Raw genomic sequence first — 72,089 nt, forward strand, 5'->3', positions numbered from 1 at the left:
CATGTACATCCATGACAAATTTATGACAGAATCAAGATAGTCATACCTGTGCTGTCGTAGAAGTGTTCCATGACATTACCAAAATTATCATCACGGAAGTGTCCACTTCCATGACGATAAATCGCGCGTCACAGAAGTGCTTTCGTCAAGGGTGACGGACACGTGGCATCCACCGTAACGGAACGCCGTTAAGCTATCGGGTCCGGTTTTGGATCCGATAACCCGTTAACAGCCCCGACCAATGGGGATTTTCCACTTGTAAAATCATCATTGGCTGGAGGAAACACGTGTCGGCTCACCATTGGGACAGATGTCATCCACTCATTGGACACAAAGCGCCTATGATACGTTGACACGTGGCACGGCCCAACAGAGGCCCATTCCTGTGAAAAGGCCGGCCCGTTTGACTTGGTCAAAAGGTGGCGGGCCGGCACACGGCAAGCCTGTTAAAGGCATGTTCGCATATAGCCCATTTACAGCCCGCTAACCCAGGGCCCGTTTACGGCCTAACCGAATTAGGCCCAGTAGCGTCATCCTGGTCGTCCAATATAATTCTAGCCCGTTTTAACTTCCGGCCCATGTATGGCCCATGAAGTCTTTCGGCCCATATGAGGCCCTTATTACTCTCGGCCCATTAACGGCCCGTGGTAAAACCGGCCCGTAATGAACAGTGTATCACTTTATACCCATTAACGGCCCGTGGTGAACTGGCTCGTAATGAACAGTGTATCACTTTATACCCATTAACGGCCCATTATACCGTTGGGCCATTTCTAGCCCATGTTATCTTTCGGCCTTCTCAGGGCCCATTTATTCTTGGGCTCATTTCCAGCATTCGTTTACTTTCGGCCCATTACTATCATTTTCTGCTTGTGGGCCAAATTCAGCCCGTGGTTATAGTCGGCCCATTTGTGGCCCGTTAATACGTTGGGCCGTTTTCATAGCGTCATCAAATACGGCCGATTAGCGACGGCTCGTTATGGTCGGCCCATGAACGGACGATTTCAACTCTAGCCCATTTACGGCCATAATGTGGTCTGTTATTGGCCAATGTTTGGCCAACCGATCATACGGCCCGTAGAAGGCCCATTGATGATACGGCCCGTAGAAGGCCCATTGTGTCTACGGCCCGTATAAGGCCCATTGTTTCTACAACCCATAGAAGGCCCATTTTTTCTACGGCCCTTAGAAGGCCCATTGTTTCTACGGCCCGTAGGAGGCCCATGTTAACTACAATAAATATGTAGCCCATGGTTAATGTGGCCTAGTTTTCAAAAATAGGCTATTGCGGCCTCTAGCAAACCACGGAAAAAGAACTGCACAGACTACAAGAAAACAAATAAACAAGACAATAAGGAAATAAATAGGCAAGCAACTTACGCTAGGCTATCACGGCTATTACACATATTACATCCACTGGGCATCAAAGTTCGCCACCAGTGCAAATATAGGGAACAAAGCAGCATATAAATGCCACAGCAAAACAAGTCCAGAACTGAAACCACTTCAGAAGAGCTCAAGAAACAATATCCTGGGTACCCATAATGCTGGCAAGATGCTTAGCAAGCTTATTAACTTCCTCTTGTTTGGCGCTTAAATCCTCCAGCACTTGTTGTTGCACCAGAAAGTATGCATCTGAATTCTGCAGGGACTTCCTCAGTCCTTCGGCTTCCTGTCGCATAACATCTGATTGATGTCTTTCAACTTGAAGTTGAGACTCAAGAAGCCGAAATGATTCAAGCAGCGAGTTTGAAGAGCTGGTGCAAGCAGTAGTAGCCAGTAACTCGAACACTACATCAAGACAGGACTTTGGGGTTGTCTCAGTGTCTTCAATATAGTTTTTATCAGCTTTCTTGGAGACCAACAGGGATGTCTCACTATCTTGAACCTTATCTGCATTACTTCATGTACCATTGCATAACGGGGTACTCTTCTCCAATATTTTATCCGCATTTTAAAAGAGAAACAAACAAAGACATCACATGTTTACAATGTAGTATATGAAACTCGTTTTGGTAAACCAGTTCAGTAGTAAGGTGGAGAGGATAACAGCATGAAACAAACATATATCTATGTAGTATGGTCACTGTATGGTCTATATCATTCTAGTTTATGTTGCCAAATCAAGATAGATACTGTTCGAATCATATCTATTTAAGACAAAGCAGCTTAGACAGCATATAAGTGTGGGAAACTACACAACAATAACAACACTTGTAAGGTGCATGGCATGATAATATAACTATTTATTCAATTGAAACTGAAATCAACATAGAGCAAGTTACAACAGCAAAGACGTTAAAGAAACATGTTTAAAACATACCTGTTGCGCCATTGGAGTTTCAATTGCATCCTTCAAATTTGAAATTAGTTGGTATGAGTAAATACAGTGATGCAAGAGTAAAGTAGTATGAACCATAGCTATGGAACCTAACCTGAGAACAATTCTTCTTCTGCTTTAAGCGTTGACTTGGGGTTCGGAGTGGTGGTCCTCGTGCTTTGGGCACTGCAGTTGCCTTACTAACTGCTCGTGTTTGGGTGCTCTGTGGTGGAGACGGTGCTGTGTCAACGGGAACTGGGTTACTATCTATTGGGGTTGGGGTTAGAAGGGGTGTAGCTGGTTTTCTGTCCAACTGGGTAGGGATACAATCTGCGTGAGTCTGGGTTATGTGTGGTGGGGCTGGTTCTTGGGCAAGTACAACCGTGGTTCTATCTCCATCGACAGGTAGCACGATCTTTTCTGAAGACCGTGTTTTTACTCCCACAGATACTGCCATCACCCCCTCCAATTGAAATTGCTGATATACAAGAAAAGTAATTGAATGTACAGACATTGGAAGATAGACAGGTGCAATGGATAGTAGGGAAGAAAACAGGGCATGAAATAATTCACATTTATGTTGTCTAACCAAACAGAATAGCAGGACATAATTTCACTTATGTTGTCTAACCAAACAGAATAGCAGGACATAATTTCACATATATGATGGCTAATTAAACAGGATAGCATGACACAATTTCACATGTATGATGGCTAACTAAACAGGATAGAGTGACATACTTCAAAATATGATGACTATGTAAACAGGATGACATGATATAACTATACGATGTGTCTATTAAAGTGGTTGGTATGCCATAAATCACAAACATGCCGTCGATGGAAACATGATGGCATGATATAATTCACAGATAGAATGACATAATTCAAAATATGATGACTATGTGAACAGGATGAGATGATATTACTGTATTATGTCTTTAGAAAATGGGTTGGCATGCCATAATTCAGATACATGTTGTCTATGTAAACATCATGGCATGATATAATATAAATATATGATTTATATACTAAGGAAGTGAGCAGAGGGCAATCGCATATATGATGTGTCAACTAAGGAGATGGCATTCAATATCGTGTATATGATGTAAAAACTAAGCATTGCAATACAACATATGCATGATATGAGTAATATAACCCTGCCAAGTTTGAGCATACACCTCAGGGGGATAATAGGACTGGTCATCTGCCTCTGAATCCTCCTCTGAAGAGCTATCTGTAACCAGCAAGATATCTGCCTCACCAGGTAGCATTTGTCTGCTCTCAAGACCTTGTGTTCACTCCAGATTTCTCCATCACCAATTCAAATGCCTGATGCACAGGAAGAGCAGTTGAATATACAAACATTGTCGACAAAAGCAATGAGAAATACAAAAAAGGACGGCATGATATAATTCACATATATGACGCTTGGCTAAACATCATGGCATTGCATAATTCACATATATAATGCCTTGCAACAAGATAGCATTGCATAATTCACATATATAATGTCTTGCAACAAGATGGCATTGCATAATTCACATATATGGTAATTAGACACTAAACAGGTGGCATTCACACAAAGCATGTCTAAACTAAGCGAATGACATAGCAATGCAAGATACCATACACACGATATGAGCATCATAACCCTGCCAAGTTAGAGCATGCACCTCGCGGGGGGGGGGGGGGATAGGACTGGTCATCTGTCTCTGAATCCTCCTCTGAGGAGCTATCTGTAACCAGCAAGACATGCACTTCGTCAGATAGCATTGTCTGCTTTGAAGACCTTGTTTCCACTCTAGATTTTTCCATGACCGTGCCGAATGGCTGATGCACAGGAAGAGTAATTGAATGTACTAAAATGTTGACAAATTTAACACGTAATAAAAAATGATGTTATGATATAATTCACATATAAGATGACTGGCTAACCAGGGTGGCATTGCAAAATTCACATATATGATGCCTGGCTAAACAAGATGGCATTGCATGATTCACATATACGATAAAGAAACTAAACAGATGGCATTGACACAAAGCATGTCTAAACTAAGCAGATGACATCTTTGATGTATACAGTAAGAAATGCAAGGCACCATATGCATGATATTACCAACATCAGCATGCCAAGTTAGAGCGAAGACCTCATGGGGTAAATAGGAGTGGTCTTCTGCTTCTAAATCCCCCTCAGAACAGTTATCTTCCTCTTGATTATGATCCGAAATGGGTGGAGGGGGGGCTGCCTTTGCGCCCACCATGGAGTGACGTCTGCATGAAATTTTATTGCCACGCAAGGCTCGTCTCTTTTGCTCTACATGTTCAGTTCCATTGTGTACAATAACTGACATGCATAGGAATAAAAACATAGTGAGATTATGTAAGGAGTGCATGCACAAATCCAGAGTGATGGTAGCAAACTGTGGATAGACCCAAAACAAATGATAGCAGGCAGATAATAGCTTTAGTTAAAAATACAGATAATGGCTCCTTTAATGTTTGTTTGTACCCAACATGAAACTCATAGTAGACACCCGAGATTAACCAGATAGTAGATAGATAGTACTGATTGCTGCCCTAATATGTACCCCACAACCATTTAAAAACTCAAGTTTCAGCATAAGTTTGGACGTGAGTCGGAGTCTAATAGGTGAACACGACGATAAAGTAGCATATCATCATATTAAGCGATGCATAACGTAAGCAGACACGAAAGAGTGCGACCTCTCTTGCGGACCCGTGTAGTCCTCAAGGTCATCTGCTCAGTTGATGATGGTAATGCTGTTCTTGTGGCTGCCGGCGGCGGGGAAGAAGATCGGAGGCGGCGAAAGACAGTATGGAGAGCGGATCCCTGCTGTGGTGAACCCTTCCATCGTTGGAGCAGCTGAGCTGGGGTGGAACACAGCACCGCAGGAGCAGGACAAACCACACAAGGTTTTGTTTGACACATATCTGTAACAGAAGTAATTGTGTAAGGGCTTGTTTGAATTTGAGGATTCTAACATTGCAGGGATAGGAAATAGACATGAATAGGATAGGAATGCGCGTGCAAAACAGCTGCCAATCTGGGTGTTTGGTTCACAAGAATTGGAAGATCACAGGATGCAAAGAAGCATGTTGAGATTAAGTCAAACCACAAGAAGTGTACAACCTCTTCGGCGAAGCTATGTCGATCTCAGCGTGATTGGGTTGGCCCGTGAGGATGCTCCGGCTGACTTGGCTGTCGGAGGAGGGGAAGAAGATTTTAGGCGTTTGGAGATGGAGCCCGAGGTACTGCTCCGCTGTGATGGAGGGTTTCGTCGTTGGAGCAGCTCCGGTGAGTTGTACGATGCCGAGGCTGAAGCAGGACAAGAGAGACAACGTTAACCTGAGTGGAATTATAATAGCATCTCCAATAGATGACGTAAAATACATAACCACAAAGTGCTAGATGTATACATCAGCCGCTCATCTCTGAACTTAACTGTCGAAACTGAATTTAACTGTCGAAACTGAACTTAACTGTCGAAACTGAATTTTGATGTCGAAACTGAATTTTACTGTCGAAACTGAATGCACTAGAGGTGAGGCTACAAGTTAGTCGACTGGCGTTTTCATCTCTGGTCAGTCGATTTTGCAGCCGTTGGATACGAAATCAAGGGCCTGCGGTTCATCTTCAACCTCCACCCCCCTGAGCCGCCAGCCACCACCGGCCAAACAGCCGCCCCCCGCCGCCCGTGGCCGGCGGTGCGCCGCCCGCCCGCCCCGAAAACACTCCGCACCACCGGTCCGCCGCCGCCCCGGCCATCCCTGTAGCCCCCAGTGCCGAGCTTTTTCTCCGGTGATCCCCACTCCACCGCCCCACCACCGCTGGCGACCATCGCCCCCACCCTGAACCCTAAGATAGGTAGTGGGGTACCTCTCCGGCGAGCCCTCCTCCCCGCTGCGGCTGGTTCTTCCTTAACTCTGGCGAGCCCCCCACCCCCTGAAAATCGACTGACCCAAAAGTCGATTCAGTCGACTGAAGTGTAGCTAAATCGGAGCAGCATCGCAAGCAAGAGCAAGAGCGAGAGCAGCAGCGCAAGCAAGAGCAAGAGCAAGAGCAGGCCAGGCAGGGGACCGAGAGCAAGAGCACAACAGCAGCACGAGCGAGAGCTAAAGTAGCAGCAGCTCCTACTGATGTGGACGTCGCCACCGAGGGAGCGACACCATGGAGGAAATGGCCGGCGACGCCGGCGTGGATGGAGCCGCGCCGTGTCGGCTCGGGACCGAGCGTCGGCAGCACCGTGAGATCGAATCAAGAAGAAAATGCGGCGATTAGTGTACAACCTCTTTGGTGGCGCCGATTAGGCTGCAGCTTCATTCGAGGAAAGGGTGATGATGATGCTCTTCCGGTGGTGCAGGTGAAGATGGCGGTGTGGGAATGGAGGTGGCGCGAAAGACGAGGGGAACATCGGGGCAGCTCCTTGGAGGTGGAACACAGGATGGCTGAACCGGCGGGACGACCAGATCGACGATGGATCCTCATCCGGTACAGTGGATGAGGGACGTCGAGGTGTTGCTGTGGACGACGTCGTCGGGGAAGAGGCTCCGGCTGGGTGGCGGATGGAGGAGGGTGTGGGGCTTCGCGAGTTTTGCCGGCCTCGGTGTACGAATGGGTGGGCGGATGGGATGGGAGTGGGGAACCATGGTTTAGGGACGCGCTTGTCCGAAATGTGGGGTAAGTTACAAAAGTACCCTGTAACGCCCCGAGACCGACGCTCCAGATGCCTTCCTTGTTTTGCGAGTCAGTGTGTTTTTTATTTGTGTGTTGCATTCATCATCGCATCATTTGCATTGCATCGGCACTCCGTTGCCGTCATGTTTTAAAACTTGCATTCATTCGTCGTTGTCGTTTCTTCCTTTGCCTTCGTCACCCTCTCGCTGACCGCTTTGTCTTCATTGGCCTTTCGTCAACCTCTCCTTGTGCGCGTCCGAAACTTCCCCGAACCTGAACCGGACTACCGTTACCGTTGGGTCCGGATCATCCCCTAACATCTACAAAATATCTCCGTTTTCTTTATTGGACTCCACAGCCTATTTTTCTCGACCGTTCAATTTTGATCGGAGGGTCCGTTTTGCCTTAAGCTAGTCCACCTAGCTATTGAAACAGCCTAACCCTAGTTTTTAGGGGACTTGTCCCATCCTCCCTAGCCGCACCGCCACCCACTCGGCATCTTCCTCGGGATCCTCCAGATCCATCGACTAGCCACCCTCTCCTCGATCCAAAATTCCCCCTCGCATTCAACACCAGGCCAACCACTCCTCGCAGCCGCCTCCCCTCCTGGCTCCCGTGCGTGTCCAGCACCAAAGGAGAGGAGCTCCTCGAGCCCTCGATCCAGCGGGCAGGTGCCCGGGCGCCTCCTCACCTCGTCCCCGCGCCGCTCGTCGGAAGAACCGGCAGGCCACCGGAGCACCACCACCAGTGACCTCATCCACCACGCCAGGAGCCCGAGCTCCTTCTCCCGCGTTCGTGCCCTGCCTCCCGAGACCAGGCGCCCTGTGCCCGCGACCCTCGCCCGAGCGGGCGACCTCCAGGAGCAACAACCTCGCCGGAGATGGGTTCCCCGCCGTGCCCTGCTCCCTTCCTTCCCCATCTACCGTCTCTCTTTTCCTCTCTGTCTGTAATCTCTCTGCTCCCTCTCTCCCGCCATGGACAGGGCTTCGACGCCGCCGCTGCCGTGTCTGCCTCCCTCCACCTCCAGCTCGTCCCCAAGTCCCGCCAGCGCCGCCTCGCCAAGTCGTCGCCGTCCCCACCTCTGGGGCCCAAGCTGCGCTCCGTCACCGGCGAGTCCCTGCCGCGCCGGCCATCTTCTCCCTCGCCTCGTTCCGCTTGTCTGCAGAGGTCGCGAGGCATCTCTGCTACATCGAGCCGCTGCTCGTTCCACCTCCAGCGCGCCCGATGCTTCCTCCTCGCGCGTGCCTGCCCTGCGCCAAGCTCCGCCGCCGCCATCCCGTGCGCGCCTCCGGTCTTCCCCGCCTGGATCCGGCGCCCTTCGTCCGTCCTCGCCGAAGTCACGCCAAGTTCCCCTGCCTTTGCATCACCGAGTTTTGCTGCTGTTTCTGTTGGAAACGAGCAGAGGACAAGGCGCCCGCTCCCTCGTGCCTCACGTTGTCCGCGCCCTGCCTCCTCTCGCCTGGGCCAGCGCGCTGATTCAAGCCAGATCCGGCCTACCTTGGCCTCTCCACCAAACCGGGCCGAAGCCCATGAGTGAGCAGCACCCGTCCCTCTCCTGTGCACCGCTGGCCCAGTCAGTTTCGGCCCAGTGTTGTTTTTTTGTCTGTCTGCGATTTTGCCTATTAATGCTGAGAAAACACATTTGCAGAAAAAACCCTAGAACTTCATGCATATAATAACTTCACAACCGTGCATCGGATTAAAATAATTTATACATGTAAAATGCTCAGAAATTTGTGTAGTTTAATAATAGGTCACTCTCATCCATGTTTAAAGTGCTGTTTGTTTAAATTTGCTTAAATGCCATGTTAAAATGATTTAATTCATAACTAATTAACCGTAACTCGGATTTAAATAAACTATATATGTAACTTGCTTGGAAAAAATGCCTAGTTTAACATGGTGCACTTCATTTTGCTGTTTAACAACATTAAAATTGCGTTTATAGCAGAACAGTACCAAATCAAAAATATGGACATGAGGATTTTCCGAAATTGTTGTTTGTTGTTCCGGCCTCATTTAAACTTGCTTAAATAGTTAGTTTACTTATGCTTCACCTCTTGCCATGTTAATCAACATTTAATATTGTTGGGTACATAACCGAGAGAGAACTAAATAATTGATGTGGTGTTTCGTCAATATGCAACTCGTTGCATATTGAGCTCCACTTAATTGTAGTGTTGTTTGTTGCACTTTGCCATGCCGTGCTCATTAAACCAGACATGCATCATACTTGAGTGTGTATCATGCCATGTGTTCTGTGATGGTTGTTTAATTTGTTGTTTGTTTCTTTCCGGGTTGCTTCTCTCGTTACCTTCAGCTTCGTTCCGGAGTTGTGAGGATTCGTTCGACTTCATCCGTTTGTTTTCTTCATGGACTCGTTCTTCTTCCTTGCGGGATCTCAGGCAAGATGACCATACCCTCGAAATCACTTCTATCTTTGCTTGCTAGTTGTTCGCTCTATTGCTTTGCCGCGCTACCTACCACTTGCTATATCATGCCTCCCATATTGCCATGTCAAGCCTCTAACCCACCTTTTTCCTAGCAAACCGTTGTTTGGCTATGTTACCGCTTTTGCTCAGCCCCTCTTATAGCGTTGCTAGTTGCAGGTGAAGATGAAGATTGCTCCATGTTGGATTATGTTTATGTTGGGATATCACAATATCTCTTATCTTAATTAATTGCATCTATATACTTGGTAAAGGGTGGAAGGCTCGGCCTTATGCCTGGTGTTTTGTTCCACTCTTGCCGCCCTAGTTTCCGTCATACCGGTGTTATGTTCCTTGATTTTGCGTTCCTTACGCGGTTGGGTGATTTATGGGACCCCCTTGACAGTTCGCCTTGAATAAAACTCCTGCAGCAAGGCCCAACCTTGGTTTTACCATTTGCCTACCTAAGCCTTTTTCCCTTGGGTTCTGCAGACTCAAGGGTCATCTTTATTTAAACCCCCGAGCCAGTGTTCCTCTGAGCGCTGGTCCAAACTAGAGCAAGATGCGGGACCGTCCCTTGGCAACTTGGGTTACGTTGGTACCTGTACACTTCGCTTATCAGGTGTGTGCCCTGAGAACGAGATATGTGCAGCTCCTATCGGGATTTGTCGGCACAGCGGGTGGTCTTGCTGGTCTTGTTTTACCATTATCGAAATGTCTTGTAACCGGGATTCCGAGACTGATCGGGTCTTCCTGGGAGAAGGTTTATCCTTCGTTGACCGTGAGAGCTTATAATGGGCTAAGTTGGGACACCCCTGCAGGGAATTATCTTCCGAAAGCCGTGCCCGCGGTTATGTGGCAGATGGGAATTTGTTAATGTCCGGTTGTAGAGAACTTGACACTCGACTTAATTAAAACACATCAACCGCGTATGTAGCCGTGATGGTCTCTTCTCGGCGGAGTCCGGGAAGTGAACACGGTTTCTGGGTTATGTTTGACGTAAGTAGGAGTTCAGGATCACGTCTTGATCATTGCTAGCTTCACGACCGTTGCGTTGCTTCTCTTCTCGCTCTCATTTGCGTATGTTAGCCACCATATATGCTAGTGCTTGCTGCAGCTCCACCTCACTACCCCATCCTTTCCTATAAGCTTAAATAGTCTTGATCTCGCGGGTGTGAGATTGCTGAGTCCTCGTGACTCACAGATACTTCCAAAACAGTTGCAGGTGCCGATGATACCAGTGCAGGTGACACAACTGAGCTCAAGTGGGAGCTCGATGAAGATCTTGTTCGTTGTGTTGTTTCTTTTCATGTTGATCAGTAGTGGTGCCCAGTTGGGACGATCGGGGATCTAGCAGTTGGGTTGTCTTCTTTTATTTTGGTTCCGTAGTCGGACCTATGTGTGTATCTTGAATGATGTATGATTTTATTATGTATTGTGTGAAGTGGCGATTGTAAGACAATTCTTTACCTCATTCTTGTTCATTACATGGGATTGTGTGAAGATGACCCTTCTTTCGACAAAACCACAGTGCGGTTATGCCTCTAAGTCGTGCCTCGACACGTGGGAGATATAGCCGCATCGTGGGCGTTACAAGTTGGTAATCAGAGCCATCCCCGACTTAGGAGCCCCTGCTTGATCGAATCGCTGGCGTTGTTGAGTCTAGAACAAAATTTTTTTGAGTCTTAGGATTATATATATCGGAGAGTAGGATTCTTTTTACTCCTCAGTCCCTTCGTAGCTCTCGTGAGCCCTCCTGACGTAGAAGTTTTGACTCTTCTCTCCTCAAATTTCACTAAAAAAAATTTAGGATCACGCAGGTATCTTGGAATCATTCCGATGGTTTTGTGACTAGAACATTGTTCTTGGTGCCTCCTGACATTTAGGGGTTGTGGCAGTGTCCCGGGGAGTTGAGCTCCGAGGTGTTGTCGTCACAATTTTATCGTTGCAGTTCTGGAATACCTGAGTTTCGCCGACATCAAAAATCTCTTTTATGCAGTTGTTGGTGAGATCACCTCGACGCCACCCAGTACTGGGGCGGGAGTTCGGGAGTTTTGCCATAACTCGTATAACGGATGCTTTTTGAAGGTTGAGGTAAATGATTTCCGAAGGTTTCTTGGTTATGTGTTGAAGGATGGATACAGCTGGATCTAGGTATTGTTAGTTTGGGTGATATATTTTGTGTCCCCTCTATCCCCAACACCTGATTGCATAACCAGAAAGTTTCAGGAGTTTATAAGTGGGAATTCAAGTAGCTCCAAGGATATCTATCCGACAGACGCATGATATGAGATTGGGGTTCGACGTCTAGTGGTCCGCCTTTCCACGGTTGGTTTTACAGTGGTCTCGTAGTGTCTTAAAGAGTCCTTGGCTATGCCGACTCAGGGATGCTTCGTATGTCATGTGCACTGCCTTGTACATGATGGTGCTGTACGATCGAGCCCGTGTGGGCCCCACCACGAAAACTTCGGACGAAATCTCTATCATATGTTTGTTCCGGCTTATTCTGCAAGCCAAATCCTTTGTTTTGTTTTAAGTTGTGGTATTTGACTTGCTTCAATGACAAATGTTGATTCCATACCTTATTCTAAGCGGTGTTCTCATATTTCTATGTGAATATTAATCCTTCTTGATCAACGAGATTGCCATCTTAATTCTATTTCCAATCGGTGCGTTTTCTCTTCAAGTGGATCCGATCATTTTCAACATCCGCAAGATCAACTCTAAGTTTTCTCAACGGTGTTTGTTTCATCCGTCCCAAGGTGCCTTTATTTTTCCCGCCCTCCCACCCTTTTTCTTCAAGGAATCAGATGTCTTAACCAAGTATCCATTTTATTCACGTGAAGTCCCTTCATTCTTTTCAATCAATGTTCTTACCCGGTGGTTCTCGTGAAGATGTTCTTCAAGTTTATCATTCTTCATTCTTTTTCTTCTCCGGTGGACTCAAGTCAAGCCTTCAGTGTTGATCGTATTCTTTTCCTCGTTTCAAATGTTTTCTCATGTCGGTGCATCTCTTAATCTTCCACTTCTCGCTATTCAATTGTTCTGGAGTGATGAAGATATCTCAGAAGATTCAAGTTTCCATTTCTCAATTCACTCAAGTTCTTTTGAGATGCTATCTCATTCAAGCCATTTAATTCAACTAGTGCGATCTCTATTTTAAATCATTCCAACGGTGTATCTTTTGAGTGGGCCCTAACCCACAGGTCTTTTCCCAGGATCTTACCTGACTCTTCTAATTTTTCTGGAGTTATTCTCAAATTCATTTCAAAGTTTGACGTAAGAATGAATTTTCATCATTCATATGTCTTTCTCCAAGATCTTTCAATTCTTTCATCGTTGGTTCATCATTTCTATTATCCATTGTTCCAGAGTGTCTCAATAATTCATGGTGGTGTTTCTCATCGTCATTCTCAACATTTGAAGACCGAAGAAGAATTTCTCTTGAATCTTGGTTCGTTCTCTTGAAGATTCATGGTTCTAACTTGTTGCCATCCTCTCATAGTTGTTTCCAATCGTGCAATTCTTTTCTTACCTATCCGGAGCATTTCAGAGTTGTTTTCATTTCTTGATCATCCAAAGGCCATCATTTCAGAAGATTTCTTCGTTCTAAGTTTTCAGCTTTGTTCTCCAATTATTCTAAAGTGATGTCTCTTCGCTCATCTCCATATTATTCCGGTGCATCGTCCAAGTATCCTCTAATCAGTTCACGATCTCTTCGTTCTCATGTATCTAAATCCCCTCAAGTATCTTCATTCGTTTTTCCAATTCTTCCCGGTGAATTGCGCTTTGGCTACTTTCTTTTCCAATTCTTACGGTGGTTCGTTCAAGATTTCTCTTCCTTTATTATCATATCAATTTATTCGTTGTTTCAATCCTACCGGTGGTTCGTGGAAGACCTTCCCAAGTTTGCGTCATATCTATCTTAATCCTTTCTACGAGAATAAGTAGTATGCCAAATCTGTTGCTTGTCATCAATCTAAATGGGTGAAGGATACGCGTAATGTAATTCTTATTCTTGTTTCCTCTAAGTGATTAATTCCTTCTTCCGGAGTTCGTTCATGATATCAACTTCTTGGTTCCAAGTTGTTCATCTTTTCTTTCCGGAGCTCCAAGTTATTTCAATTATATCATTTCAAAGCTTCATCTAATCATTGCAAGGCTTCTCCCGGAGTTCTTTTCAATTTTCCCTTTCGTTTGATCATTCTTTTATTACCGGAGTTCTCACGAAGGCTCGACATGGTGGTTCGTCAAGGTTTCCTTTCATTCTTCAATTGTTCTTCAAGATTTGTCTCGGAGTTAAGATCCGCCAACCTATACTCCCAAATAAACATGGTGTTCAACACATGTTCTGTTTTGAGGAGTTCAAGCATTCTTCATCTTGCATTCTGAAGTGCAATTCTCTCTATCTTATCTTTTGAGGTGGTGCTATGTCCTTCCTGATAATTTCCTTCAGGTTTCATGATTCACAAGTTGTCAGGAATGAGATATTTAAATCCATCATGTTCTGTTTCGTTCAAGAGATCTTTTCAACCAATCAATTTTTTTGTTGGAGTTATATTGGGTTATATTTCACCTACAGCCTTCCCTAAGGAATGTAGCTATTTGTGGTGCTTATCAATGATCCAATTTTCTCTTTTCTCATCTCGGTGAAGAAATTTTTCATCTCCTTGTTGATCTCAATCCAATCAACGGTTTCCGTTAGTGGCGGGTTGTCACCTCACAACTTTGAGATGTGTTCTATAAGCCCTCAACAAGCTTGTTCTTTTCGCTGTTGATTTCCCAACAACTCCGTTATAACCTTCTTGGAAGGATGCTTTCCAAGCTCATTTGTGGCAGAAGTTGTCATTTTCTTCTCCATTCCTTTATTCCAATGATCTATCTTCTATTTTTTTTCTTCCGGAGGCATGGTGATGTTGCTCTCTTCGACCAATCATCTTGTTTTGTCAAGATCATGTAATTTTTCCTTTGTCGTCCGTTTAGCCGGAGTGTCGTGTTTTCATTCGAGTTCTCTCATCTTATCAAGTTTTGTCTCCTTCCTCAACCGGAGTGCTGTCTGAAATCTTTCTTACCCCTTGTGCCATTCTTTCATTAGTTCCGGAGTCAATGTGTTGTTAATTTCATCGAGTATCCTCTCATCTTGTCAAGATCATGTTCAATTCCTTCCATTTACAGTCGGAGTGCTGCCCAAATTACATCATTCTCATTCCTTCTTTATCTTGTTTTAACCGGAGTGTTGTGTCTATCATTCCTCTTCTAACCGGAGTCTCACCCAAGTGCTTTCATTTTGCCAAGTCCATATTCTACCCCTTACATTTTCCAACCGGAGCGTTATCGTAATTGATCATTATCATTCCTTGTACATCTCGTTTCAACCGGAGTGCTTGCATGTACTTCTCGTCCATTGCTCTCGTCATTCATAGCTTTGCAAACTCCAAAGTTCACATGGTGTTCCTTGTTTCTCTTTTCTACCGGAGTCTTCTCAATTTTGTTCAACTCTGTCGTATTCTTCTTTCAAGTTTTCAACCTCTCAAGGTTCTTTGGTTTCACTCTTTTGTCAATGAAGCAACTTAGTTTTACCTTTTCTCTTCCTCTTCCGTTTCTCTCCGGTGCAATCCTAGATCTCGGGACGAGATCCTCTTGTAGTGGTGGAGTGTTGTAACGCCCCGAGACCGACGCTCCAGATGCCTTCCTTGTTTTGCGAGTCAGTGTGTTTTTTATTTGTGTGTTGCATTCATCATCGCATCATTTGCATTGCATCGGCACTCCGTTGCCGTCATGTTTTAAAACTTGCATTCGTTCGTTGTTGTCGTTTCTTCCTTTGCCTTCGTCACCCTCTCGCTGACCGCTTTGTCTTCATTGGCCTTTCGTCAACCTCTCCTTGTGCGTGTCCGAAACTTCCCCGAACCTGAACCGGACTACCGTTACCGTTGGGTCCGGATCATCCCCTAACATCTACAAAATATCTCCGTTTTCTTTATTGGACTCCACAGCCTATTTTTCTCAACCGTTCAATTTTGATCGGAGGGTCCGTTTTGCCTTAAGCTAGTCCACCTAGCTATTAAAACAGCCTAACCCTAGTTTTTAGGGGACTTGTCCCATCCTCCCTAGCCGCGCCGCTACCCACTCAGCATCTTCCTTGGGATCCTCCAGATCCATCGACTAGACACCCTCTCCTCGATCCAAAATTCCCCCTCGCATTCAGCACCAGGCCAACCACTGCTCGCAGCCGCCTCCCCTCCCGACTCCCGTGCGTGTCCAGCACCAAAGGAGGAGGAGCTCCTCGAGCCCTCGATCCAGCGGGCAGGTGCCCGGGCGCCTCCTCACCTCGTCCCCGCGCCGCTCGTCGGAAAAACCGGCAGGCCACCGGAGCACCACCACCAGTGACCTCATCCACCACGCCAGGAGCCCGAGCTCCTTCTCCCGCGTTCGTGCCCTGCCTCCTGAGACCAGGCGCCCTGTGCCCGCGACCCTCGCCTGAGCCGGCGACCTCCAGCAGCAACAACCTCGCCGGAGATGGGTTCCCCGCCGTGCCCTGCTCCCTTCCTTCCCCATCTGCCGTCTCTCTTTTCCTCTCTGTCTCTAATCTCTCTGCTCCCTCTCTGCCGCCATGGACAGGGCTTCGATGCCGCCGCTGCCGTGTCTGCCGCCCTCCGCCTCCAGCTCGTCCCCAAGTCCCGCCAGTGCCGCCTCGCCAAGTCGTCGCCGTCCCCACCTCCGGGGCCCAAGCTGCGCTCCGTCACCGGCGAGTCCCTGCCGCGTCAGCCATCTTCTCCCTCGCCTCGTTCCGCTCGTCTATAGAGGTCGCGAGGCATCTCTGCTGCATCGAGCCGCTGCTCGTTCCACCTCCAGCGCGCCCGATGCTTCCTCCTCGCGCGTGCCTGTCCTGCGCCAAGCTCCGCCGCCGCCATCCCGTGCGCGCCTCCGGTCTTCCCCGCCTGGATCCGGCGCCCTTCGTCCGTCCTCGCCGAAGTCACGCCAAGTTCCCCTGCCTTTGCATCACCGAGTTTTGCTGCTGTTTCTGTTGGAAACGAGCAGAGGACAAGGCGCCCGCTCCCTCGTGCCTCACGTTGTCCGCGCCCTGCCTCCTCTCGCCTGGGCCAGCGCGCTGATTCAAGCCAGATCCGGCCTGCCTTGGCCTCTCCACCAAACCGGGCCGAAGCCCATGAGTGAGCAGCACCCGTCCCTCTCCTGTGCACCGCTGGCCCAGTCAGTTTCGGCCCAGTGTTGTTTTTTTCTCTGTCTGCGATTTTGCCTATTAATGTGAGAAAACAGATTTGCAGAAAAAACCCTTGAACTTCATGCATATAATAACTTCACAACCGTGCATCGGATTAAAATAATTTATACATGTAAAATGCTCAGAAATTTGTGCAGTTTAATAATAGGTCACTCTCATCCATGTTTAAAATGTTTAAAGTGCTGTTTGTTTAAATTTGCTTAAATGTCATGTTAAAATGATTTAATTCATAACTAATTAACCGTAACTCGGATTTAAATAAACTATATATGTAACTTGCTTGGAACAAATGCCTAGTTTAACATGGTGCACTTCATTTTGCTGTTTAACAACATTAAAATTGCGTTTATGGCAGAACAGTACCAAATCAAAAATATGGACATGAGGATTTTCCGGAATTGTTGTTTGTTGTTCCGGCCTCATTTAAACTTGCTTAAATAGTTAGTTTACTTATGCTTCACCTCTTGCCATGTTAATCAACATTTAATATTGTTGGGTACATAACCGAGAGAGAACTAAATAATTGATGTGGTGTTTCGTCAATATGCAACTCGTTGCATATTGAGCTCCACTTAATTTGTAGTGTTGTTTGTTGCACTTTGCCATGCCATGCTCATTAAACCAGACATGCATCATACTTGAGTGTGTATCATGCCATGTGTTCTGTGATGGTTGTTTAATTTGTTGTTTGTTTCTTTCCGGGTTGCTTCTCTCGTTACCTTCAGCTTCGTTCCGGAGTTGTGAGGATTCGTTCGACTTCATCCGTTTGTTTTCTTCATGGACTCGTTCTTCTTCCTTGCGGGATCTCAGGCAAGATGACCATACCCTCAAAATCACTTCTATCTTTGCTTGCTAGTTGTTCGCTCTATTGCTTTGCCGCGCTACCTACCACTTGCTATATCATGCCTCCCATATTGCCATGTAAAGCCTCTAACCCACCTTTTTCCTAGCAAACCGTTGTTTGGCTATGTTACCGCTTTTCCTCAGCCCCTCTTATAGCGTTGCTAGTTGCAGGTGAAGATGAAGATTGCTCCATGTTGGATTATGTTTATGTTGGGATATCACAATATCTCTTATCTTAATTAATTGCATCTATATACTTGGTAAAGGGTGGAAGGCTCGGCCTTATGCCTGGTGTTTTGTTCCACTCTTGCCGCCCTAGTTTCCGTCATACCGGTGTTATGTTCCTTGATTTTGCGTTCCTTACGCGGTTGGGTGATTTATGGGACCCCCTTGACAGTTCGCCTTGAATAAAACTCCTGCAGCAAGGCCCAACCTTGGTTTTACCATTTGCCTACCTAAGCCTTTTTCCCTTGGGTTCTGCAGACTCAAGGGTCATCTTTATTTAAACCCCCGGGCCAGTGTTCCTCTGAGCGCTGGTCCAAACTAGAGCAACGTGCGGGACCGTCCCTTGGCAACTTGGGTTACGTTGGTACCTGTACACTTCGCTTATCAGGTGTGCCCTGAGAACGAGATATGTGCAGCTCCTATCGGGATTTGTCGGCACAGCGGGTGGTCTTGCTGGTCTTGTTTTACCATTATCGAAATGTCTTGTAACCGGGATTCCGAGACTGATCGGGTCTTCCTGGGAGAAGGTTTATCCTTCGTTGACCGTGAGAGCTTATAATGGGCTAAGTTGGGACACCCCTGCAGGGTATTATCTTCCAAAAGCCGTGCCCGCGGTTATGTGGCAGATGGGAATTTGTTAATGTCCGGTTGTAGAGAACTTGACACTCGACTTAATTAAAACACATCAACCGCGTGTGTAGCCGTGATGGTCTCTTCTCGGCGGAGTCCGGGAAGTGAACACGGTTTCTGGGTTATGTTTGACGTAAGTAGGAGTTTAGGATCACGTCTTGATCATTGCTAGCTTCACGACCGTTGCGTTGCTTCTCTTCTCGCTCTCATTTGCGTATGTTAGCCACCATATATGCTAGTGCTTGCTGCAGCTCCACCTCACTACCCCATCCTTTCCTATAAGCTTAAATAGTCTTGATCTCGCGGGTGTGAGATTGCTGAGTCCTCGTGACTCACAGATACTTCCAAAACAGTTGCAGGTGCCGATGATACCAGTGCAGGTGACACAACTGAGCTCAAGTGGGAGCTCGATGAAGATCTTGTTCATTGTGTTGTTTCTTTTCATGTTGATCAGTAGTGGTGCCCAGTTGAGACGATCGGGGATCTAGCAGTTGGGTTGTCTTCTTTTATTTTGGTTCCGTAGTCGGACCTATGTGTGTATCTTGAATGATGTATGATTTTATTATGTATTGTGTGAAGTGGCGATTGTAAGCCAATTCTTTACCCCATTCTTGTTCATTACATGGGATTGTGTGAAGATGACCCTTCTTTCGACAAAACCACAGTGCGGTTATGCCTCTAAGTCGTGCCTCGACACGTGGGAGATATGGCCGCATCGTGGGCGTTACATACCCCCACCGATTTGAGGCGGTTCTTTCAGTTCAGGGGTATCACGGGCATTTCGCGTGTCGCGATTTCACAGGAGGTGGGATTTTTCGCGCGCATTGTAATTTTGGAATAGCAAGGCGCGGGTTGAGATGGAGGGAGTTGTCGGAGCATAGTGAGACAAAGATATATCTTAAATATTTCGGGCTAACAAGGCACGGGTTGAAGAGGCGGGAGTTTCGCAGCATGATAGACAGAGACGCTAGCTTCAAATTTCGGCATAACAAGGCGCGGCTTGAAATTTCGGGAGAACAAGCTTAACGTGTACCCAAAAAAAGACAATTTAGACTAGTATGATATACTACGTACAATGTGTTTAACACGCACAATACACACACAGACACCATTTAGACTAGTAAGGTACGCGTGCATTGCACGCATGAGATTTAGCAACCAAATTATGAATCAATACCACATTATAGCATGTAAGCTTTGAGTCATATATGCATGATGTAGATGTTCGTTTAATTCTTATAGTTCATTTTATTTAAAATCATCTAGTTTTTATAAGAAAGCTAGTCTATTTTAATATTCATGGAATTGTGCGTTGTAAGGCATAAAGTAAAAACAAATCATGTAGAAAAACATTTGGGCAATTATGATACGGAAGATTCTAGAACAAAGATGAAGTGCTTGTGTTTTGAGGTTTGTGCCTTATGCTTAAGTTCAACCATAGAGTCTTCTAGATTGTACATGTGGCAAAATCTGGTAGAATCTAGATGATATCCAATGGCCAGTAGTGCTCAAATTTGCCAGCTCTGCACCATCGGATTGGCCTCATCCAACGACCATCTTTCAAAGTTAAAGTTATCCGCACACTATATAAAAAAATATAAAATATAATATATATATAGGGGTATAGATATAGATATGTGATGCGAAAGCCACCCATCATCTCCAATTAGAATAGTTTGTCCATGCACGGATGCAATGTGGCCAAACGATGTCTGCCATTGGTATCTCAAATTCAAACCAATCTGACCTTGTTCAATGTGTATACATTGCAACAAGCTCGTTTCCAAACCACACCGCGCAGATCTCCGTTATATTCATGCATGCATGGGTTTCAAACATCATGATCTCTTATTCAAATATTTGAATTCAACTTTACATTGATTATGACCTCACCTAGTCTTTTACACCAACAATTGGTCGTCTCTTTATAATTGTACCACTAACTTTCTCTCGTGCATGCATACACTCACACACACCAATCGGCATTATCCATCGCACACATGCAATCTTTTTCTTTAGGTCGGTCTCCCATGAAGGCACACACACACACACATCCCCCTCTCCATCATATCGGGCATTCTTTATCTCTGACGTGCATGCGCAACGATCGATGTTCCTCTATGTGTGTGTGTAAAATCCCAAATTTCCCATTTGGAATGTTTTACAATTATAGCTAAGCATCTATGCATATTGTTTGAATTGAGTGACATTTGAATTATTTCAGAGGCTTTCGAGTTTGTTGGAATTTGGATTCAAATTGGCAAATGAAATTCTTTCAAAACAATGCCTGACAAATACTTGAGCAAAAGTATGACAGGAGTAAACATGACACTCCAAAAATGTCAGAAGAAAAGTATTGCCGAAAAGTTTGAATTCACATTTGAATTTTATTTGGGATTTCCAGAAATTGTTTTTTAGTTTGAGTTTTGCCCCTGGAAAAATGTCCACGTTGTAGGATTAATTCCCCTGAGATTTTTGATATATATATTTCCTATATAAAAATATTATAGGTTTCTCCATAATTAGTTTTCTCTCTCTGCCTTAATTAAAAAAAGGGGGAAAAGCCCCGAGCTGGCCAGGCCAACCGGCCGAGCCAGCGCCGAGCGCGGCCCACCAGCGCCCGAGCCGGCCTGCCCCAGCGCCCCGCGTCCGACTCCTCTCCCCCTCGGTCGCCCGTTCGCTCCCCTCTCTCTCCCTCACTGACCCGCGGGGCCCGCCCTGTCTCTTTCCCCTTGCCCACGCTATGCCGCTCCGGAGCACGCCCGAGCACCGCCGCGATTCCGATCCTCTCGGGATCGTGATCCCGAGACGCCCCCTTGCCCAAGTTGACGCCCTATATAAACCCAGCTCCCTCCTCTTCCGAACCAACAAAAAACCCTGCCCCAACTCCCACCACAGCCTGCGCCTCGCCGACCGTATCTAGCCTCTGCCGCCGCAGTTCATCACCTCCACCATCGCCGGTGAGCCTTATCCTGCCTCCAAATTCTGCCAGCCGAACCCACTCGTCGATCCGCACCCACCTGACATCTTTCTTCTGCTCAGGTACCCCTGAAGCCACCGCCCCGAGCTCGACCACCGCCCGCCAGAGCTGCAGAGCACCGGGCTCTGCTTTGCCTCGCCCTCGTCGTCTTAGTCACCTCCGAGCTCCAGCGACTCCACCACCGTCTCCGCCTCGCTCCGCCGCATCGCCCCGACGTCACCGCCGTCGCCCCGGACCACCGGAACCCCTCCGCCACCGACGCCCGAGTCGCCGCCGTCGGCTCCGTCCGTCGCCGCCGTCCGCTGTAAGCTCGAGCTCCCCTCCATCGTTAGATCTCGCATGTACGCCGTAGATTAGATCGTAGCGGGTTAGGTTTATTTTTAGTAATTCGGTTTTTCTCCGGTTTAGTTTACGGTTTATTTGATTAGATCGAATCGGTCGGTTTAGTTATTAGCCGCGCAGGTTTCTGTTAATTTCCGCCCGAGCACTGTTTAGTTTCAGATCGCACACCCCATTAACCCAGTAGCGCCCGTTAGTTTTTTTTAGTTTTTATTTTCGTTTCTGTTTTTAACAGGATAGATCCAATCTTGAAAAATCTATATCTTTTAGGTTATTTATTATTTTTAGTTGATTCTTTTTTGTTAGTTTACAAATTTCCTATAGTTTCGGTAGAAAATAGATTCGGCCATGTTTTAGTTTTTAAAAAATTGTTTATATTAGTTTTAGTCAAAATAGTATTTCTGCTATAAATTGAGCTAGGATTAATTTTTTTAGTGATTCTTTTGCTACTGCTTTGTTTGACCTTGCCTAGCAGTAGGAACTTGTTTGGGTATTTTAGATTAAATAAAAAAATAGTTTTAGTCAAAATCAAGTTTTTCTTGTTTATTTAGCTAGCTACTGTTTTCCTACTGTTCTAGTTAGTAAATTATTTTATTTTTATTATGTTGTAGTTTATTTTAGATTAGTTTCTGTAGCTACAGAGGATGAACTTTATTTACAGTAGAATAATTATTTTTTATTTTTTTTCTTTGCTAGAATTGTTTTAGTCATAATAGGAGTTCTATAATAGCTTTTAATATAATTCTTTTTGCCTCTAGTTTGTATGTTGTTTTCCTTTCTGTTAGTTAGCAAAACCCATGTTTAGGTTCTGTTAAGAAATTTTTTAGTAGTATAAGACTATTTCTTAGTTGATGCTTGATATGGTGAAGACCTAGATTTGCTTTCTCCGAGTTTTTCTTTGGTTTTGGTTTGAGTGCTTGGGTGTTTTACTTCAACTTGCTGTTATGTTATATTGTGCTATACTTATTTGTGCTATTGTTTGACTCGGTAGAATTTCCGGAGTGCGAAGCCTGCTATTACGAGTCGCTAGCTTTCGAAGACCGTCAGCCAGGCAAGTCATTTGATCATGTTTTTACAATACCTATGATTATATTGCATTAGAGTTATACCTCCCCACCATGCATGCAGTAGGACAATTTTGTTAAGTTATGTTCTTGAGTAGTACCATGAGGTAGGATGAACCCTTCTCCCTTGTTACCGATGCCCGGGACGATGTAGTTTATTTTGCTATGCTCGTAGACGGGGTTGGTTGAGTGATTCATAAGGGAGATGCGAGAGTCAAGATGATGAAAACTCCATGACATCAAGCTCAAGATGGACTTCAAAATTCACTACTGGGTGGAGGACGGTTGACGCGCACCCTAGAGAAACCAGCGGATGGCCGGGATGCATAGAGAAGCGCCATGACATCTTGCGGAAAGCTTCACCCAGCCACGAAGAGACGGATGGATACCCCATTAACCAGAAGCTTACCTATGCAGCCGCAAGACTTTATGGGCTCTGGCGTGGTCGACCCTAGGCGTGACTCTGGCCGGACGGTGCTACAAGATGTAGAAGAACGGTAGGATTGGATGGGCACCGGCAGTGGCCCAGAGGAACTCTTTGGAAGACCCTGTTTCGTTCATCCCGTCTTCAAACACCAGGCAGTGCGAAGACTTAAAGGAGGGGACGATGCTTGCGGGTAAAGTGCACAAACCTCTGCAGAGTAATAACCGAATCGATTAGCCGTGTCCCCGGTTACGGACAAATGAGCCTCTGGAATTGGAGTATTTCGGATATCTCAACACTGAACTTAATAAATTAATTGAGGGGTTATTTAATAGTTGGGAATGAGACATTGGTTGGCGGAACCATCTCAATAACTACCAACATTTTGTAGTAATTGCAAACAAGTCCTTGTTGTAAGAAAAACCGGCTTTTTCTCAAAACAATGAAACTTAGAGCCCCACGGCCAAATTGCATATAGTATTAGTAATTTTATTGTTGTTCTCTCTTCATGACTTGCCGGCATATTCAAAATGCTGACCTACATGGCTGCAACGTCTTATGTTGCAGAGGAGTTTTCCGATCAGGAGTGAGGCTACGATCCACGCTTGGCGATTGCCCTATGGAGTCGGATGGACTCGCTATTCGTCTACGCTTCCGCAGCTTTATTTAGTTTATTTCTCATGAGTTGGCCTTCGGCCGAATTTATTATGATGTAATAAAGACTTGATATGAGAATCGTGTAATAAATTCAGGTGTGATTGAACTTTGAATCTTTGCATCAATGTACTATGTGTGCCAGCATGATCTTGGGATGGTACAGCTACGTAGAGACTTGACCGATTTCGGGTCGGGTCGCTACAGAGATGGTATCAGAGCACACGCTGACCGTAGGACGTAACCCCTAGGATCGGAAAACCATAGGAAGAGACTATTTTATTTTATGTCCTTCTCATTCCGTAATTCTCCCCTGTTCATTTCTGACTTCTCTCTGATTTTCAACATTCTAGATGGCCGCCGAGTTCACCCCAGTTCTGCTACCGGAGTTTTGCCAGCCAAATGAGACAATGCTTCTCGGCAAGAAGCTGGTTCAGACCGTGAAGAAGCTGAAGATTGCTCTGCCCTCAATCACCGGGAAGCCTATCAATGCACTTCCGACGGATACCCGCTACAGGATTAAGGTGCACATTCCAGGGAGGACCTTCGGAGGACATTCAGAGCCCATTGACTTTGAGTTTACCGATTTCACATGGATCCTCGGAAGAGACATGGCGATTTATCGTGCACTTGGACATCTCCGAGAAGAGTACAGGGCCGAGCTCGACCCATCAGACCTCACCATGATTTCTCGCAGAGCTAGGAATGGAGATATCATCCGTACCGTAGAGGACGACTCCATTCTTTCATATGTCCAAGACTTGGAGAGTCTCATAAGGAACCGGGAAATACAGACGCGCCGAAACTCGAAGGTACACAGGAGGCTGTTGTTCCGTGAACTGGAACTGGAGGAGAAAGCACGCGCGGACTTCCTTGAACATGAAGAAGAAGTCAAGGATTTTATGAATAGAATCGAGGACCGGGATAAATATATTGCCACACTGGAGGAGAAGATGGACCTGGGAGAAGACCTTTTTCCGAGTGGAGATGATGGACCCCTCGTGAGCAATGACCAGGATTATGAAGAGAGCTCCACCGAAGGAAGCCGCAAGAGGAGACACCGCACCAGAGGACGCAAGGATAATTGATGAAGACATTTAGTCGACCGCCATGTTATATTATTATTATTTTTTTAGTCGATCAGTTAGGCCGTTATTTTTGATTAGTTGCGAGATTTTGTAATCCGAGATGGAACCTTGTTTGAGATGAATGAATAAATGATTGGTGTGATTATTGTGCATTCATATGGGTAGTGCTATTTTCTCATTAGACCCTTGTTCTATTCTAATTTCTCATCCACTCCAAAACACCAGATGCCTCCGAGACGTGACCCCGATTTCAACTTCCCGCCGGAGCTTACCCAGCTGATCCAGCAACAGAATGCCCTGATGCAGATGCTCATCCAGAACCAGAACAACAACAACAACAATAACAACAATCCACCGCCACCAGTTGACAACTTGACCCGCTTCCTAAGGCTGAATCCGCCAGTGTTCTCTAGCAGCGCTAAGCCGATTGTGGCCGATGATTGGCTCCGCAAGGTTGGAAGGGAGTTAGCCACTGCTGGATGCACAGATGCAGAGAAGGTGCGCTTTGCCGCACATCAGCTTGATGGACCTGCAGCCTCTTGGTGGGAGAACTACACCGCCACTTATCCGGTCACCACCATGACATGGGATCAGTTCCAGCAGGCTTTCTGCGCCGCTCATGTCTCATCTGGAGCCATGAGTCTGAAGAAGCGTGAGTTCCGCAACTTACGCCAGGGGAACCGTACTGTGGGGTAGTACGTGGATGAGTTCAGCAAATTATCTCGCTATGCCCCAGATGATGTGGCCACAGATGCCGCAAAGCAAGAGAACTTTCTCGAGGGACTCAATGATGAGCTAGGAATGCAGCTAATGGTGGCTACCTTCAACAACTACCAGGAGCTGGTAGACAAGGCCACCATACTTGAAGGCAAGCAGCAGCAAATTGATAGCCGCAAGCGGAAATATGGCCAGGGAAAGTACAACTCCGGAGCTCAGTAGAAGCCCCGCTATACCCCATACTCGAGAGGACATACCCATCACACCCATGGAGGACATAATCATGGAGGACATAACCATGGAGGGAATGGGAACAATCGCAACCACGACAAAGACTCCAAGTCAGGCAATGGAGGCAATGGTAACCAGCACCGTCCTGCTCCGGCTCAGAAGGATCTGAGTCATATCACCTGTTTCAAGTGCCAAAAGACAGGACACTATGCCACCGATTGTCCGGAGGCCAAGCAGAGGAATGGAAACGGCAACGGCAATGGAAGCTCAGCAAAGAAGCCCAACCCTTTTCCTCGTGCTCAGGTGAATCACCTTGACGTGGAGGACGTCTATGATCAGCCAGACACTGTGGTTGGTAAGTTTTTATTAAATTCACATCCAGTATTGGTACTCTTTGATTCCGGTGCAACGCATTCATTCATATCAAGGGTAGTTGTGTAAAAGTACGGGTTGCCCACTAGAACCCTTAGAACCCCTCTTCAGGTCACTTGCCCAGGAGGAGAGATGACGGCAGGCTTAGGCTGTCATTCGACCCTCAGCATTGGAAACCATGATTTCCTCGCAGACCTCATAGTATTGGAATCCCAGAGTTTGGATGTAATTCTAGGTATGGAGTGGTTGACCAAGTTTGAAGGAAACATCGACTGTGCCTGCAAGACGATTTTGCTCACCACCCCGTAGCAGAAGAGGATCAAGTATGTATCCAGACGCACACCGATGAAGAATCGGGTGAATTCCCTCACGGGAGTTGTTCAGGAGGAAGTGCCCGTAGTGCAAGATTTTCCCGATATGTTTCTAGAGGAATTACACGGAATGCCACCGGACAGAGACATTGAGTTTTTGATTGAGTTATTGCCCGGCACAGCCCCAATATCCAAGAGACCCTATCGGATGCCCCCGAATGATTTGGAAGAGATCAAGAAGCAAATTAAGGAGCTATTGGAGAAAGGATATATTCGCCCAAGCTCGTCACCTTGGGGAGCCCCAGTTCTTTTGGTAGAAAAGAAGGATGGAACCCTGAGAATGGTTGTGGATTATCGTTCATTGAACGATGTGACCATCAAGAACAAGTACCCTCTGCCGATGATTAACGATTTATTTGATCAACTAGTTGGAGCCAAGGTATTCTCCAAGATCGATCTTCGATCAGGGTATCATCAGCTGAAGATTCGTGAACAGGATATACCCAAAACAGCTTTCACCACCAGGTATGGTTTATATGAGTATACCGTCATGTCATTCGGATTAACTAATGCCCCTGCGTATTTCATGAGCATGATGAACAAGGTATTTATGGAATATCTGGACAAGTTTGTCGTGGTGTTCATCGATGACATATTGGTTTTCTCCAAGAGCGAGGAAGAGCATAAGGAACATCTACATCTAGTTCTGGAGAAACTCCGAGAACATCAGTTATATGCCAAATTCAGCAAATGTGAATTTTGGCTGAAGGAAGTCGGATTCCTCGGACATGTTATTTCAGGAGAAGGAATAGCAGTCGACCCCACCAAGGTCGAATCGGTCACCAACTGGCAGTCCCCCACCTCAGTCAAGGAGATCCGCAGTTTTCTCGGACTCGCAGGATATTATCGGAGGTTTATTGAGAATTTCTCCAAGATTGCCAAGCCCATGACTGAGCTGTTGAAGAAGGAAGCCAAGTACATTTGGACCGAGGATTGTGAAGCCAGTTTTGAGGAGCTGAAGAAACGTTTGGTTACCGCCCCGGTGCTAATTTTGCTAGACATACACAAGGATTACCAAGTATATTGTGATGCTTCTCGTCAAGGACTGGGAGGAGTGCTCATGCAGGAAGGAAAAGTTGTAGCTTATACCTCCAGACAGCTACGACCTCACGAGATGAATTATGCCACACACGATTTGGAGTTAGCAGCCGTAGTGCACGCACTCAAGACCTGGAGACATTTCCTTGTCGGAAACAGTTGTGATGTTTACACGGATCATAAGAGCCTGAAGTATATTTTCACGCAGAAGGAATTGAACCTCAGGCAGAGGAGATGGCTTGAATTGATCAAGGATTATGACATGAGATTGCATTATCACCCAGGGAAGGCAAATGCTGTAGCAGATCCTTTGAGCCGTAAAAGTTATGTGAACACCCTCATAGCTGGAGGATTACCTCGGGAATTAGCCGACGATCTCAGAGAGCTCCCACTGGAGATAGTACCGAGAGGATTTGTCGCCACCTTGGGTATACAGTCCACTCTGACCGAAAGAATCCGTGAAGCCCAGAAGACAGACAAGGGAATAGCAGAGATAAAGGAAAGGATAAGTAACGGAAAGGCTAAAGGTTTTCGTGAAGATGAGCACGGAACTTTATGGTTTGAGGATCGCATCTATGTGCCTAATGACCCAGAGGTCAGGAAGTTAATTCTTCGGGAGGCCCATGATTCACCGTACTCGATTCACCCATGCAACACCAAGATGTATCTGGATTTGAAGGAAAGTTTCTGGTGGACAGGTATGAAGAAGGATATTGCCGAGTATGTAGCAGTATGCGATATTTGTCAGCGAGTAAAGGCGGAACATCAGAAGCCGGCAGGGTTACTTCAACCTTTGCCGATACCCGAGTGGAAATGGGAAAAACTTGGAATGGATTTTATCACAGGATTACTGAGGACCCGTTCAGGTTATGATTCTATCTGGGTAGTGGTTGATCGCTTGACCAAGGTAGCTTATTTCATTCCCGTGAAGACCACATATACCAGCGCTAAGTTAGCCAAGATATACATGACCAGGATCGTATGTCTGCATGGAGTTCCGAGGAGTATCGTGTCAGATAGAGGAACACAATTTACCTCAAAGTTTTGGAATCAGTTGCATGAAACTTTGGGTACGAGGCTGGAGTTCAGTACAGCTTTTCATCCGCAGACAGATGGACAGACCGAGAGAGTCAACCAGATTTTGGAGGACATGTTGAGAGCCTGTGCGCTAGACTATGGGTCTAGCTGGGATGACAACTTGCCATATGGAGACTTCTCGTACAACAACAGCTATCAGACCAGTCTGAAGATGGCCCCTTTCGAAGCTCTATACGGAAGGAGGTGTAGAACACCATTGCTGTGGGATGGTGTTGGAGACCGAAATTTTTTTGGTCCCGATCTTATCAGAGACTCCGAAGAGAAGGTCAAGCTTGAAAGAACATGCGGTGCCCCCATGTTTGGTTTTGGTAATTGATGTCAATCTCTATGGACTAATGGTTGCCTTGAGTTATATTTGAAGGATTTGTCCATAGGCATTTCTTGAAGTCCATGTGTTGGTTTCAAGGAGTTTATGTGGTGACCAAGGTGTTATTAAGGAATTATCGAAAGATTGGTCATGTGAGAGTAGAACTTATTGCAAGCATGTCTTGAAGAAGAAGATTGTGTGATCATTCATGTTTACCTTCAAGACATCATCCAAATGAAGAGAGTTGGAAAGAGTCAAGGTTGATCAAGACTAAGTCAAGAGTGAAGCAAGTTGATCAACACACAAAGCGAACAAGATGTACCGAGAGGGATCAAGCGATCCCATGGTGTGGTAAGCATTGTCGATTACGCTTTGTGTACTAACCCATGATCTTCGTGAGAGTTCTTTGTGGGGTTAGGTTGCGGTGTGCAAGTTCAAGTGAAGCATCATGAAGAGATCAAATGCTTGAAGCTTGCCGTCCATTGTGGCGACAATGGACTTGTGAAGATGTTGCGGTGCGCAAGTTCAAGTGAAGCATCATGAAGAGATCAAATGCTTGAAGCTTGCCATCCATTGTGGTGACAATGGACTTGTGAAGATGTGCGGAAGAGTGGCTCACCCATAGTGGAGTATGGGGGAGCAATCAACTAGTCTTCATCGAGCCAACACAACCAAGAAAGGTGGTCCAACTTGAGGGAGTCAAGATCGTCATCATCTAGCTCAAGTGGACCATGTGCAAGGCAAAGGTTTGCTCTTGATAGGTTTTCTATGTTACCGGTCTCATGATGGTAGTTGGGAGACCGGGTTATAGGATCGATTGCCGTACTATCAAGGGGGGCTCTCGATGAGTAGCTTGATCGTATCGTTCATAGAGAGCTCAAACCATTGCATCCTTGCATCATCTTTGTTGGTTCTTGTTTGGTTCTTCCCTTTGTGAGTTTTGGAGCTTATGGTCATCTTGATGACAAGCTCGAGTTCATCGAAAACGGAGTTCACTCGCATCTTCTATGATGTTTTCGATGTTGGAGGTTATGCCGGTTCTTCTCGGTTGGAGGTTTCACTCCTCTATTTTTTTGGCATACCTCCCCTGCCTCTTCTTACTATAACCAGTCGCTGTTTTGATGCTACTCGTCTTTCTCAATCCAACAAGCTTGAGTTTGCTCAATTCGGAGCTCATATGCAGAAGTTATGGCAGTTTTGGCTTCCTAGCGGTAGTACCGCGGCCAGAGCGGCAGTACCGCTTATCGCCCCAAGCGGTAGTACCGCTGTCCAACGCGGTAGTACCGCCTATGGCCATAAGCGGTAGTACGGCTACGGTTCCGCGCTGGTACCGCCTCGATTTTGGGTCTTGCATTTTTCGTGTCGAGTTTTGCAGTAGTTGCACGGCAGTAAGGCACGGCAGTTCCACCTATAAGCGGTAGTACCGCCCTGATGGGCGGTAGTACCGCTCCGGTCGGGCGGTAGTACCGCTACTGCATTTTTGGTCCCGTGTTCTGCTCCTCCGGCGGTAGTACCGCTGGGGTGCGCGGTAGTACCGCTTATAAGCGGTACTACCGCCCCAAGGTTCATGTTTGGTTGCTCCTTTTCCCTGCTTCTTCCGCCAGAGCAGTAGTACCGCTCGTGTGCGGGCTGAGCACATAACGGTTGGATTTTTCCCCTTCTATAAAAGGGGGTCTTCTTCCCCATTGAACCTTATCCTTTGAGCTCGTGTTCTTCCCCCATTGTTGACCTTCTTCGAGCTTGCTAACTCTCAATCCCTCCATGGATTCTTGCTAGTTTTTGAGGGAAAAGAGAGAGGAGATCTAGATCCACATTTCCACCAATCACTTTCTCCTCTATGTGAGGGGAACCCATTGGATCTAGATCTTGGAGTTCTTGGTGTTCTCCTTCTTGTTCTTCCTCTCATTTTCCTCCCTAGCATTAGTTGCTTCGGTGGGATTTGAGAGAGAAGGACTTGGGCACTCCGTGTGCCCTTGCCATTGCATTTGGTGCATAGGTTTGAGTTCTCCACGGTGATACGTGGAAGTTACAAGTTGAGAAGCTTATTACTCTTGGGTTCTTGGTGCCCTTGAGCTTGTTCCTCTTGGGTGCTTGGGCGCCCTAGACGGTTGGTGGTGTTCGGAGCTCAATCATTGTGGTGTAAAGCTCCGGGCAAGCGTCGGGGTCTCCAATTAGGTTGTGGAGATCGCCCCGAGCAATTTGACGGGTACCGGTGACCGCCCCCAAGGGTTGCCAAAGTGTACGGGTTCGGTGACCGCCCCCAAGGGTTGCCATTTGTACGGGTTCGGTGACCGCCCTCAAGGGTCCCTTAGTGGAATCACGGCATCTTGCATTGTGCGAGGGCGTGAGGAGATTACGGTGGCCCTAGTGGCTTCTTGGGGAGCATTGTGCCTCCACACCGCTCCAAACGGAGATTAGCATCCGCAAGGGTGTGAACTTCGGGATACATCGCCGTCTCCGCGTGCCTCGGTTATCTCTTACCCGAACCCTTTACTTATGCACTTTACTTTGTGATAGCCATATTGTTTCTTGTCATATATCTTGCTATCACTTAGTTGTTTATCTTGCTTAGCATAAGTTGTTGGTGCACATAGGTGAGCCTAGTTGTTGTAGGTTTTGTGCTTGTCAAATTAACCGCTAGGTTTATTCCGCATTTGTTCAAGCCTAAACCGTAATTATTTTAAAGCGCCTATTCACCCCCCCCCTCTAGGCGACATCCACGATCTTTCAAAGCTGATTCGAGATAGACTCAAGATAGCCCAGTCGAGACAGAAGAGTTATGCTGACAGTAAATGCAAGGAGATAACGTATGAAGTTGGAGACCGAGCATATCTCCGTGTGTCCCCACTTCGTGGAATCAAGAGCTTTGGTGTTAAAGGAAAGTTGGCACCCAGGTTCATTGGCCCCTACAAAATCGTCGAACGTCGTGGATAAGTTGCTTACAAGCTCGAATTGCCGGAAGGATTGTCCGGAGTTCACGATGTCTTCCATGTTTCTCAGCTGAAGAAATGCCAAGCTGAGATGGCCGAAATTCCGTTGAGAGACACAGTGCCCCTAGAAGCCATACAACTCGACAGTGATCTGACTTATGAGGAGAAACCCGTCCGAATTCTCGAGACTGCGAACAGAGTCACCCGCAGCAAGATCATCAAGTTTTGCAAGGTTCTGTGGAGTCATCATTCCGAGGAGGAAGCCAACTGGGAGCGAGAAGAAGACCTCCGCCGAGACCACCCGCACCTATTTGCTAGCCAACCCGAATCTCGAGGGCGAGATTCGTCTTAAGGTGGTAGGTTTGTAACATCCCAAGTTTCCCATTCGGAATGTTTTACAATTATAGCTAAGCATCTATGCATATTGTTTGAATTGAGTGACATTTGAATTATTTCAGAGGCTTTTGAGTTTGTTGGAATTTGGATTCAAATTAGCAAATGAAATTCTTTCAAAACAATGCCTGAAAAATACTTGAGCAAAAGTATGAGAGGAGTAAACATGACACTCCAAAAATGTCAGAAGAAAAGTATTGCCAAAAAGTTTGAATTCAAATTTGAATTTTATTTGGGATTTCCAGAAATTGTTTTTTTTTGTTTGAGTTTTTCCCCTGGAAAAATGTCCACGTTGTAGGATTAATTCCCCTGAGATTTTTGATATATTATTTCCTATATAAAAATATTATAGGTTTCTCTATAATTAGTTTTCTCTCTCTGCCTTAATTCAAAAAAAGGGGGGGAAAGCCCCGAGCTGGCCAGGCCAACCGGCCCAGCCAGCGCCGAGCACAGCCCACCAGCGCCGGAGCCGGCCTGCCCCAGCGCCCCGCGTCCGACTCCTCTCCCCCTCGGTCGCCCGTTCGCTCCCCTCTCTCTCCCTCACCGACCCGCGGGGCCCGCCCTCTCTCTTTCCCCTCGCCCATGCTATGCCGCTCCGGAGCACGCCCAAGCGCCGCCGCGGTTCCGATCCTCTCGGGATCGTGATCCCGAGACGCCCCTTGCCCAAGTTGATGCCCTATATAAACCCAGCTCCCTCCTCTTCCAAACCCCCAAAAAACCCTGCCCCAACTCCCACCACAGCTCGCGCCCTCGCCGATCGCATCTAGCCTCTGCCGCCGCAGTTGATCACCTCCACCATCACCGGTGAGCTTTATCCTGCCTCCAACTTCTGCCAGCCGAACCCACTCGTCGATCCGCACCCAGCTGACATCTTTCTTCTGCTCAGGAACCCCCGAAGCCACCGCCCCGAGCTCGACCGCCGCGCGCTAGAGCTGCAGAGCACCGAGCTCTGCTTCGCCTCGCCCTCGTCGTCTCAGTCACCTCCGAGCTCCATCGACTCCACCACCGTCTCCGACTCGCTCCGCCGCATCACCCCGGCGTCACCGCCGCCGCCCCGGACCATCGGAACCCCTCCGCCACCGACGCCCGAGTCGCCGCCGCCGTCTCCGTCCGTCGCCGCCGTCCGCTGTAAGCTCGAGCTCCCCTCCACCATTAGATCTCGCATGTACGCCGTAGATTAGATCGTAGCGAAGGGTTAGGTTTATTTTTAGTCGTTCGGTTTTTCTCCGGTTTAGTTCACTGTTTATTTGATTAGATCGAATCGGTCGGTTTAGTTATTAGCCGCGCAGGTTTTTGTTAATTTCTGCCCGAGCGCTGTTTAGTTTCAGATCGCACACCCCATCAACCCAGTAGCGCCCGTTAGTTATTTTTTAGTTTTTATTTTCGTTTCTGTTTTTAACAGAATAGTTCCAATCTTGAAAAATCTATATCTTTTAGGTTATTTATTATTTTTAGTTGATTATTTTCTTGTTAGTTTACAAATTTCCTATAGTTTCTGTAGAAAATAGATTCGGCCATGTTTTAGTTTTTAAAAAATTGTTTATATTAGTTTTAGTCAGAATAGTATTTCTGCTATAAATTGAGCTAGGATTAATTTTTTTGTGATTCTTTTGCTACTGCTTTGTTTTGACCTTGCCTAGCAGTAGGAACTTGTTTGGGTATTTTAGATTAAATAAAAAAATAGTTTTAGTCGAAATCAAGTTTTTCTTGTTTATTTAGCTAGCTACTGTTTTCCTACTGTTCTAGTTAGTAAATTATTTTATTTTTATTATGTTATAGTTTATTTTAGATTAGTTTCTGTAGCTACAAAGGATGAACTTTATTTACAGTAGAATAATTTTTTTATTATTTTCTTTGCTAGAATTGTTTTAGTCATAACAGGAGTTCTATAATAGCTTTTAATATAATTCTTTTTGCCTCTAGTTTGTATGTTGTTTTCCTTTCTGTTAGTTAGCAAAACCCATGTTTAGGTTCTGTTAAGAAAAATTTTAGTAGTATAAGACTATTTCTTAGTTGATGCTTGATGTGGTGAAGACCTTGATTTGCTTTCTCCGAGTTTTTCTTTGGTTTTGGTTTGAGTGCTTGGGTGTTTTACTTCAACTTGCTGTGTTATATTGTGCTATACTTATTTGTGCTATTGTTTGACTCGGTAGAATTTCCGGAGTGCGAAGCCTGCTATTACGAGTCGCTAGCTTTCGAAGACCGTCAGCCAGGCAAGTCATTTGATCATGTTTTTACAATACCTATGATTATATTGCATTAGAGTTATACCTCCCCACCATGCATGCAGTAGGAGAATTTTATTAAGTTATGTTCTTGAGTAGTACCATGAGGTAGGATGAACCCTTCTCCCTTGTTACCGATGCCCGGGACGATGTAGTTTATTTTGCTATGCTCGTAGACGGGGTTGGTTGAGTGATTCATAAGGGAGATGCGAGAGTCAAGATGATGAAAACTCCATGACATCAAGCTCAAGATGGACTTCAAAATTCACTACTGGGTGGAGGACGGTTGACGGGCACCCTGGAGAAACCAGCGGATGGCCGGGATGCATGGAGAAGCGCTATGACATCTTGCGGAAAGCTTCACCCAGCCACGAAGAGATGGATGAATACCCCATTGACCGGAAGCTTACCTGTGCAGCCACAAGCCATTATGGGCTCTAGCTTGGTCGACCCTAGGCGTGACTCTGGCCGGACGGTGCTACGAGATGTAGAAGAACGGTAGGATTGGATGGGCACCGGCAGTGGCCCAGAGGAACTCTTCGGAAGACCCTGTTTTGTTCGTCCCATCGTCAAACACCAGGCAGTGCGAAGACTTAAAGGAGGGAATGATTCTTGCGGGTAAAGTGCACAAACCTCTGCAGAGTAACAACCTAATCGATTAGCCGTGTCCCCGGTTACGGACAAATGAGCCTCTGGAATTGGAGTATTTTGGATATCTCAACACTGAACATAATAAATTAATTGTGGGGGTTATTTAATAATTGGGAATGAGACATTGGTTGGCGGAACCATCTCAATAACTACCAACATTTTGTAGTAATTGCAAACAAGTCCTTGTTGTAGGGAAAAACCGGCTTTTTCGCAAAACAATGAAACTTAGAGCCCCACAGCCAAATTGCATATAGTATTAGTAATTTTATTGTTGTTCTCTCCTCATGACTTGCCGGCATATTCAAAATGCTGACCTACACGGCTGCAACGTCTTATGTTGCAGAGGAGTTTTCTGATCAGGAGTGAGGCTACGATCCGCGCTTGCCGATTTCCCTATGGAGTCGGATGGACTCGCTATTCGTCTATGCTTCTGCAGCTTTATTTAGTTTATTTCTCATGAGTTGGCCTTCGGCCGAATTTATTATGATGTAATAAAGACTCGATATGAGAATCGTGTAATAAATTCAGGTGTGATTGAACTTTGAATCATTGCATCAACGTACTGTGTGTGCCAGCATGATCTTGGGATGGTACAGCTACACAGAGACTTGACCGATTTCGGGTCGGGTCGCTACAGTGTGTGTGTATATAGCTAGGTCTTTCATACTTTTCCACATAAACGATCAATCTATATATCTAGTGAGGTCTCACCCTCTTTCCCACGTGCACATCGATCAATCAATACCTCTCTACATAGGATTACATATATAGCTAATACACCCACATTAATTATATATCCAACGCCCCCTCTCATCATCCATGCCTTCCACTTCATCTCTCAGATGCGCGCACAATGGCCAAGACAGGGGGCAGCAAGGGCCCTGCCCCCCCTAACATCACTATATATCGAGGCTAATATGAATGTGACCATAAGACAATTGCTGGTAAAAATGGTTTAAGTTCATGAATTGGCCCTCCTCGTAAAGGATTAGCAATGCTTGGCCCCCTAGCTCATGGGACATTTTTCATGGCTCCGCCACTGCGCGCAACAGCGCACGTTCTCGCCCCCTCTCTCTAAATATCGATCTCGCAGTTGTGCACTCCTTCATAGTCTCCCTCCACTCGGCCCCTCGCACCATCTTCTAGCCCCCCACCGGATTTTGCCACATGTACAATCTAGCAGACTCCATGGTTAAACTTAAGCATAATGCACAAATCTCAAAACAACTGTGGTTCTCCTTTGTTCTAGAATCTTCCGTATTGTAACTGCCCAAACTTTTTTTCTAGTTGAATTGGCATTCTTTGTTTGTACTTTATGCTTTACAATGCAAAATTCCATGAATCATAAAATAGATTAAGGGCTTCTTTAATTCAAAGGATTCTCGAAGGAATTTTGGAGGATTCGAATCCTTAGGAATTTTGGAGGATTCTAATCCTTAGGAATTTTTCCTATCTTGGTTGTTTGATTCGTAGGATTGTAAACCATAGGAATTTTTCCATATGATTCATTTGCACTAGATTTCATAGGAAACATCCCATCCACTCAAACCTCTTTGAAAGAATTCTGCGTTTTTCTATGCACAATCAAACACTCATACCATCCTGTAGGATTCAAGACGACATTCCACTCTAATCCCATGTTCTTCCTATTCCCGTGTTTTGGAAATCCTACGAATCAAAGAGGCTCTAGGTTTTTTATAAAAAATAATTGATTTTGAATGAGATGAACTATAAGAATTAAACGAAGGTCTACATCAGGCATATATGACTCAGAGCTTACATGCTACAGTGCGGTATTTATTCGTAATTTGGTTGCAAAATCTGACGCGTGCAATGCACGTGTACCTTACTAGTACTTCGAGTATGTGCAAAACACAATGGCATGCTACACAGTGTCTCTCTTACAGTTCATGAAGCCATGTGGGCACGTGGTACATGTGGAGGCATTATCGCGACATCCTTGTGTGGATTGATCATAGTGACGTGCTACTGGTTCCAGAAGAATGTACTCGTCCTCCCTGAGCCGCACTGGCGGTACATGCACGAAGCGAAAATGTGCACGCACGCCACGCACGCACTCATTCCCTCACACGCACACGCAGGTACACGGGCGGACGCAATTTTGTACCAAGATCCACCCCATGTGATAATTTGACGCGTGTAAAGTCCTTCACTTCATTGATGGTCAATTAATACAGCGCATGCAAATTGAGTGGACGTGAGGGTGTAAGAAAGATATTACTACTCCACTGCGCGCATGCGAGTAGTTAAATCATGGGTTGCTAGTAGTACTTCCATTGGTCTCCTTCGTATTTTGTGCCAATTTTTGACAGTAACATAATATTTACGCATCTGAGCAGTGTAGTCTACTTGAAATTTATGTTCCACTAAACTCATCGGGAGCCATTTCGGGCCTTGAAACCAAAAACCATCAATTAATGTTTACCTTGTTCCCATCACATTCGAAAGTACTAGTGCTACAATTAAGTGCAAGCCTGCTCACACCTACCAATACCTACCAAACCTGAACGTGTTCCCACTATGCAGGTTTTAGTACTAGTGCTAGTACTTAGGTTATAAAAAGGGGAACTACCTAACCGAAAATTACTCTACCTTCCTCCTCATAAGTCCTGCTTCTTCGTCCATCCTTGCCATGGCCGGTGTGCAAAGCTCTAGGTCGAGAACTAGTCGTAACAAGGGAGCGGCAACCAAGGCTACGGAAAAAAATGAGGGCTCGCAGCCACGCAGAGACCTCGAAAGATCCCTCACGGGCAGGCGATGGCTCCCAGGAGCTCCCTAGACGTGGAGGCAAACATGCCGAGCTGGCGGCACTGGAGTCGTTATCCCTCGAGGGCATGACCGATCAGCTCAATAAGCACCTCAATAAGCAGATGGAGTTCATCCACGGCTTGGTGGAGCTGCTGAAGGAGAGCCTCGATGACATGCCCGCTGAGCTCAATGAGCAGGGGGAGTTGACCGCCGGCTTGGTGATGCTGCTGAAGAAGAGCATTGCCTCGGAGAAGGAGACTGGCGAAATCCTGCAACTTCAGGAGGATGATGTCTACTACACAACCTTCTTCTTGTAGATGTTCTTGGGCCTCCAAGTGCAGAGGTTTGTAGGACAGTAGCAAATTTCCCTCAAGTGGATGACCTAAGGTTTATCAATTTGTGGGAGGCGTAGGATGAAGATGGTCTCTCTCAAGCAACCCTGCAACCAAATAACAAATTGTCTCTTGTGTCCCCAACACACCCAATACAATGGTAAATTATATAGGTGCACTAGTTCGGCGAAGAGATGGTGATACAAGTGCAATATGGATGGTAGATATAGGTTTTTGTAATCTGAAAATATAAAAACAGCATGGTGACAAATGGTAAAAGTGAGCGTAAATGGTATTGCAATGCTAGGAAACAAGGCCTAGGGTTCATACTTTCACTAGTGCAAGTTCTCTCAACAATAATAACATAATTGGATCATATAACTATCCCTCAACATGCAACAAAGAGTCACTCCAAAGTCACTAATAGCGGCGAACACACGAAGAGATTATGGTAGGGTACGAAACCACCTCAAAGTTATTCTTTCCAAAAAATCCGTTGGGCTATTCCTATAAGTGTCACAAACAGCCCTAGAGTTCGTACTAGAATAACACCTTAAGATACAAATCAACCAAAACCCTAATGTCACCTAGATACTCCAATGTCACCTCAAGTATCCGTGGGTATGATTATACGATATGCATCACACAATCTCAGATTCATCTATTCAACCAACACATAGAACCTCAAAGAGTGCCCCAAAGTTTCTACCGGAGAATCAAGACGAAAACGTGTGCCAACCCCTATGCATAGGTTCATGGGCGGAACCCGCAAGTTGATCACCAAAACATACATCAAGTGAATCACGTGATATCCCATTGTCACCACAGATACGCACGGCAAGACATACATCAAGTGTTCTCAAATCATTAAAGACTCGATCCGATAAGATTGCTTCAAAGGGGAAACTCAATCCATTACAAGAGAGTAGAGGGGGAGAAGAAACATAAGATCCAATTATAATAGCAAAGCTCGCGATACATCAAGATCGTGCCAAATCAAGAACACGAGAGAGAGAGAGATCAAACACATAGCTACTGGTACATACCCTCAGCCCCGAGGGTGAACTACTCCCTCCTCGTGATGGAGAGCGTCGGGATGATGAAGATGGCCACCGGTGAGGGATTCCCCTCCGGCAGGGTGCCGGAACAGGGTCCCGATTGGTTTTTGGTGGCTACAGAGGCTTGCGGTGGCGGAACTCCCGATCTATTCTGTTCCTCGAAGTTTTTAGGGTATATGGATATATATAGGCGGAAGAAATACGTCAGGGGAGCCACGAGGGGCCCACAAGGGTGGAGGGCGCGCCCTAGGGGGGTGGGCGCGCCCCTACCTCCTGGCTCCCTCATTTCTTTCCTGACGTGCACTCCAAGTCTATCGGGTAGCTTTCCTTCCAAAAATAACTTCTCCAGAAGGTTTCATTCCGTTTCTACTCCGTTTGATATTCTTTTTCTTCGAAACACTGAAACAAGGGAAAAACAGGAACTGGCACTGGGCTCTGGGTCAATAGGTTAGTCCCAAAAATAATATAAAAGTGCATAATAAAGCCCATAAAACATCCAAGATGGATAATATAATAGCATGAATACTTCTTAAATTATAGATATGTTGGAGACGTATCAGCATCCCCAAGCTTAATTCCTGCTCGTCCTCGAGTAGGTAAATGATAAAAGAAATAATTTATGAAGTGTGAATGCTAGCAGGTGCATAAGTTTGATCAATGATAATTTCAACCACCTTTTCTAGCATCATTATATGTCATAACAGTAGCTCAACTCATAGAACTTTGCATGATCAAGTAACAAACTATTCACATGTTAAAGTATAGATCATAAACTTTCTTGAAAACTAACAAACCGTGTTATTAATCATCAAACAATTACAATTCATCTTATTTTCAGGAAGAGTCTATGTCAGAGCTTTGATTTAGCAAACTCCACATACTCAACTATCATTTAGTCTTCCATGATTGCTACCACTCAAAGCATATTTTTAGAACAAATAGTATTCATAGAACACAGAGAAAGATAGGGGCTTAATGTTTCGCCTCCCAACCTTTTACCTCAAGGGTAATGTCAACAGTAATAATTCATGATCAAATATATTTGAATGGCCATATATGCCTAGATCTTTCCATCACATGATGCTTGCCAACTAAAGAGTAGGTTGGAATGAGAAGGAATACTACTGACTCTTGCATAAAAGTAAAAGATAGGCCCTTCGCAGAGGGAAGCAGGGATTTGCAGAGGTGCCAGAGCTCGAAGCGAAAACAGAGATGAAAATAATTTTGAGAGGTATGCTTTCATTGTCAACATAACGACCAAGAGTTCCCAATATCTTCCATACTACATACATTATAGGCGGTTCCCAAACAGAAAGGTAAAGATTTTTACTCCCCCTCCACCAACAATCATCAATCCATGGCTTGCCCGAAACAACGGGTGCCTCCAACTAACATCAAACCTGGGGGAGTTTTGTTTGCAATTATTTTTGATTTGATTTCAATCTTTTAATCATGGGACTGGGCATCCCAGTTACCAGCCATTTTCTCGTGAATGATGAGCGGAGTCCACTCATCGTGAGAATAACCCACCTAGCATGGAAGATACTGCTAACCCGTAGTCGCTACATGAGCGATTCGGGCATACAAAACAGATTATTATTTGAAAGTTTAGAGGTTGGCACATGCAAATTTACTTGGAACGGCAGGTAAATACCGCATATAGGCAGATATGGTGGACACTCATGGAAGAAACTTGGTTCAAGGAATTTGGATGCACAAGCAGTATTCCCGCTTAGTACAGATATTTTGGACAGCAAAGGATTCTAAATAGCAAGCACCACATGTTAGAGGATCCATAACAATATATCTTCTATACAAATATACCCAAGCATAACTCATTATGTTGTCTTCCTTGTCCAACTTCAACTAATTTGCTCAGGTTTGAAAATAATTAATGGGGCTCACAATCATAGAAGATGTCCAATATAGTATATTTATATGTGAAATCTCTCTTCCTTCGATATTCTTTCATGAATTGTTCAAGTGACCAATACAATGTTTGCTAACCTTCAAAAAATTACCACCTCTACTTCTTATATGTGAAGGCATTACTCCCCATGGGAAAGGCATATGAAACATATATAATTTCAGATTTATGACATTCAAATCATTCAACCATTTACTCATAGGATATAAGTGAAGCACATGAGTAAATGACAAACTACTCCAAAAAGATATAAGTGAAGATCAATGAGTTGTTAAATAATTATGTAGCTATGTGAAGACTCTCTCTTATTTAAGAATTTCAGATCTTGGTATTTTATTCAAACATCAAGCAAAACAAAAGAAAATAAAATGACGCTCCAAGCAAAACACATATCATGTGGTGAATAAAAATATAGCTCCAAGTAAAGTTACCGATGAACGAAGACGAAAGAGGGGATGCCTTCCGGGGCATCCCCAAGCTTAGGCTCTTGGTTGTCCTTGAATATTACCTTGGGGTGCCTTGAGCATCCCCAATCTTAGGCTCTTGCCACTCCTTATTCCATAGTCCATCGAATCTTTACCCAAAACTTGAAAACTTCACAACACAAAACTTAACAGAAAACTCTTGAGCTCCGTTAGCGGAAGAAAACAAAACACCACTTCAAGCTACTGTAATGAACTCATTCTTTATTTGTATTGGTGTTAAACCTACTGTATTCCAACTTATCTATGGTTTATAAACTATTTTACTAGCCATAGATTCATCAAAATAAGCAAACAACACACAAAAAACAGAATCTGTCAAAAACAGAACATTGTGTAGTAATCTGTAACTAACGCAAACTCCTGGAACTCCAAAAATTCAGCCAAAATAGGACGATCTAAAAAATTTGTTTATTGATCTGCTGCAATTGTAATCAGTATTTTATTACGTTCTGGTGATTTTTAACAATTGTTTTCGTGAACAGAAAGTTTCTGGAATTTTCAGCAAGATCAAATAAATATCATCCAAGAAGATGCTATAGGTCTTACTTGGCACAAACACTAATTAAAACATAAAACCACATCTTAACAGAAGCTATATGGATTATTTATTCCTAAACATAACCAAAAAGTAGAAACTAAAATAAAATTGGGTTGCCTCCCAACAAGCGCTATCGTTTAACGCCCCTAGCTAGGCATGATGATTTCAATGATGCTCACAAAAAAGATAAGAATTGAAACATAAAGAGAGCATCGTGAAACACATGACAAGCACATTTAAGTCTAACCCACTTCCTATGCATAGGGATTTTGTGATCAAACAACTTATGGGAACAAGAATCAACTTGCATAGGAAGGAAAAACAAGCATAACTTCAAAACTTTAAGCACATAGAGAGGAAACTTGATATTATTGCAACTCCTACAAGCATATATTCCTCCCTCATAATAATTTTCAGTAGCATCATGAATGAATTCAACAATATAACCAGCACCTAAAGCATTCTTTTCATGATCTACAAGCATAGAAATTTTATTACTCTCCACATAAGCAAAACCCTTCTCATTCGGAATAGTGGGAGTATCATAAGAGACTTGAATACTATAAATTGTTTCCACATTCAAAGACTAATGTTCAGAAAAAGGGTAATCATAATCATGACAAGTTTTATAAATATAATCATCACTACTTTTTATAGCATAAGTTTCATCACAATAGTCATCATAAGTAGCAACTTCGTTCTCATCATAATCAATTGAAACCTCTTCCGAAATAGTGGATACATCACTAAATAAAGTCATGACCTCTCCAAATCCACTTTCCTAAATATTATAAGATACAACATCCTCCAAAATAGTGGGATCATTACTTCCTAAAGTTGACACTCTTCCAAACCCACTTTCATCAATATAATCATCATATGTAGAAGGCATGCTATCATCATAACAACTTTGCATATCAAAACTTGGGAGACTAAAAATATCATCTTCATTAAACGTAGCCTCCCCAAGCTTAGGACAAAAATTAATTGCAGAAAATATATTCTCAAAAACATCATCTTCATCAAAAATAACATCCCTAAGCTTGGGACTTTTCATATCATAAGCATAATCACTCTCATCATTAATAGTATGGATAGCACCAATAGTATAGCAATTGTCATATTCCAAGCAAGTGCCAAAACGATTTTCAAGATCATAAGAAGTATCATTATCTTCCCAATCATAATCATCACAACAAGCAATAGGCATAACGAGATCATCATCAAGTGCATCATATTCATTTTCATGAGGCACAACAATAATAGGAGCAACATTATTTGGGGGAGATATCTTTTTACCTCTCTTCCTCTTTCTTTTCTTCTTCTTCACCTCATGTGTGGGTTCAATCCTCTTTTTGGAGCTCCTTATTAATGAGATTGGTTGAATAGAAGGCTCCTCCTCGTTACCTGATTCATCATAAGAAACAATAGGAGAATATTGGGTAGTCTCTTCCCTTTCGTTAGTATTCTCTTCATCTTCTATTTGTTTTCTTTTATTTATGTAATTGGCAATATAAGGATTTTCAATGCAATTCACCACACAATACATATAAATTTCTTCTAGATCAAAACCAAGAAGTTTATAACGGGCAAATTCTGGAAGATGCCTAGTTATATGTTTCATTTCTTCGCAACCCATAAGCAAGCTAAGTTCATTATAATGTGCAAGGGAAATCAACTCATAACAATTTTTGGACACGATTAGATCATGAAACAATTTGCATAGGATAGCTAAATGACCACTTTCATTGCAAAGTTCACAAGTACGGCCAAGAAAATTTAAATTTTCAGCACAAACATCTAGCCTTTCTTGCAACAATTTAGTTTCTAAATGCTTATGCATCTTGCAATATCTATCTTCCCTATTCGGTGTGTACTTGCAAACCCAATGCACTCCACAAAAATTTACATGTTTATAGGAGGCATTTTCATCATAACTAGTGCAATCATCATTAGTACTATGGATATTCAAGGAGTTCATACTAACAACATTGCAACCATGCTCATCATTCAAAGATTTAGTGCCAAACATTTTAATACATTCTTCTTCTAACACTTTGGCACAATTTTCCTTTCCATCATACTCACGAAAGATATTAAAAAGATGAAGCGTATGAGGCAAACTCAATTCCACTTTTTTGGTAGTTTTCTTTTATAAACTAAACTAGTGCTAAAACAAGAAACAAAAAGATTCGATTGCAAGATCTAAAGATATACCTTCAAGCACTCACCTCCCCGGCAACGGCGCCAGAAACTTCTTGATGTCTACTACACAACCTTCTTCTTGTAGACGTTGTTGGGCCTCCAAGTGTAGAGGTTTGTAGGATAGTAGCAAATTTCCCTCAACTGGATGACCTAAGGTTTATCAATTCGTGGGAGGCATAGGATGAAGATGGTCTCTCTCAAGCAACCCTGCAACCAAATAACAAAGAGTCTCTTGTGTCCCAAACACACCCAATACAATGGTAAATTGTATAGGTGCACTAGTTCGGTGAAGAGATGGTGATACAAGTGCAATATGGATGGTAGATATAGGTTTTTGTAATCTGAAAATATAAAAACAGCAAGGTAACAAATGGTAAAAGTGAGCGTAAATGGTATTGCCATGCTAGGAAACAAGGCCTAGGGTTCATACTTTCACTAGTGCAAGTTCTCTCAACAATAATAACATAATTGGATCATATAACTACCCCTCAGCATGCAACAAAGAGTCACTCCAAAGTCACTAATAGCGGAGAACAAACGAAGAGATTATGGTAGGGTACGAAACCACCTCTAATTTATTCTTTCCAATCAATCCGTTGGGCTATTCCTATAAGTGTCACAAACAGCCCTAGAGTTCGTACTAGAATAACACCTTAAGATACAAATCAACCAAAACCCTAATGTCACCTAGATACTCCAATGTCACCTCAAGTATCCATGGGTATGATTATACGATATGCATCACACAATCTCAGATTCATCTATTCAACCAACACATAGAACCTCAAAGAGTGCCCCAAAGTTTCTACCAGAGAATCAAGACGAAAACGTGTGCCAACCCCTATACATAGGTTCATGGGCGGAACCCGCAAGTTGATCACCAAAACATACATCAAGTGAATCACGTGATATCCCATTGTCACCACAGATACGCACGGCAAGACATACATCAAGTGTTCTCAAATCATTAAAGACTCAATCCGATAAGATTGCTTCAAAGGGGAAACTCAATCCATTACAAGAGAGTAGAGGGGGAGAAGAAACATAAGATCCAATTATAATAGCAAAGCTCGCGATACATCAAGATCGTGCCAAATCAAGAACACAAGAGAGAGAGATCAAACACATAGCTACTGGTACATACCCTCAGCCCCGAGGGTGAACTACTCCCTCCTCGTCATGGAGAGCGCTGGGATGATGAAGATGGCCACCGGTGAGGGATTCCCCCTCTGGTAGGGTGCCGGAACAGGGTCCCAATTGGTTTTTGGTGGCTACAGAGGCTTGCGGTGGCGGAACTCCCGATCTATTCTGTTCCTCGAAGTTTTTAGGGTATATGGATATATATAGGCGGAAGAAATACGTCAGGGGAGCCACGAGGGGCCCACGAGGGTGGAGGGCGCGCCCTAGGGGGGTGGGCACGCCCCCTACCTCGTGGCTCCCTCGTTTCTTTCCTGGCGTGCACTCCAAGTCTATCGGGTAGCTTTCCTTCCAAAAATAACTTCTCCAGAAGGTTTCATTCTGTTTCGACTCCGTTTGATATTCCTTTTCTTCGAAACACTGAAACAAGGGAAAAAACAGGAACTGGCACTGGGCTCTGGGTCAATAGGTTAGTCCCAAAAATAATATAAAAGTGCATAATAAATACCACAAAACATCCAAGATGGATAATATAAAAGCATGAATACTTCATAAATTATAGATACGTTGGAGACGTATCAGAGGACAACGCGAAGCTCTGCCATGAGCTCGGCCTGCTGAAGGAGGAGAACGCCGGCTGGAAGAAGCTGCATGAGAATAGTAGTTCCTCGATGAAGATGTTGCAGGCCCTCGTCATGGAATAGAAGGAGGAGTTGGCGAAGCTCCGCATCGAGCAACCGGCTACTGTCAAGGTACGTAATGAACCGGCTACTGTCAAGGTACGTAATGCGGCCGTGGAACAGATGATGAAGGCTCGCATCGAGAAATCCCGCGTTATGGACACAATGATGAAGATGGCGGAGGAGACGCGCCAGGAGATGGAGGTCGTGGAGGCGATGAAGAAACAGTTACGACTCCGCGGCCAGCAACCCTTCATGTAGTGAGAGCAGTGCCCCAGACTTGTGTGCATCTTCCTTCTTTTTTGGGGGTGATAATCCTCCTTCTTCTTTTGCTCCTGTGTTTCTTATTTTGCTTCGGGTGTGTCGCCGCACGTGTCACCTTCTCTGCGAGGCATGAATAGAACAATGCTAAAAATGAGATGACTAGCAAATTAGATCATTCTTTATCGCCAATAGAACAATGCCTCTTGCTAGTAATATATAATAAGAGTAGTGAGTAGAGGATATGGCACTGGGCTGCCGTGTTTCGTGCTCCTCCATCGTACTCCAGTGGAAAACTTGAGTATACCGCACGGTTCATTGCTCCTCCTCAGGTCGTCGGCACATTTATACGAACAGTCAAATCACAAGGCCCCACCTTCTAGCAGTAATGAGCCGTCAAATCACAAAGGCCCTCGCCTCTCGTGAAAAGGACCAAGCTAGACTGCCCCGCCCTCTAGCCTTTTAAAAAATGTATACATTTGTACAGTAGTAGTATCGATGGATTGCGCCATGGAGCAAAACTATGCATATACTATATGACACTACCCACTATGAAGGTAGTAGTAACATAGACTAGTAAGTGGTCTATGTTACTCTCCACTATGACCAGCCAAAGTCGAGGCGCGGATACCAACAAGGGCCTGGTTGTGTCTATACTTGGACAATTCACCCGACTGCATGCGCACCAGGCAGAGGAAGCTCATGTCGTGTTGGTGGCGTGTGCGGCCCGCACATTAACCAAAACCTCGCGCCTCCATCTTAGCCTCCGCGTTTAAAACATCTCAATCTCAAGGCCAAGGAGCAACGTGAAACCTATGATAGAGCCAATCAGATGGTTGAGAACACTACAATTCGTAGCTACAGATGCGTGTGTGTGAGAGGACGAGTGCGTGCGTGCACCTCTTCTCAGAGTACGACTGTATGTGGGTGGCATCGGCCTAGGGAGCAGTGATGGTGCGTGCGAGAAGTCCCGAGAGATAGGTGTAATTCGTCTGGAAAAAAGACTAGTCTATAGCTCGCCACGAGGCTATTCCTGTCGAACGCCAAGCGTAAGATATGTATCCGACGGTGCCAGTTTTTGCACGTACACAGCAATAGAAAAAGAACTAGTAGTATCATGGCAGATGCTACACCACGGCCGAGAAAACGTGCTGACGTTACGCCATTCGGGAATAGTACCGCACTTCGAAACTAGAACCGTCAATAAATCTTGAGCGCGTCTTGTCACATTCCAAATTACTACTACTACCACGCTATATTTAATTGTAAACCTGTTCACACCGATCACAACCTAAACAGTTTCCCACTTAGGAGCGTATTAGTAGTACTCGGTTATAAATACTACTATGCTAAGATGACTGCACATTCCTCCTCAACTCCTCATCCACAAGAAACAATCAAGCCATAGCCAGCGTGAGTTCTGGGTCAAGAGATTTCCACCAGGGAGAGGTGAGCATGGAAGAGGAAGCACGTTTGATGTCCCGCCTCGCCGCGAAAGCAGCCAACATGTCCAGCCGCGCAGCAGTAGCAGCACAGAGGTCCCGCCGCGCCGCCGAAGCAGCATGGAGGTCCCGTCACGCCGTCGATGTAGCAGACTGGTCCGGCCACGCCGCGGAAGCAGCAGAGATGTCCCGCTGCGCCGGCGAAGCAGCAGGGAGGTCCCGCCGCACCGCGGCAGCCTGGGAAAATTTCTCGCGGGCAGGCGAGGACTCTTACAGGCGCATGCATGCGATAGTCAATAGCCAGATGGATCAGATCTCCGGCTGGGCAAGGATGCAGGACGAGGTTACCGCCGTCATCCGGCAACTCGGGGAGGGCAATGCGAGGCTCCGAGGCGAGCGCGACCTGCTGAAGGCGAAGATCGCCGGAAGGGCGAAGCAGGAGGAGGAGACCGCTGCCGTGTTGCAGAGGACGGGCGTCATCATCAAGAAACTTATGGACGAGAATGCCATGCTCCGCATCGAGCGCAACAGGCTGGTGGAGGAATCCATGGATGCTGCCAAGCAGCGTATTAAGGACATGAAACTGATGAAAGAGATCATCGCCCGCCGCGAGAACTAGTCTCCGCGACCTGCAGCGCATAAAGAAAGTAGAGATCAGCGAGCCAGATCGTTGTATGCGTCTTCCTTCTTCTTTTGCCCTTGTGTATTTCGGGCGTAGTCGCATGTGGCTTTTTAAATTATCTTCCTAATTATGTAAAACAATTATTACCCACTCTCGTCGTCCTTATATATATTCATCAGTCTTGCTATAAGTCGCAGTAGATGCTATATAGGTCCGTCGGATCTTACATCAAGATTCGTGCAAAATTTTCTTTTCAAATTTTCTTTTTTCTCTCTTAAATCTCAGTCGAGTGAGACATTGCCACGCCATTAAATAGAGGCTCGGGCGCCATTAATGGTTCCTTGGGAGAGAGGTGGACGGCAGATGGAGGTCAAAGGGCTCTCCTCCCGATAAGCACGCGCAGGGGTCTGATCGCACGCCTCCCGTACTCAAATAGCTACCCTGCACGGCGCCTCCTAGCTAATAAAAAAAGGGGACGCGTGGCGGCACGTAAATGATAAATAGAACGCCCACGGTTTCAATAATACTTGTGTTTCCGATTGTAACGTGGCAACACTTGTTCCAAAATGACTTTGTTGATTGTTAATGTGTGCGCCTTCACAAATCGGACAGCAAAATTACCACAGCATGTTGGTGCCATGTCATGGCACCAAGCCAAGTTTCATGTTTTTCATGCGTGTTTTGGATTTACAAGAATTAAAAAACCAAGTTTCTCAATGTTTCCAGCCGAGCTATGACGCCCAGATGTTTGAATTTCATTCCCATTTCTGGCATGGGACCTAGAAATTTACCCGAGGACACACATGTGATTTTTCAAACAGCTTTGGTGCACTGGAGCATGTGCTTGTATTTAAAATTTGAATTATGCACACAAAGGTGACACGTTCCCTCTCAGAACCACGAGCCTTCTTGAGAGAAGCTCCGGTTTGCAAGAAACTTATACCAAAACTTGTTCCTATTCTGCATTTTTTTTACCACAGGATGGTAGTACGATGACATGACACCATGCCAAGTTTCATGATTTTCAGGCGTGTTTTGGATTTACAAGAATTTTAAAATCAAGCTTCTCAATGTTCTTGGCCGAACCACGATGCCCAGAAGTTTGAATTTCATTCTCATTTCTTGCATGGGACCTAGAAATTCACCCGAGAACACACATGTGATTTTTCAGTCAACTTTGGTGCACGGGAGCATGTGCTTGTAGTTCAAATTTGAATTATGCACATTAAATGACCAAAAACTCAATTAATGTATAAAAAAGGCCAAACGAACCCGGAATAATTCCAAAATTTAACAGGGCACTCATATAGTTCTATGTTGCCTCTGTAACGAAAATCTGGCAGTAGGCAGCGTATATTGTTTCGCACACAAAGGTATAAAGAAATAAATAAATTAGCCCTATTTAATTCTTGGGTTCTTATTATTTATGCCACTAGTTGTGTATCACTACTCAGTTTTGCCATTGGAAGTTACAACTACTCAAAAAATGCCATCGATTCGTGAGATGCCTGCTCAAAAATGCAATTAGATATCTAAAAAATGCCATCGTTAAGTTAGATGTTTGCTCAGAAATGCCATTAGACATTGTTATTTTCACGTCAAACCCCGTTGACCATGTTACATGACAAAAAACAAGCCGATTCTCACAATGATAAGTTAACGGTGTCCAGCACAACACACCCCTCAAATAAAACTAAGCACCCTGGAATTCTTTGACAAAACTAAGCACCCTGAAATTCTTTGACAACTAAACTGCTGGCTATGTGATGTTGTCCATATATATTGTACATATTAATGTCAAGAAACGAGTGGTAGTACTATACCAAATAAAAGATGAAATGTACGGAATATAACGAGAAGAAACATAACATAGTTCTGCTGGGGGCTCAGCACAACACACCCCTCAAATAAAACTAAGCACACCAGAAATTAAACTAAGCAACTAATCCGGTAGACACTGCATTAGAACCACCATGAGCAACGACACTGCCACCTTACTCGGAGTCCTCATCCACGTCCTTGACTTCGTCCTTGTCCCTCTTCCTCTTGGGCGATACTTCTTTGCTTGAACCGCACACTTGGCTCTTGCTCTTCATCCAACCCTTGTAGATATTGAAACAAAGGTAGCCATCCATTGCAGCGTAGTGGATGTGGTCCATATCTAGTACATTCCACTGCCATGCATGACGATGAAATGTGTATGGAGTTTTCTCTAGTTTATCGTACGAAGGATGAACCATGGCTCCTGCGAGGGTCAGCATTGAAGCCTGATCAAGGGAGGGCACTAGCCCTTCCTTCTGGAGGTCGAAGGGGTCGCCTACAACGAGGCCTATCCGACCCAGGATTTCCTTCTCGTTCCTAAAGTCTACAGTAACGAATTTGACTTGGCCGCCCTTGAGGAACTGCTTAAATTCCTCGCACTCAACATCGGCATGGCATATGTGGTAGACCAAGCATAAGTCATGCACGCAAACCTGGATCACGGCTGGCTTCTTCTTCTATGCCTCCTTTAGTTTCTTCTCGCTTCCCAGGACTGTGGTGTACTCAACATCTAGCCCAGCGACCCACTCATCATTTGAGTTTTCGAACATGCGTTTGAAGCGAGCAAGGCATTCTTTCACCGTTGCGGAAGAACGGGTGTAGATGACGTCGAACTCATCGCCGGTGATGGTTCTAACCTTGTACTCACCGCTGATCATGGAGATTTGGGACACCATGGATTTGGGAGGAGGGTTAGGATTAGTGGAACTGCCGTAATGTGAAAGGACGGGACGACTAGGAGCGGTTTATCGATTGTAAAAATGTCGAGTGGGGGGGGCACATGAGAATGGCAGGGTAGTGGCTTGCCTGGTGGTTAAATGGATTCATGCACAGTACTATGGGGGCCCAATTAGATGTCATGTCTACTCAACGCCCAATTAAATGGCTTTCGATGTATGTCAAGCGTTGGGAAAATTACAGGTGATACGAAGCTTTCCATTCTCCCATGATACAGCTTCTGAGAGCCCTTGGATCTGAGATCGAACGGTTGCATGGCGTGATTCTAGACCTATGGGTGAATATCCTATCCTGGAGGGTTATTCTGCAAATTTTCAGCAATTACCATGCGACCGTTCGATCTCAGATCCAAGGGCTGCCAGCAGCCCGTATCATGGTCGCGCCTACCACGACCGTTGCCTCGATCACGCGGTCACGCCCTTGGAGATTTAACACGGTGCGTTAGGCTATCTGATGTTGGCATGTCATACATAGTCATCACTTAGTCACTCATACAACAAGGTTAGCTATAAGGTTGGCTATAAGAGTATTTTTTGTTTACTTCTCTCTATCTCTTTCTTCGTAGTATTTATTGCATTTGCCAAGGAGTGACCTCTTCCAATGAAATGGTTCTTAGATGAGGTGCTATGGGCATTAAATGGCTTAGCAACTCAAGTCCCCAATGCATAGGTGCTTAGTTTTTTATTGCTAAGTTTGCTTCATCTAGGTACACGCGCTTAGCACCGTTTCTTCCTGGGGTCACCAAACTAGTCTCTCTCTTCTTAATTAACTTGCCACATCAGACTTTATGCCTATGTGGCAGGCTTATCACCTGTAGGATCAAGTACAATAGTGGGCTATAAGCCCGCTTTACATGGCATTTTTGCATATGTGGGGGAAAGAGGCAACGAAAAAGTGGAGGAGTGGGCTCTCAAGCAAGAGCCAGCCTCTACATGGTGGAGCATCGGGAGAGGCACCTATATGGAGGTCGTAGCGCTGCAGTTAAAATGATAATGGCAAGTCAAATCACCGGGCCCCACCTGTCCAGCAGTAACTCACAGTGAAATCACACAGCCCTACGTTTGCAGCAGCCTACTCCCTCATCTTCTCGCGTCTCTGTCGAACCGAGTAGGCGGAACTGCCCCGGCTACCGCGCGGGAAAAGCCCTACCCTCGACTTTTAAATAGTATAGTATACTAATTTTGTATCCATGGATTGCGCCATGGAGCAAAGCCTCAAGAAAACGGCAGTACACATGTACGGAGTATACAACACGCCCGTCGCATTCGCGTCGCACCCCAGACGGTCGGTCGGTCTGGCACGCCGCTCTCCGAATGGAACGCGCGTCATATTGCGTTTGCACACACATGTGGGACTGCAATTGAGAACCGACTATAGGCACACTCCCCGGCCCCGCAAGTCGGCTGAGTTAATAGAAGCACATACTCCACCTTGGTACCTGGACGATCCCTGCAAGACACGGAAGATCAGTTCGTCCATGCACGTGACCAGACTCCACCAGACACGCCTGGATTGGCTATCGTCTACATATCGTGCAGGCTGTGTTGTAGAGGGCTGTAGTTCTGGTGAGAAATCTAAAAAAAGGTTTCTTGTCATTTCGCAAAATTAGGTGTCATGTGCTTCGGATCACTGCGAGGGTTAAGCAGCGACAACTGAGTTGGGCTAGTCATTGGGGGCACATGCATGAATACTACTCAGTTGCCATCTAGGTCAAGCCGGCTATGTTCATTAGGACGTCTATCAACGGACCCCTTTTCTATGAGTTTATCTTTAATTTGAGCTTTGATCCTCGTCTAGTTTGTCCGTCGGGATTCATCTTGTCTCCTTTGGGCAGTGAGGTTATGATTTCTTGTCATGTGGCATTTTTTCGTGTTATATGTTATAATCCGGTGCTTTAGATCAAAATGATGACAACTGCGCCTCCGGGGCACGTGCATGAAGACTTCTCGACAGTCATTGCCGAGGTCAAGCCGGCTCCGTCCAGTAGACAAAAGAAAACTAGTACTCCACTATATAGGCAGGAGCCTCCGCGCTTGCTTGCTAGTGTTGCTCTCTTCACACTGTCTCGTCCTCTCCAGATCTGAACATGACAGCGGTGGCCACACTCTCTCTCTCTACTCACCGCTGGTCACAGATCCAGCCGAATCCTCTCCGCCGGGGAAGGTGAGAAGGTGCAATGTTCATGCGGTCGTCCTCGGCGACGGCTCTTACCCACTGCCGGCGCGTCCCGATTAGCGTGCCTTGCCGTTCTCTCCCAAGCATTGCTGGCGAGGCAAGGCCTCCCACCCCTTCTTCCTCGTTGCCGTAGTGTGGGCAGATCCGGCGTCCCGCCGCCCACCTAGCGACATCCCGGCGACCCTCAGGTATAACTTCCTTCGAAACCGGCCTTGCTCTACTTCCCGAGCTCCTGACGTCGCTGCATTTGTATCTTTTACTATTTCTCAGGCCCCCTCGTGTAGATAGGATCGATCGGCTGTTCGAAAACCACCTAATTTTTTACTGTTAAGAGGTAAAACTAGTTCATGCACTCGAATCTAGTAGTACTTGGTTCAAACAAGGAAGAAAGGGGTGGTGGTGGGGATGGGGGAAGATTTGTTACCTGAATCTAGGACTTGGTCGAAAGAGGAAATAATGGGGGCGAAAAGTAGCAGAGACTGGCTATCCAACTGGTCTCTAGGTCTAATAGGGAAATAAAGGGAACGCAGTACAAACTCAATATAAACCTGATCTATTGGTTGAAAAAGGAAAGAAAGTGGGGACTGGGGGACAAGTCAACATAGTAAGTCCAGCACTAGATTTGCTAGCCTCACACAATATAAGGTGGCTATATACCGAACAAAAATGGGACCAACCCAGATATCCTCTTCTGATGTTTGTTGCCCCGAGCCGCTCTTATGTAATGCCACTGGTAAAATGTAGCAGTCGCACTGTTAAAAGTAAGGACACGTTAAACTAATGTTGTTTTCAATGTAATGCCTCCAGTAATATGAATCAATGGCACTTTTTTACATGTCCTGCTAAATTTCCCGTTAAGATAAGTTGCTTCTTTTCGTTAGAGATGCAACTGTCCTGGTCCGCCTACTCTCCAGGAGCTTCACGACCAACCTTGATGTTGCTCAATTTTATTGCAACTAATGAAGAAGCTCTGTGGGTTTCGTTTTCTGATGGAAATGGAACCGGGGCTAGAGCCCTTTTCTTAAAAGAAGAAGAAGAAGCTGCTAGCTCATGGGACATTGCTTCATTTTAACTGCACCAAAAGGTCCCATGAATAGAATCATCCATGTTGGTGACTGGTGTCATCCCTTCTATGATGGTGTTGACTGCAGATATGGTTCCCATCACGAGGTATGTTCCTTTTTGGTCTGACCGTTTGCCAAAGATCCTGCATGTTGATCCTACTCTTGTGCTACTGTTTTGGCACTGCCATGACAAAGAAGTAATGTTATTATTTTTCACCTTAATCTAGTGGCACTGTTAATTTGAGGCAATGTTTTGGCACCACTAGTGCCACTATTTTTTTATATATCGAAAGAGGGGGTTCCCTCCGATTTCATTAAAGAAACCCAACCATAGAGAACCATTATCCGACAACATCTCAATGTAAACGGGCAGTTATGCAACTACTACTAGAACGGACTGAGTACTAGCAGGAGACAAGTTCGCCACATAAGCTAGGCAGGTAGGGGGACGCAGCACCAGCTCGGCCAAGTTTGGATTACAACCCAAATGCTACCACAGAAACATCAGGGGGAAGATAGGGACTGAAAGAGCCAGCTTCAGCATCCAAGTCTAAGCACCCCCGGCCTTCATCCTTGCGACGCACGGTTCACCTTGTTTGCCACCTGCTCGACCCTAGTGTCACTGATAAAATGAAGTAATAATACAGTTAAAATAGAGCGAGTGTCCTCTCTATCATTTCATTTCCAATGTAGATAAAGAAAGTGCTTCTCTTTGTTAATGTATGTTTCATCAACTAGTCCCATTGTTAATGTTTAAGCGTTTCTACAAACTGGGGTGCTTAATTTTAGTTGATTTGCACAAAAATAGAGATTTGAATGTCTCAAGGCCCCTCCTTGTACTACCGCTGTACACTGATGTTCATCACTGGCAGAAGGTGTATCAGGGAGACTTGGGTCGATTTCCAGTATGATGTAATATTTTCTTCTATTTATTAGTGTATGTTTCATCAACTAGTGCCACTATAATCTAATCACGCCTTTTCATTATCTGTGCAAACAGGGTTATTCAGCTGCATTTTGGTGGAACTGCACAAATGTACGGATGGAACCGGCATATATGTAGAGTGCGAGGTGCTAAGTAAAAATTACCGACACCAACTTGCTCCATCTAAGCATTGGCATCCACCACCATCAGTGGGATGTGTGGCGCTCACTGTAGACGGATCTTTCTCTGCAGCAAATCCTCTAACCAAATACTAGTAGCTTAGACTTAAAAAAAATACTAGTAGCTTATATTGGCAGTTTTCTATGGGTGTACTCTTTTCTGAAAGAAGCACCAATCTATTTTTCTTTATCTGTACACAGTGTCACAACTTTGACCCAAAGGTCCAGAGCTATTTTAGGGTGATTGTCATAGTACTCGGAGACTTATTGTAAGCATGATTTTTATTAGTTGTCACACTGATTGTAAGCATGAGCAGATGGAAGATTATGTTAGTGTGAAGCTTACCTTAAACCCTACCGACGCCGTTGAAATGAGGCAAGCGTCGAGGGAACCATGGAGAACGGCGGGGAAGCGACGTTGCGCCATCCGGCCTCCTCTTGCGGTGGGAGAACGAATACTCCTATGGCTCCGGCTGGCTCTGCACCCTCACGAACGGCACACCGTACTCGATCGATTCGTTATCCTCTGGGTGCTCAACCTTCGACCTGTACGCCCACCACCTCCGCCTGACTTTCACCTCGGGCGAATCTGTCTGCTCCATCGCCCAGAGGAGATACTCGATGAACTCGAAGGACTGCGGCGTGACTGCCGCCGAGCAGTACATCGCCGCCCTCATCGCCGTCGTCTCACTCTTTCGCATACATTGCCACATGGCCCTCACCGTCCTCGAAATCTCCCACTCATTGTCAAACCAAGTAAGGATCTCCTTCAACCTGGCTAACTTTGCCTGGTCGCCGCCGGCGATCTGCCAGATTCGCTGCTGCATCCCCTCCATAGATGTCCTTCTGAGTGGTCCGGTGCTAGCTTTGGAAGATGGGAGGAGAGACGGTGGTCTTGCAACAGAGAAGAGGGAGAGGCGAGATGGTGGTTTTGGAATGGAGATGATGGAGAGGAGAGGTTCCCCTGCCTTTCGGTCGCTGACAGGTGGGCCCCGCGCTTGGTGGGACCCATGTGTCAGTGTCTCAATGGCAGGATGGGATACGACAGGGGATCCTCGTCCGAGGAGAGAGGAGCTGGTTTTGCAATGGAGAAGAGGGAGAGGCGAGACGGTGGTTTTGGAATGGAGATGATGGAGAGGAGAGGAGGTGCTTTTGCAATGGAGAAGAGGGAGAGGAGCGTGCGGCAGCGATTTAGGATTGGACGAGAGGGTCGGCGCGCTGTGACTGGATCAAAATCAAAATCAATTTACCCTTCAATTAAGAAAGCGACCCCACATTAACTAGTCTCCCTTTTATTCTGGGTCATAATTGACCGTGATTTTTGCAAATAAAATATATGTTATACGTTGCAAAAATAATATAATTTGAACGTACATTCAGATATGAACCAAACGATACAATTTTTGGTGACATGAATTCACATTTTTCTTGTCAAATACAGTACATGGTCAAACTTTGACCCAAAATACGCAAAACAAAAAAAATACTTCCAAGACCAGCGCCGCTCTTCCGCTCTTCTCCTCTTAAACCACCGCCGCTCCTCAAATGTTCCAATCTAAATCCAGCGCCGCTCCTCTCCTCTTCCATTTCAAAACCACCGCCCCTCCTCTCCTGTTCCAATCCAAAACCAGCGTCGCTCCTCTCCCGTTCTAAACCAAAACTAGAGCTTCTCCTCTCCTCTTCCATTCAAAAACCACCGCCGGCGAGTGAAGGTGTTGTGGAGAAGTATATTGATGGCGGAGTTCAACCGATACGTGAGGATTGCAGACGGCGACCCTGTGAAGCTAGCTAGGATGTTGGAGATACAGTCTTGGTTTGACAACAAGGACCAACTAGCGGCGACGGCGACATCCATGGCCAAATATCTACAACAGAGCAAAAAGGCAGAGATACTCCCGGAGGGAGTCGAGCGGGAGTACATAGAGCTGCTCCTCTGGGCCATGGAGCAAACAGATTCACCGAATCAGATCGTGAGGGAGCGGTGGTGGGAGTCGATCCCAGATGGAGCATCCACCAGAGATTGAAGGATCGAGCATCTACAAGGTGCCGTTTGTAAGGGTGACGTGCCAGAGCGAGCCGGTGGAGTCTTCGTCGACCGAACCAACTGCAAGAGGAGAAAAACAGTTTGCCCGACGACGCTTCCCCGCCATCCTCTCCCTCGCCGTTCACATCATCTCACGCGGCGGCTGTCTGCCGCCGAGGAATAGGAGGGATTTGCCCCCTCCCAGACCAATAGTCGGGCAGGTTGTGAATTGTCAGGAGGAGCTTAGGGTTGTTAGTATTTGCAGGTTGTGAATTGTGTTTTGTGTTGTGTATTTTGAGAGTACTTTCAGATATGAATGTCTTTTGAATTTCAGATTTGCAGTATTGAGCATATGAAGTATTTTATGAATTCTAGAGATCTATTTTTAGCACTTAAAAAAGTGTAGTTTCATAGGAGTATAAAAGTGCACACAATGTGATTCTCAGAAAAGAAACTGCAAGTTTCAGTTTCAGATAAGAAACTCCAAGTTCAGTTTCAGATAAGAAACTGCAACTTTCAGAGGCAGAGCATTTATATTAACACGGCCTTTTCAAATAGTGTTATCATCGTGCTGGAAGTTTTATTCATGGTCGAAACTGGAACTACCAGCCAGTTAACATCATGCTGATCAACAGTCATGCATAGCACATCTTCATATGATGCACAGTCAAAAAGATATGCTATTTTCAGAATGCCCACACAATGTCGAGTGTGTGAAAAACAGAGAAAACGAGGGACGAAGTTTTGGCAAGTGTAGGACGTGGTGTGCGTAGATGACAATTGGGACCCACATGTCAATAAAGGCAGAGGCAAAAAATTTGGAGATATTTTCTCTGCACAGGTGGAATCGAACCCGGGCGGAACAGTTGTCGGGTAGTGTCACTCGGCCACTGGGCTAGTTCAGTTGTTTCGTTACTAATAAGGCACTTCCTCAGGTTGTCGGATCTTCTCCTGCGCCTTTTTGCGCTCGCCGCGACGCCGCTGTCTGCCGTTGTGAACATGCTGAACAAACGAGAGGAATCTGGAGAGGACTGTACGTGGAGAGGTGGACAGTCGGGACCCACCAGGTCTATGGCCGTACGCAAGCAAGTGCCTCATCGAAAAAATACTTCCTCCTAATGCTATACTAACGTTGGGGCCCACGGGTTTGTCAACATAGTTACATTTTTTTAGGTGCTTCAACGTAGTTACTATAGGAGATAAATTCACAACGAAGCCGGGGAGCTGGTAGGTATCATTTATTATCACTGGGGCATCAAGTATCAGCTGGGTTTTGGGCTGCCCTGTCTAGGCTTTCTTTTTTAACATGCGCAACCCACGACCTCGGATGGGAGGTCCATAAGGCTATTTGTATTTTCTTGAGGGCCGTCATGTATCGACCGACCTATGGACCTCCCATCCGAGGTTTTATTTTTGCTGAAACATCGGCAGCCCAATTTATGTATTTTTTTTAAAGAAAACGCAGAGGTCTGTTCTATTTTTCTATATAAGAATAGGAACGCCTGGTCCAACTTATGTTTCCCTTCTAACTATATTATATATATTTAAATTATTTTATATGTTATTATATATTATTGTTATTGTCATCATATATTTAACAGATACTTACATATGTAAGAAAACAATATCCCACATCTTGTTAACTTATAAAAATAATTTCTTAACAATAAAATCCTGGATTTTTTTTTGGCAACGAAAATCCTGGTGATTGTGTACAAAAGCTTGGTAAGATTTAAGGACCAATGTAATAATAAATCACTTATTATTTAAATATATATATAACAAAATGCTCAGCCCCTGTTTATTTTTTGATAACATTGATGCGCCCACCCCAACATTATAATTAGAATCAGCCCAGCAAAATCATGTATTTCGAGAAAGTATAAATGGCCTTTAATTTTTTAGGAAAAACATAAATGGGCCGCATGGACGCTACATTATTTGTTCACCCAGCCCAGCTAATGGACTGTAATTCAAAAAAATGAGATCAAATGGGCTGTAAATTCTACCCCGCAAAAAAAAGACTGTAAATTCTGAAAAAATGGGTTGAATACGTGCCACATTTTTGGAGGCTGAAATGTGGGCCAATAGGCCGAAGCCAATGCAAGTTGTTGTCAACTTAGTCAACAAATGATTCTGACATCGTTAGCCGTTGGATTTACATCCAACGACCGGCATCCATGTTCAATCTCTCGTCTTCTTCCTCCAGCGCCGCCGGGACCACCTGCTCCTGCCTCCTCCTACTAGCAGCTCTGCTTAGCACGCTTCGCTGTGAAGCGCTACTCCACCATTGGCCAGGCCATCCCTCCACCCCTCCACACCTCCTGTTCTTCTCCACCGACTGTCGAACCACACCGCACCAGAACCAGTTAACCCTCGTACACCTCTCTGTCTGCGACTCTACTCCCGGGTCTTCCCATCTCCGGCTCGTTGTTGTCAGTGGCCTCGCCGCCGTCCACCACCTTGGATGCGCTCGGTGCGAAGTGGTCAACGTGCTCAACAAACGACACCATCGGAATAGACTGTGCGTGGAGAGGCTGACAGCTGGGTCCATGGCCGCACGCAAGGAAATGCCTCCTTATTACGGGAAAAATAATGATTCCTCCACCTGAGAGCTGGGACCCACCGGAAGGGCCTCTGTATTTCGCGAAAAAACATTTCCATCGCTAACAGGTCGGACCCACCAGCTATATCTTCGCACGCAAGGAAGTGCCTCCTTATTACACACCAAAAAATGAATACTCCCCCTGCTAGTTGGGACCCACCTTGGTGGGAGGCTGACTTGTGGGCCTACTAAGTTGACGGGGACGGAGTGCTTTGTCAACTTAGTCAATATGAACGATTCTAGCTCCAGTGATCGTACGATGTCCATCCAACAGCCTTAGTGCTTCTTCAACCTCTGGTCTTGTTGCTCCAGCCGCCCAAAGCAGCGCCGGTCGTGCCGCAAGCTCGTGCCTCCCGTGGCCGGCTGTGCTGCCGCGGAGGCCTCACCGCCCCCTACTGTTCCCACCGCTGGCCAGGCCATCCCTCTACTCACCCACACCCCCCGTTATTTTGTGGCGACGGCAGCCTCACACCGCAGCGAACCAGTGAACCCTCGTACTCCTCTACGCGTGGGCATCCACTGCCGCGTCTTCCCCGGCTCCGCGTCGTCCCCTTCCTAGGCCTCGCCGTCGTCCACCGCCCTGGTGCTCTCGGCGCAGCATGGTCGGCGTGGTCAAGGAACGACTTCCATCGGACATGGACTGTGCGTGGAGAGGCTGGCAGCTGGGTCCACGGCCGCAGCAAGGAAGTGCCTCCTTATTACGTGCAAAATAAATATTCCTCCACCTGACAGCGGGGACCCACCGGACGGGCCATCGTATTTCGCGAAAAAAACATTTCCCCCTGACTGCTGGGACCCACCAGCTACATCTTCGCACGAATGGAAGTGCGTCCGGGCAAAAAAAATGATTCGCCCCCTGACTGTTGGGACCCACCAGCTACATCTTCGCACGCAAGGAAGTGCCTGACAGTCGGGACCCACCTGGTCGAAGCGTACGTAGCGTTGTCATTCTGGTCGCGAACGTGTACGTACATACTGGTCGATGTAGAGGCATGCATGTGTCGTAGCAGAGGCGCGCACGTAGCATGTACACATACGTACAGTGGCCAGGGTGCAAGAAAGTAAATACGGCCACGTACGTACATACGGGTGGGGTCTCGAACGCCTACTCGCACGTACGTACGGCCAGGGCTCGTGTACATGGCTGGGTCGGAACGGACAAACTGCGTCGTCGTCGTCGTGTTCATGGGGAGCCAACCGGCTGGGTCGGAACGGAATGCATCGTCGTGTTCATTGGGAGGGCTTGGATGGAACAACCGATGGAAACGAGGCCTGGCGTACCGCAGAACGGAGGAAACGCCCTTGTGTTCGACCGGCCACGTTCGAAACGGGATCCTGTTCATCGGGAGGGGGTTTATCGTACCGCAAAACGGAGGAAACGGACCTCCTACGGTCGAAACGGGGGTCCTGTTGATCGGGAGGGGTGTGGCGTACCGCAAAACAGAGGAAACGGGCTTGTGTTGGAGCGCTACGGTCGAAATGGGGGTCCTGTTCATCGGGAGGGGTGTGGCGTACCGCAAAACGGGACTCCACGGGATACTGTTCATCTCCACCGTCGACCCCCTCCAGCCTCCACGGGCTACTGTTCATCCACCGTCGACCTACTCCAGCCTCCACCTGCGACTGTTCATCCACGGGCTCCTGTTTATCCAGCCTCCACCGCGCGCTACTCCACCGGCTACTGTTCAACCAGCCCTCTCCACGGGCTCCTGTTGAACCACCCCTCCACGGGCTACTGTTCATCCAGCCCTCCACCGTCTATTGTTCATCCTGCCCTCCACGGGGTGGTACTGTTCATCCAGCCCTCCACGGGGTCCTGTTCATCCAGCCCCAACCGGCTCGATCGATCGGGGTACTGTTCATCTAGAGGCAACACCACGAGGTCCTGTTCATCCACCCCCACCGGGAACTGTTCATCCTACCCCCCCCCCCCCCCGCAACACTCACTGTTCATCCTGAGGCAGCATCGATCGGCTTCAGTTAGCAGCAGTAGCAAAGGAATCGCTCGATCGGGTTTGGTTAACAGCCATCGATCGATCGCTCGGGTTCAGTAACGCATAGCCTGCAGTGCAATCGCTCGGGTTCAGTTAGAGACCAACGCCTCACTCGGGTTCAGTTAGAGCCCAACGCCTCACACACACGCGCGTACGTACGAGAGAAACGCGCATCGCTCGGCTCCAACACAAGTTCGTTTCCTCTGTTTTGCAGTACGCCACACCCCTCCCGATCAACAGGACCCCGTTTCGACCATAGGAGGTCCAAGAGAAGTCTGTTTCCTCTGATTTGCGGTAAGCCAGACCCCTCCAGATGAATAGGATCCAGTTTCGACCGTGGTCGGTCGAGCACAAGGCCGTTTCCTTCGTTCTGCGGTATGCCGGGCCTCATTTCGATCGGCTATTCTGTCCAAGCCAGTTGGCTCCCGATGAACACGACGTATTCCATTGCCTCCTGATGAACACGACGCATTCCGTTGCCTCCCCATGAACATGACGATGCAGTTTCTCCGTTCTGACCCAGCCATGTACACGAGCCCTGGTCGTACGTATGTGCGAGTAGGTGTTCGAGACCCCGCCCGTATGTACGTACGTGGCCGTATTTACTTTCTTGCACTCTGGCCGCTGTACGTACATGTACACGATATTAACAGGACTGCGTGACATGCTACGTGCGCGCCTCTACTACGACACGTGCGCGCCTCCACTACGACACGTGCCCTTCCTTACACGGCCACGGTTCATCGCTGCATCCTGCAGACAAACCGATCGACCAGTATGTACGTACACATTCGCGACCAGAATGACAATGCTACATACGCTTCGACCAGGTGGGTCCTGACTATCAGGCACTTCCTTGCGTGCGAAGATGTAGCTAGTGGGTCCCAGCAGTCAGGGGGGAAACGTTTCTTTTTGCCCGTAATATGGACGCACTTCCTTGCGTGCGAAGATGTCGCTGGTGGGTGCTAGCAGTCAGGGGGAAACGTTTTTTTCACAAAATACGGTGGCCTGTCCAGTGGGCCCCTGCTGTCAGGTGGAGGAATCATTATTTCCCGCATAATAAGGAGGCACTTCCTTTCTGCGACCATGGACCCAGCTGTCAGCCTCTCCACGTACAGTACTCTTCCGATGGAAGTCGTTCGTTGACCACATTGACCACGCCGCGCCGAGAGCACCAAGGCGGTGGACGACGGCGAGGCCTAGGAAGGGGACGACGCAGAGCTTGGGAAGACGCGGCAGTGGATGCCCACACGGAGAGGAGTGCGAGGGTTCACTGGTTCGGCTGCGGTGTGAGGCTGCCGTCGCCGCAGGGCCTGGCCAGCAGTGGGAGTAGTAGGGGCGGTGAGGCCTGAACGGCATCACAATCGGCCACTGGAGGTAGGAGCAAGCGGTCTCGCCGGCACTGGTTTGGGTGGCTGGCGCAAGAAGAGCAGCGATTGAAGAAGCAGCATGACCGTTCGATTCAAATCCAATGGTCACTGCGGCTAGAATCATTTGTTGACTAAGTTGACAAAGCCCTACGTACGCGTCAACTTAGTAGGACCACAGGTCAGCCTCTGAACCGGTGCGCCCCAGATGTCAGTGGGAGGAATCATTTTTCCGCGTAATAAGGAGGCAGTTGATTGCGTGCGGCCAGGCCAGCGGAGGGAGTAGGGTGGGCCGGTGAAGCCTTAGCGGCATCACAGCGGGCCACAAGAGGAGGGAGCAGGCAGTCCCGCCGGCGCTGGTTTAGGCGGCTAGAGCAGGAAGATCAGAGATTGAAGAAGCACGTCGGCCGTTGGATGGACATCCAACCGTCACTGCTGCTAGAATCGTGTGAGACTGACAAAGCCTTGCGTAAACAAGTTAGCCTCGAAATGTGTGGCGTGTACAGCCCATTTGCTATTATTTTCATAATTTTACTCATTTTCTAATTCATATGGAATTTATTGCAGTCCATTTTCCATTTTTAGAATTGCTGCCCATTTTCTGGTCAGTACCAGGGTTAAAAAATTGAAGTAAAAATGTGCGAAAATTTGAAAATTCGCAAATTTTTGTTGGGGAACAAAATATTCTTAATCCAAAAATTAGTAGCCATACTAAAACAAATTTAAAAATAAATTAGTACTATGTCATGTTAAAATCCAATGAAATATAAAATATCAGTCAAGAACAAAAACAAAAAAAGAAACTAATTTCCCATTTGCTATTTTTTTTGGAATTTTCATCCCCTTTGATATTACTTTTAACAGATACTGTCCATACTCTTTGACCAGGACGAAATGCATCCCTCCTCGTCTTGAAAGATTTGCAGCCCAGTAAGTCTGAGAAAACAAATAGGCCTAGCTTGGGTATTCTTCAAAAAGAAATAGTGGGCTACCTATTTTCCCAAAGAAAAAACTGCTGGGCTGGTCATATTGTTAGACGGGCCACAGAGACCGCACAACCCAGTTTATAGCCTACTCCTCCGAACAAATCCTCAAAAAAAGTTGTGCAATTCTGTCGTTAATTGACTATACGTTGAAAATGATGTGGGTCCCAGATATTAGCAGGGTGGATTAGAGTAAAAAATGAGGGGTGCATCTGAGTAGTAAAAGATGCGCTTGCTTGTATTCGGGAGTGGACCTGGTGGGTCCGTACTGTCATACTCACAACTACAGTCCTCTCCCAATTCACTATGTTGACAGGTTTGGATGGCGGCGCCACGGCGAGCGCACCAAGACGGAGGATAAAGTATCATCGCCAATGTGCTGGGCTGGGTTGGACATTCTTATTGAAAAATAAAAATGGACCGGAACTATTTACGACATTGACTACGATTTGCATGGGTCCGCTGGTTGCAGGAAGAAAATGGTGGGAGAAAGAAGACTGGTCGCTATCTTTGCCTAAGAATAATATCGACCGAATGTAATGACACTATCATAGGAAATAATATCCTCCTGTTAAATCGTGAATTTAAAGAACTGGTGCATGAGCAATTCGCTTTATTTGTTTACTTGTTTATGCTTAGGGGACCATGAGCATGTACCTGGGCCGGATTCATGTGAGAGCCTCCCTTCCAGTTAATTATGGGCTCCTCTATTGGGCCTTCATCAGTGGGCTGCATGTTATCAACAAGTGGAATATGTGTTCCATACCAAAAATAGTATGCGCCACGTACGGTACGGGGCACCAAAGGATGGGCCGTGCAACGACTTCAAAAACATTGTGTTTGTCGTTCTAACAACACATTTATTCAACCAAAAGACAAAATATACTACTGATTGTATATTGAAAACAGCAGCAGCAACCAGGGCTGGGGGTGCAATAGAAGCAGTAAGCAGGGCTAGAAGAGTGAAGACGCATCTCTCTCTTCCAAACCAAACATCAGTAATCATTACAAAACAGCTACCAAAAAAGAACAAGTGTATGCATCAAGCTAAATAAAAGATCCTACTACACCAAGTGTACGCATCTAACTAACTGGCTCAGTTAGACGTTACTATTTATTAAGCTGTGGAGATTGGCTGACGGCTTGAACTAGATGGGTGCCTGACGGGGGAAACTCCAGCCAGCAGGTCGAAGTCTGATACTTGCGACCCTCTCTCCTACTTTGGGCTGCAGAGTGTGGTGGCACATGTCAGGGTATAGTGCATGCAGAGACGCATGGTACGCTGTATACACACAGTTTTGCCTAATGAACGAAACTGCGCTGCCATCATGATCCTTGCCGTCGGTTATCTCCTGGTTAATTGGATAATTCAGTCCGAGAAACAGAGAGCGTGTACCAAGGCTACTTACCAGCCTCCAGTCAAAAATTCCTGAAGGCCTAGAGAAGCTGGGATCCTGCTCAAAGACCTTGCAGTGACTGTGATTGTATTCCGCGAAACAACACGTCCGGTACGTGCGAATGATCATCAATCGTTTGCCATTGTCTGATCGGGCCAGGAACCACCTGCAACTGCCATTCCGCTTTTCTTTGAAAGGTTCTAGGATTAGGAAGGGTAGGGACACCAGGCAGCCTACAACATCATATCAAGTTGGAGTCAAATAAAAAAGGGCTCTTAATGTAGTCAATCTTAAGAACAACATGTTATGAGCATGAATATTTTTTCAGTAAATGTTGACAGTAATATAAGCAAGCCATCATGATATCATAGGAAAGTAACATACTGCTGTAACAGCCGTTTGTAGCGATGACTGGAGTAGGCCAGCAATACGTCCAGCCATAGAAGGAGTCGACAGCGTAAATGAAGCCCTTATGTTCAATGGCATCAGAGAACCATGGAGGATGTATGATCCTGCGATGGACATGCAGATTTATCCACTTACCGCAATGACCTATCAGATAGGCGAGACCGCGGTTGAAGAACGCAATTAGCCTGAAGTCTTTATAATTCGCAGATCTCGTGGGCACTTGGCAGATTACAACCTTGAGCAAATCAAACTTGGTATCATGTTGGCTTCTGTAAGATTCCGAGTATTCTGGGCCGCGGTACCAAAGCAGTGCAGTGTTAATCGAAGGAAGGGGGATCAATCGCTGGGTGTAGACCTCCACGAGCATCCAGCTGCCACAACCGTCGACGAGCACCATCCAAGAGGTGTTCATGCCGACCCAGTACATACCGTTAATGTAATTGAGGGTGATGGGGATTGGATCGCAGTCAAGGGGGCTGATGCTCGCCACCCTATGATTGTTATGCTGCGTGACATGCCGTTTTTGAAGATCAGGCGGCATCAGCAAGCAAGGAGCTGGCTTAAAAAGCTCCGGCCTGAGGGCTTTGAGTAAACGGTACAGCCCCGACGAGCACGCGGCGAGCGGCATGGTACTGAGATTGTCCACACGCGACACAATGAGCTTGATTACCTCTGTGGAGAGCGAATTCAGCCCACTCTTTCGGTGGACGCTGCTCGGTTCTGCCATTGTTAGTGCTTGGGTTTCGGAAGAGAGGGGAGGCGCCTTAGCGGGGATGGAAGATTGGAAGATTATGTGCGGACAAAGATGGAGAAGCGAATATGTGATGCGGGAAGTGGACATGTGATGATGACTACAGCATGCCGCTTGACTTACGAGACACATACCAGCAGCGTAGGGTCATATCGATGCCAGACAACTTGCTTGAGTGATCACAGTACTGGTACTCCCTACAGTACCTACAACTATGCCCTAACTTGCTTGAGTAGAGTAGTAGTGGAGTAGGACTCTGCTCTACTACTAGCACCGGGGGATTAGTATATTCTAATCTAAAATAGTTACAAACTTCAATGCCCGAGCGTGGAACGACTACGAACCGCCATCAGTGCTAACTCCAATCCCCAACAAACGTTCGCTGGCAGACATGGCAGTTGCAAACGCCCGCGACGCAGTTACAGTACGTGTGTAAGGGTGGTAGTTTTGTCAAATACTATGGCTTAAAAATAGGCCACCGTCAGATGGAAATCTGACGGTTACGTGGGATTCGCCAGGATTGAGCTCATGGCGAACAATCGCCAGATATCATTACTAAAAAAAGGTTAAAACACCCGGGGCTATAACTTGCACCGGCTGACCACTAACAATGATACTAACATAGTTGTAAAATGGTCAAAGACCATGTCTATGTGCTGTTTGGAATTATATGCAAAAAAAACTAGCAAGATGCATGTGCATTGCACGGAACATCAAGATGCATTTTTTTTACAAAACACCTGTTGTGATTGACCCATGCAGGAGTAATCCCATGTGTAAAAACTAATCATATCTCGAGAATTTTATCGGAAAAATGGTATCTCGACCATTTCATCAAAAAAATGATATCTCGATAAAGATGATAGATAAGGTGAGGAGGAGTGGGGCGTGGTGGTGACTAGTGGTCGGACTGGGCGGAGGCATGGGGATGGACGGCGCCGGCAGCGGCCACCATGCCAGCTTGTTCCAGAGACTTCATTTTTTAATTGCTCAGCAATGAGGTTGTGGGGGATAAGGATGAACGAGGCAAGGCCTTATCTGTAAATGTGGAGAGAGGTGCGGGTATCTTTTGTAAAATTTTCATAGTTTGCTTTCTATCCGTCAGATATAGATCGGACGGTCTATACTATAAGATGGCAGGCACACCATCATCACCAACTCGGTTTTTTCTCTACTCCTACTCCTATAAAAGACTCAGTTGGTGATGATGATGAGTCTGCAATCCACCATTTCTGACCATTAGATTTGTATCTAACGGCTATGATGTAAGTTGTGGCCTTTTGCAACAATTCCCACTTCTCTACACAAAACCCCTTAGTATCTTGAAACGAACCACATTCTTCCCTTACCTCATCAAAACAGCCCAAAGAATATATTTGGAGTGAAACATAAGATATTTTTAGTGATATGTATATCAAAACTAAACTGTTTTATTTCAAATTCGTCAATATGTATTATCTACTTTGGATCCGTTGCAACGGATGGGCTCAATGCTACTCCCTCTGTTCCAAAATAGATGACTCAACTTTGTACTAACTTTAGTACAAAGTTAGTACAAAGTTGGGTCATCTATTTTGGAATGGAGGGAGTATAAAGGTTTATCTCTTGCATCGTCCACAACGAACACCTGGTGTACTGGTCCGGGCCAGATGCTCGCAGCGCGATGACCTGAGTTCGAGTTCTGTCCTAAACTTTAGCTTTTTATATTTTTTTAATATATACTTCTTTCGCTACTGTACTGGGAGTGGAACCCACAGAGTACTTAGAATACAAGATTAAGGATGGATTTGTATCTTTTTAACTTTCTGAACGAATCTGTAGCCAGCCTGCAAGTCATGTACACTGTACTGACAGTGGAACCCACAAAGTACATAGAATACAAGATTAAGGATGCAATTAACTTTTTATAGAGGGAGAATCATACACGTAATTAACTCAAATGCATTGGACGTGACTCTATTATTCTCCAATGGCAACCGGCAAATTTCCTCCTGCGGGCCGGAGTAGGTTTCTCGGTTTGCATGCGGGTTTAACGGAGGCGTTTGATGGAGGCGAGAAGGCGTGTTCTGCCGGGCGTGCAGCGGGCAGCGCAATACTATTCGATTTGAAGCTACTTGTATATTATAAAAAAATGAAGAGTAGTAGAGATAGAGATAAGAGTAGAGATAGAGACTAGGGAGGAGCACCATCTACTGCTTCGTGTGCTACTCATGTGCTCCATTCGGCGGCCGCAACGTCCCCTACAGTCACTCCCTCCTGCGCTCCATTCGGCGGGCGCTGTTGAAATTTGGAGAGCGCACTCTCGCGACTGCTGGCAGCGATGACTTCACCGACGATGACTTCTTCCCCGACCTCAGCAACCTCTTCCTCAACGACATGGGTAACAACCTCAACGCCAACGGTGCTGCTCCCGCTGCACCGTATGTGTTTCTGTCCTTCTTGTTCGAAATCGTGGTAGAATTCATGTTTCTAGTCTGTGTCCTAGATTCGATCTGTTCATCTACTATGTTAGTCCATATGATTAGTTTAATCTCTGTTATAGCCGTCATGATTTATTTTGTGCTTATTCGGACTAAATCTTGTAGTAACTTGCTCATATATTCAACTGACGCAATGTCCCCTACAACCACTCCCATTTCATGGATGGCCTGGTCGATGCCTCCAAGGAGCCCTTCGTCTACTGCTATGAGTGCCCGATGCCGTTTTGGGGCTCGCCGGCAGACCTCGTGCATCACCTCATGTAGGCGTCCGACGATCACTACTGGCCCTTGGCGGAGAACATCAAGTACGAGACGTGCTACCCGTTCGCCGTGCCGGAGTCGCTGGAGGATCGCCGCCGCCTGCTAGTCTCGGAGGAGGATGACAACGTCTTCCTCTTGACCGTGGGCACCAGCGAGGCCCGTGCAGGCCGCCGCCCCGTCTCTGTAGTGTGCGTTAGGGGCGACGCCGCTGATGCTGACACTGACACGAGGCCGATGTACGTGTGCGTTCTCACTATTACTGCCCCTCAGAGGTACGTGGTCGCCCACACCCGCTCCATGACGCTGACTAGGACTGTGCCGAGCTGGGACCTTCCCGCCGATGTGGACGTGGAAGACGCATGGTATGATTCCCCCCCCCCCTCCCCCAAACATGGTGCACGGGGACTCCAATGAGGTTCACCTGGACATATGCATTACCAAGTTAAATGATGATCATTAGTCTTCGCTCAATGTAATCCGCTGTCTAAGCATGTGGAGACTTCTTATTTATATAGTATAGAACCTTCCATACATGATCTTGCTCTATCAGAGTATCGCGCTTGCATAAAAGTTTATCCATTTATGGTTTAGTCTAGAATCTTCCATGTATGCTTTTGCTCCATTAGAGTTCTCGCTTGCCATTTATGAGATTAAATGAGAATTTTTACTATAGTACTAGTGAAAGACTTATGATGAACCATTTCTTAGATCTCCTCTGCCCCCTTCCAAATCATCCTGATTTAATCCCTCCGTCTAGGTGTATAAGAGCATGGTTAATACTTAATAGTATAGCCAAGTGTTGACTATAAGAAAGTGCCATGTCATCTGTAGCCAACATGTATAACAATCGATACTCAAAAACTAATTCTTAAAGATCATTTCTTGCGAAGCACAATAAGTGTTATTTCTTCACAAGTTTTGGATGCAGGTTGAACAGTTGAACACTTTTGTTTGCAAAAGATACTTTTTTATCTATTTCACCCAGATGTTTGTGAGCTCTAGAGATGAAATAATATCCGAAGAAACCTATTGATACCCGTTACACATGAGATGACCCCCACATCCTTTGTCAAAATAAACAACTCCCCGATCAATGCATTTCACTGTTCCGTGCAACGCACGGGCACCTTACTATAGATTAGTACGACAAAAAAATTAACTAACATTATTTATAGTACGATAAATGCTCATGCATGTCACCTAAAATTATATCAATGAAAACTATGTTCAAATATGAATCCAACGATATAGTTTTTGTTGACATGCACTAATATTTTGTGAGTTAAATCTTCAGTCAAATTCAATGGGGGACTAATAAACCACGACCGATGTAGTACTAGTGTAGAGGGCGGCGCTGCACGGGAGTCTCACCCCGCTCGTGGCGCGGCAGTAAAGCCGACATATCACAAAACCCAACCACTCCCAGTAATAAGTTGCCTGGTAAAATAAACGGACAAGCAACCATCACATCCCTCCGTCTTTTTTGCATTTCATCTCTCTGCATTTACTTTCTCCGGTTCATCTCGCACACTCGATCCCTAGCTACTACTCCTAGTATCCCTAGCTACTACTCCTAGGGCCAGTTCTTTTGGCGGCTTAAAAATAAGCCATCTCTTCCCCAACTTTTCCCATAAGACTAGTCACAGTGGAGAGTAACATTAAGGCGCCTCACTCATTTATTTGGGCTTATAAATACTACTAGTACCTCCATCCTGGTTTTTTCCTCATCATTGTAATTTGTGCTAAATTTTGACCAAAGATTAAACTGATAAAATGTTAGTGCATGTGACATGCACAAACATTTCATTAGTAAAATTTATGGTCAAAATTTGACACAGATTACAATGGGGACCAATAAAGTAGGACGGAGGTAGTAGTTATGGGATTACTCATCTAGAATCCTAAAAGAACTGGCCCCTGGTACTCCTAGTAGTAGTACTCAAGTTGGAATTCCAACACGGCACAACTTGTTAGG

At 45.9% G+C, this 72,089-nt stretch overlaps 1 long non-coding RNA gene across 1 annotated transcript; it reads left to right on the forward strand.

Annotated features, from left to right (window-relative positions):
- Window positions 1–7,548: 7,548 nt before the first annotated feature.
- On the forward strand, window positions 7,549–10,937 carry LOC109775160 (uncharacterized). The gene is made up of 3 exons (XR_012182852.1): window positions 7,549–8,552; window positions 9,340–9,424; window positions 10,668–10,937. It is a non-coding gene; the product is annotated as an uncharacterized lncRNA (long non-coding RNA).
- Window positions 10,938–72,089: the final 61,152 nt, after the last annotated feature.

Source organism: Aegilops tauschii, chromosome 4 (genome assembly GCF_002575655.3).
Source record: "Aegilops tauschii subsp. strangulata cultivar AL8/78 chromosome 4, Aet v6.0, whole genome shotgun sequence".
Classification (NCBI taxonomy): Eukaryota; Viridiplantae; Streptophyta; class Magnoliopsida; order Poales; family Poaceae; genus Aegilops; species Aegilops tauschii.